The sequence below is a fragment of the Schistocerca americana genome, chromosome 7 (genome assembly GCF_021461395.2).
Source record: "Schistocerca americana isolate TAMUIC-IGC-003095 chromosome 7, iqSchAmer2.1, whole genome shotgun sequence".
NCBI lineage: Eukaryota > Metazoa > Arthropoda > Insecta > Orthoptera > Acrididae > Schistocerca > Schistocerca americana.
This window is the reverse complement of record NC_060125.1, coordinates 271,475,390-271,547,478: the sequence shown is the minus strand read 5'-3', so window position 1 is coordinate 271,547,478 and position 72,089 is coordinate 271,475,390. Positions and strand designations below refer to the sequence as shown.

General features: G+C 40.8%; 1 protein-coding gene across 1 annotated transcript; it reads right to left on the bottom strand.

The window, feature by feature from the left end:
• Positions 1 to 32,715: 32,715 nt before the first annotated feature.
• Positions 32,716 to 65,628, bottom strand: LOC124622867 (myrosinase 1-like). Its single transcript, XM_047148660.1, has 6 exons — positions 65,493 to 65,628; positions 65,155 to 65,285; positions 61,920 to 61,982; positions 54,961 to 55,141; positions 47,264 to 47,354; positions 32,716 to 32,833 (listed from the first exon to the last, which is right to left on the bottom strand). The coding sequence occupies exons 1-6, from the start codon at positions 65,626 to 65,628 to the stop codon at positions 32,716 to 32,718; spliced, it is 720 nt and encodes a 239-aa protein (XP_047004616.1).
• Between the last annotated feature and the right edge of the window lie 6,461 nt (positions 65,629 to 72,089).

Here is a 72,089-nt window from a genome sequence, read left to right as displayed (position 1 = left end):
CGATGTAGTATAAAACGTGATTCATCTGGAAACGCCACCTGTCACCAATCAATGGACGTCCAGTTGCGGTACAGGTGTGCAATTTCCACCCTTCGTCGGCGATCAACTGTAGTCAGAATGGGTGCATCAACCAGGCACCTGTTGTGGAGACACATACGTCGCAACATTCGCTGAACCATCGTTGAGGATACTGTTGGAATCCTCTTGGTTCATCTGGGTGGCCAGTTGCTCAGGAGTTGCTCATCCATTCGTCGTTACACATCTCCGCAGCCGTTGTTGATCCCTGTCGTCTCCGGCCTGTGGTGCACCACACTTGCCTTGGCGCATGTTTTTGATAGCACCATTTTGCCATGCACCGTTTGCGTAAACTACAGCGGCATGCGAACAGTTTATCGATGTAACTGTTTCGCAAATGCTTCCACTATTGATCCGAAAGCCAATGATCATGCTCTTCTGGAAGTCAGAGAATTCGCTCCATTTGCGCAATACTACAACGACTCCACTGTTTTCCGCCTCCCCCTGCAGGTTTTATATTCCCTCTACTGTTAGTGCTGCCACCTGTGTATTATTATTGCTCGTTAACGAACATAGCTACTGGCTATGCTGTTTCTCATTCCGGAAGCTAGAAGTGACCCATACTAGAAGCAGTATATGTACACTTATGTAATAATGCCAGGCCAACAATAACATGAATTCTGAAACATTTTAGTAATACGACGAGGCAAAATAGAAAAATGTATATTTAACTGCGTCGGAACTGAATCAGAGACAGTACGGTTTTGGTAATAGAAAATGGAACTTCACGTAAATGCTGAGGAATATGCGATGTTTGTAACCATAATAATTGCCTGTCAACAGTTTGCCACGGCCACTGATAAATCAATTTACTTAGATCTGTGCGAGGAAGCAATTTCAGAATATACGAATATGTATTCGTAACTTGTGAACATTATTTTTCATGTCCTCCAATTAATGCAGTGTAGTGAAATTATCAGCGCTTGCGAATTTGTCGTGTCCTGTGACTGAACTTTGAATCAACACAAAGATGAATGACTTCAACTAACAATGTTCGAGTGACGTTGCCGCCCTCCAGAAAATTTGTAAACGCATGCACGTCATTCGAAGTGCGGGAGGTTTACACACGCGTTACAAGTCCCAAGACTGATTTAACATCGTGAAAGCAGCGATAGGAAACTGCCAGCCATGCGCGTTTCAGAGTGGTTCAAAATGGCTCAGAGTACTATGGCACTTAACATCTGAGGTCATCAGTCCCCTAGAACTTAGAACTATTTAAACCTAACTAACCTAAGGACATCACCCACATCCTTTCCCGAGACAGGATTCGAACCTGCGACAGTAGCGGTCTCGCGGTTCCAGACTGAAGCGCCTAGAACCGCTCGGCCATTGCGGCCGGCGCGTTTGAGAGTGGTTATGGGGTGCGTCATGTTGGCCTGAAACGAAAAGAACTGGAACATTGGTTGTGTGACGTCAGGCAATAATTTTCTTTTCATTGATCTTTCTTAAGAGGTGGCGTTCCCGGTATAAAATAGACGTGAAGCCACCAAAGGATCGCTGCTGAAGCACAAAAGCGCTAAATAAAACGATGTTTTCAGCAGTAAGCTTCCCGAGTGTCCGACATACAAGGAGAGGGACAAACAACCGCTTGGATCAGTAATCCACGTTGAGTGACAAGCGTTTAAGCGATATCGGAAGATAAATTTGGTGGAGGGTGATAGTGGCCTTAAGAAACGTAAAAGGAGAGGTGCCATCCATCACAGTGAGGCAAGACAGGGGTCTCAAGTCCTGGATTGTGCTATCTTACTCGAACAAACTGCTTTCTCCCGTACGATCTTTCTTGTGTCTCTTGCTCTTACACGTAGAGGAGAGTTACTTAAATCGTATCACTTTATTTATTATACCCTAGCCACTAAGTCACAAAATTATTTAAATAATTCCATCCTCAAAAGTACGATGTCGTTCTTGATATATGATTTAAAGAATGAAAATTCTGAGTAAAGTAAATACAAAAAAATTTCTAAACATCAGCAAGTGGTACAAATCAAGAATCAGGTTTCTTAAGCAGTGCTTGCATAAATTGTACCACCCTCATAAATTATGACCCTGAGCTTGAACACGCGTCCTCGTCTAAGTTTAAAGAATTGGTCCGTATTTTATTACCTATAGCACTATTTGTCAGGCATTAAAATATACGTTTTTTACTCCTTTACGCCCTCCTCCACACTTTCCATGAATCCGTATTTTGCATTTCATGCATCTGATGATTTCTGTCATTCTGACTTGCTCGTGTAACTGGCCGTACCATTCTTCTGTTTTACAATGAATTTCTGTTGCAGCTTCTCCGCAGAATCTCCAAGACATTAGCTTCTCACAGGTGAAGCTTCTCCTTCGATTCGGTTAGCTTTTATTTGCACAGGCTACTTGTCAACTAACAGGCTCCTTGGCTAGGTCTTGAAGTCTGGCTTGAAACCTCCGTCATTACTGTCGGAATCGTTGATATTTCTTGAAAGGGCACCTTTAGCTCTCCGCTACTAAGGCTTCTTTTCCACTGAAGTTAACGAGCAATTCACGTTTTTCAAGAATGTCGAACACAAGTTTTCTTACATCCGACAGCATAAGCCGAGCACCATATCTTCAAATGAGACTTCGAAAAGCATAATGGCCTAAGACATATCGCCGCCGATCTTGAGATTGTACCATGTATGTATCCTCCTGACATCTGTTGACTTTACGGTGAACCAGCTTTATTAGAGTTGCACTCCTACAGAGTATATAAACTGAAGAGCCAAACAAATTGGTTCTCCTGCCGAATATCGCGAGAACACTGATGTACCGCAACACGACGTAGCATGGACTCGACTAATGGACGAAGTAGTGCTGGGACTGACACCATGTGCGGAGCTGTCCACAAATCGGTAAGAGCGCGAGGGGTCTGAGATCTCTTCCGAACAGCAAGTTGCAAGGCATCGCAGATATGCTCAATAATATTTATGTCTGGGGTGTTTGGTGGCCAGTGGAAGTGTTTAAACTCAGAACAATGTTACGGAGCCACTCTGTAGCAATTAAGACGTGTAGGGTGTCGCGTTGTCCTGCTGGAATTGCCCGTCGGAACGCACAATGGACATGAACGGATGCACGGGATCAGACAGGATACCTAGCCGCGCCTTGTCACGGTCCGTGCGGCTCCCCGCGTCGGAGTTTCGAGTCCTCCGTCGGACATGGGTGTATGTTGTCCATAGTGTAAGTTAGATTAAGTAGTATGTAGGGTTAGGGACCGATGACATCTGCAGTTTGGTCCCATAAGACCTTATCACAAATTTCGAAACAGGATGGCTACATACGTGTCACCTGTCGATGTCGTTTCTAGACGTATCAGTTGTCTCATATCACTCCAACTGCAAACGCAGCACACCATTTCAGAGCCTCCACCAGCTTGAACAGTCCCCTACTCACATGCAGGATCCCTGGATTCATGGGGCTGTCTCCATACCCGTACACGTCCGTCCGCTCGATACAATTTGAACCGAGTCTCATCTGTTCTGATTCTAGCTTCACATTAATTACGAACCATATAACAGTCAAAAAGACATTATTGCCACTAGCTCACATATGAAAAATTTAATAATAGGAATCGTAATTATTAATAACAGTTTCATGACGTAGAGTGGTACACTATTTTTCTAAAGGAAATACAGGAAGTTGAGATTTGGGTAAAAGCAAGTCGCACCTATGAGACTGTGGTTTGAATATAAATTTGATTTTCACAAACATCATTTGATTCAAAACTTTGTGTCTGTGCTTTGGGCCATTATCGTTCACAGCGCCTCAAATGTAAGAAATGCTCTTCTAATTCCTTTTCAACTTCATTGGAAAACGCTTCTTCTATGACCAAAAATTTGTATATCCCAGTGTGCATTTTAATTGATATTTCCAGTATGGCTCTTACTTACTGCCTTAGATAACTTCATATGCGTGCACGTTCATTTAATCCATTACCCACTAAAAGCAATTGATCTGTGCTCCACTGACATTAATGCCGTTCTAGTTCCACACCGTTATACAAAATAATTATTTACTTAATAACGTAGCATGCAGAAACCAATAGAAAATTCATCACAACCTCGCTAGACATTATGTTGCACTACTGATGTTAAACGAATTATTTGAAGTGCACTATATATATGCTGATTTCTTAAGTTGTACCGGTACAGTATTGGAAACTTATTGCGGTACATTATAGACCGTGATTTTCTCTATGTCAATTTTCTACATACGAATCACAACAAATACAGATTATGACAGTCTGAAAGAAAATTCACTCATTACTACCAATTTTAGCCTGCTCATCTGTCTTTTCAGATTATCCCGTAACCGTAAAAAAATCATATTTCTAAGTTCCTACGTTCTGAGTCGTAGAACACCATCCTTATCTTCTTACCGAATCGTCTTACCGAAAAAAACCTCCAGGGCAGCCGATACACAGATGTTAGAGTAGGCAGTTGGTTTACCTCCGCAATAACCCTGCAAAGGAAATGGTCACCCAGACATTATTTGTGGAAACTATTCTTCACAATTAGGATTATTAACAACTGTTGTTTCCTGTTTTCACTTTATTGTAAAAATTAAACCGTATTTTTACTCAGCCGTGGTCTCGCCATGGCAGTTTTCAACAAAACAGCAGCTCCTTCATTCACTAGTTTCCTCATAGTTTATTCATGCTGATTGTTCCGCCTGAACGTGCAGTTTCCATTCCCTCTGGCAAGACGTTTTTGTGAACATCATCGGCTCTTTCATCCTCATTTAACAAGGCAGTTGGCATAATCACGGTTTCTCGTTATATCGGAGACATTCCGCCGTCACAGCGGTAGCTGTAATCGAAACCAGGACTCAAAACTTCTTGATTTTTAGTACTAGACGCTACCCCCGGAGCAAAACCTCGTAATTGCCTCTAGAGAGTAAAAGATGACCTAGAACCCGAGCACGATTATCGGTTTATCCGGTTATTGGAAAGCATATTGTGACCGGTAAAACAGTATGTCAGACGGTGGAGTAGAATCACTGTAAGCGTGTACAAGATCTGCTTCGCGTAGTGAGGCATTTGTGTTAGCACGGCTGACGCTTCTTTCTACGAAATAATTCGTTTAAATACTGTGTATGTCTCTATATATATAAAATGGGTTCTCAGATATTTCTTGAGCCGTACTGTGACTCGCGTTGGTGCTGTTTGTAGGTTTTCGTCGTCTGTTGGAGCCCAGGCCGTATCGTTTACTTGGCATGGTTCCCGTTGTTTGTCTTCTTCTCGTGTTGACTGGTGCCACTCGGTTTCGCAAGCGTTTCCTGTCCGCGAGTGGCAGCTGCAGGGCGACGTCGTGGTTCTTTCGGGTCGTGTCAGTTTGCAGTTCGGTTGGGGACTAAGGAGGAGCCAGGTCCGCACTGTGCAGGAACACGCCGAGACCACTGCCGGCGCGCATGGACTGCGGGTTGGCTCTGAGCACTCTGGGACTTAACATCTGAGGTCATCAGTCCCCTAGAACTTAGAACTACTTACACCTAACTAACCTAAGGACATCACACACATCCATGCCCGAGGTAGGATTCGAACCTGTGACCGCAGCGGTCGCGCGGTTCCAGATTGAAGCGCCTAGAACCGCTCGGCCACACCGGCCGGCTCATGGACGGCGGGATCGAAGGCACGAGCGTGCACGACCTCGTCGTAAACCGGATCCCGCTAGTTTTAAGTTGAATGCATTTCAGTTCAAATAGGGAAACCTCCACCATTATGAGATCTTGCGATTCTCCAGTGACTTGGGTTCGTGTTGCTACTCATAGTGTTGCCGAGGTGAAGAGCAGCGAGTGGAGTGCTTGGGGAAGGCGGATCTGATTAGCTTTCCTGGACTTCCAATTACAATTTATTGCGTTCAGTTTGTTACTGTTTGTTAAGTTCAACCAGCGGTACTTTTCGTGCTTCGTGGCTGCTAATGCCCCAGTTACCTCCTCTGGGGGTTAGTGTATGTAACGGGTGTGTGCGTTTCCTCGCCTTGTCGCTGCTGTCCGGTGAGGCGTGTAGTTTTGGCAGTTTTCTTGATTGTAGTTTGGTTGGCGGTTCTTCTACTCTGGTGGTACTGATCCCTTTCTCGTACCTGGCGCTCTAAGCACTGTATTCTACGGACGGAGTCCAGACTGCCGATTCCGACTTTGGCGTATTTTTACATCTTTGCATTTGCACGTCAGGTAGCTTCAGCAAGATTATCATTAGTCATTCGTCAGACTGCCACTAGTCTGAGTTACCATCTTGTGAAGTGAATGCAACTCGTGGCTACCTATCTCATCGCTCGAGAAAGTGTTTTTTGCCGGACCTACTCACAAGGGGAAGGCCTCAGACACGGCCAACCGATTCGGCTCAAATTTGGCAGGTCGCTTGCGTACAACCTAAAACGAAGGACTCTAAGATATTTTGGGTCAACACCCCCGAAATTTTGAGAAAATCACCCCTAAAGGTTATGACGAGCAATCGACTCAAAATTGGAGGGATCGCTATATAATTGTAACTAGAGCATTTTTCATCATCAGTACGGGGTCCGCAAACGCAAACTTTTCCAGAAATCGAGGAAAGAAACTTTTTCTACTGCCGCTTCTGTACCTACATGGCAAATACTTTTCGCATATGCGCCGATAGCACAACGGCCAAGGTAACTGGCTGGGAATCGGAAAACTCGGGATCGAGTCTCGAAGAAACTCTTCTTTTCGTTTGTATTTTTCCATACCTCAATTGATAGGGACAGGAGGGTTAAAAAGCTAAGTAAATCAATAAGTAATGATAATAATAAGGTAGGCAAACTAATTTCCCAAACGCCATGAGTTAGTAAAGTATTCAACTTTTAAGCCTTGTCACACGAAACCGACTCGTTGAAAAATGTTTACATTACCTGCTCCAAATGCGGGAAACTAACGAATACGATTTACAGAACATTTCTTGAGAATTTTTAAAAACATACGTTTTTGATACCAAGTTTTGTCTAATATTGGATTCCTGGAGTGGAGAAATTAATACCTCAATATGTGACACAATGTTTATAGATGGCGAGGGTCAGCCGACGTGCACAGTAAAAGTAATATCGCCAATACCGCCAAACTGCAAACCTGTGTGCCAGCCGTGTGACGTTTATTTCTATCGTCAGGTTAAAAACTTTATTTCCAGGCTTCAGAATTGCAGTGTGCTTCTGGAAACCCAACGGGAATTGCACAACCGCACGGATGCAACAACTATTCACAGCATAATGCATAACCAACTTACAGCACCGGTTTTTCAGGCAATGATATCGTATGCGTGGTACGTATCAAAATTAATTCCCGAAAAAAACATATTTTTAAATGTAAACCAAGTTTGTTTTCCGCCGACACTTCGGAAGGAACAGTGTAGCTGTTGAAAGATTGTATTCATTAGATGTTCTTGGTACCGTGAGTATATTTGTTTTGAATGTTCATATGACAAGTACCTTCCATCTAGTTGTTCGAATAAAAGTGAGGACACGTAACAGTGACTGGAAGAGGCATTGTAAAGTGACGTGGAGTCACATTTTACTTGTTTACTATACCAAGAGGTTTGAGAAATTTATTTGCCTACGTTATTATTATGAATCCTTATTGATTTACTTAGCTTATTAACCCTCTTATCCCTATCAATTGAGATATGGAAAAATACAAACGTAAAGAAGAACATCCTCTATGTTTCTTCGAGATTCGAACCCAAGTTCTCCGATTCCCAGCCAGTTACATTGGCCGTTGCGCTATCGGTGCTGGCGGCGAAAGACGATTACCATGTGGATAAAGAATCTGCAGTTGTAAAAGTTTCTTTCCTCGATTTCTGGAAAAGTTTGCGTTTGCGGATCCCATACCTGATGATGAAAAATGCTCTATTTACAATTATCTATCGATCCCTCCAATTTTGTGTCGATTGCTCGTCATAACCTTTGGGGGTGATTTTCTTAAAAACGCGGGGGTGTTGATCCAAAATATCTTAGATTCCTTCGTTTTGATTGTACACAAGTGACCTGCCAAATTTGAGCCGAATCGGTTGGCCGTCTCTGACGCCTTCCCCTTGTCAGAGGCCGATATCTGGTGCACCGTCCGTGACTGGCCCTTGAGTTTTATTATTGTATTTGCTGTTTTATTGTATCTTCCTAAAATTTTTAATATAATTCCGTTCTTGGCGTTGCAGCAGTTACCAGGTTTACCATCATATTGTCTCACCCGTTTGGTGATCAGTTGCCTGTTTTTTTAAATTAACCTTTGCTACTGCATTGCTGTTTTACAGTGTGTTTGTTAATTTTTTTATAATTGCCGTTCTTGGCCTTAAAGGCCTTCAGCCGTGACTGTGGTTACTAACCTTAAATTCTGATTGGGAGCGCATTGGCTTGTTTTTAAAACATTGTTTGCTGTGTCTGTATTTTATGCTCATTTGGTAAATTGTAACGCAATGAAAGCACTATTAATTACACACTTTCTTTTTATTTTTTATTAATAACATGTGATATCTTTATTTACTGTTGAGTCTGGAATTACCGTTTTAGAATAAATGTGTGTGATTGCAAAAGGGAACCTATGGTAACTGTTTACAGCCCGATCCACAATCGTAACCGAATCCTGCCTTCCTTGACTACCAAGTTTCACGTCTGACAGCAAGACAATATACTATCACCTAGAATCAAAGCAGCAGTCTAATATGTGGGTATATCTACTTTGGGTGATATATGTACACTAGCAGAAAATAAAATGGCAACACTAGGAAGGAGTTGTGAGACGTAAACGAAAATTGGTAGGTGTGTATCTACATCTGAAAGGTGATGGCTGTTCCATTCTCGCGCCAGCCGCACAAGCGTGGTGCTAGTAGTGCCAGTACGAGGATACAGGTCAGATTTGCGTTAAACACACGCTGTAACGGTCGTGAGCTTTAGTTACCTTTGAGATCAGATGTGGTGAGTTCCTGTTAGGAATATACTTTACGTGACAAAGACGCCACTATAAACAATTCACTGCGTTTGAACGACGTCGTGTAATACGGCTACAAGAAGTTGGACGTCAGAAATGCTATCCAACAGGGTAGCGCTGTCCTATACCCCGCTGTTACATTTTACCTTGGCTTGTTAGATCATTAGATCTGTCACCAATCGAACACATATACTACATCATCCACAACCAGCATTAACAGTCCCTGTATTGAAGGACCAAGGGCGTCAGGCATGGAACCATGAAGGTAATATGTGAAACTTCACTTGTGTTCGTATTTATTGGAACTCGTGTGTGTAAGTGACTGGTTGGTACCCGAGAAATGTGCAAAAGTTATTTTGATATCGAAATATCTAAATTTCAGTGCAGAGCAGCAGAACTATGTGAAGATTTTAATTTTGAACGGAAAATAAATGGAGCTCACGCTACACGATGCGGAATCCAGCCCAGGTGGTAAGTCAAACAATTTGTCTGCGAGAAAGCAATCCTCTTCCAATGAAATCTACTTATACCGTATGGCTGCAAAACAAAACGATTCAGAGCAAATGAACATAAAAACTAACGCATTTGACTTTGTCATAAGACTGCCTGAAAATTCTCTCTTCACCTTGGTGCACATCATAATTCAGTACATACTATTCCTTCATTACTGCTCATCGTAAGTACCATGTCCTACTTCCTCTATCATTCTTTCCACGGTGTCGAGTATCTCACAATATACATATTCAGCTGGAATTTTCAGTTAATACCTCTGCATCAGCAGTAGTCAATAGCTGAGGATTGTTAGCTTCATATAACTACTTTCAGACATCTCAAAAGACATAAATACAATTGAATTCTGAAACATCATTCAGAAGATACCAAAAGTTCATAGCAAATTACATTTTATCACCAGTTAAGAAGATGATTTCTTGTAGTGGGAGGTCAAACAGTCTTAAACCCTACTCCACTAACACTAGCATAGTAGGAGAGAATTATTTAAGCTTAATACCTGAACAAAGCAGCTGAAGAAGTCGAGTGTACCAAGAATTAAGAGAAGATAATATCCAGCTCGAGGGAGCTGGTGTATCCATCAAAGAGAGATGGATCCTCTACCTACTCTGGATTCCATTCTTTCATCTTTCCCTATATAGCAATTTAACGGCGTAGGGTGGTACAAAAGACTTTGTATGTTCCTTGACTTTAAATTTATACAGAACACTTCGTATGGTACCAGGTATGTTGACAAAGACTTCAGAAAGTGACTGTAAGTTGTCGAATAACTGTTGCCTTTCTACTACAGAAACAACGTTTACAATGCCTACTTTATCATGTATAATTTCCGATATATTTGATTTATGAAGAATAACTTAAGTGGAAGTTTGTGATTTTGACGAAAATAAAAATCTCAAGCAGTCTTCCTACTTTGAAATTCAGTCCTGTAATTATGCACAGACTAACTTACCATTGACTTCAGCTTTCGCCTGAGTGTCAGCAATTTTGGAATAGCCTTGTATTCAGTCAAGAAATAAACAACTAATATCATTTGTGTAATAAGAAGGGGGTATAGCTAAGAAGTTGACGGAGAACTGGTAAAGCTCACCAGGTTGGCGTCTGACCTCTGCAGTTTTTCCAGCAATGACACCCTCAATTTTAGTTCATTTCAATGGAAATATTGGAGAAACAGTTATGTCCCGAGATTTACTGAAAGGTGTCTGACTGATAACCTAAATAGAACTACCTGAGTCTAGTAGCACTGATAAAGAAACTTTTACAACAGAAGCTGACACTACTGGATGCATTAAGATTTTCTGATTGTCTACCTTTTCTGCCAAAACGGTATCTCTAATCAAATTAGACTAAGTTTTTTGTCTATTCTCTGAATCAATGTGTGTGAAATCTTATGGGACTTTAACTGCTAAGATCATCAGTCCCAAAGCTTACACACTCATCATCATCATCATCAGTTATCTGCTATATTAGCAGGTCCTTTACCTCTCCATTTTCTGCGATCCATTGCTTCCTTCTTAAGGCTGCTGTATGTTGTACCGTCCATCATGTCATCCAGTATCTGGAATCTCTTCCTTCCTCGCTTCCTTTTCCCTTCTACATAACCTTCTAAAACTGTTTTTATCAGTCCGTCATTCTTTCTTAATATATGCCCAATCCAATTTCTTTTTCTTCTCTTTATTACATCTAGTAACTGCCTTTTCTATCCCACTCTTCATTTTTTACTCTGTCCATCCAACTTATTCTTTCCATCTTCCGCCATGTCCAGATCTCAAAAGCCTCCAGCCTTTCTCTGTCTTTTTTCCTCATAGTCCATGTTTCAGCACCATATAGCAGAACACTCCATACAAGACATTTTATGAGTCTCTTTCTGAGTTCTCCGTTCGTACCGCTGCAGAAGATTCTCCTTTTCTTATAAAACTCCTCTTTTGCCAATGCTATCCTTGTTTTAATTTCTGTGGTGCACTTCCAGTCGGTGTCTATCCTGCTTCCAAGATACTTAAAATTTTGCACCTGTTCTAGTGTTTCTCCATTCAGCACAATTTCTATTTCCTTATTTCCTCCTATTGCCAATACTTTTGTTTTATTTGTGTTAATTTTCATTCCATATTTTTTTCTGTTAGTTGCAATGGCGTCCATCAAATCCTGTAATTCTTTTTCCCCTGTGGCTAGAAGGACCATGTCATCAGCAAATCTCAAGTACCCTACTCTTCTTCCTCCAATTTCTACTACTTTGTCATCTAATGAGCATTGGTCAATCATATTTTCCAAGTAAAGGTTAAAAGAGTAGGTGATAAACAGCATCCTTGTCTTACTCCTGTCCATAGTCTGATCCAGTTTGTACTTTCTCCTCTCACTTTAACTGAAACTTTTTGATTAAGGTACAATGAGTTTATAAGTCTTCTGGTTTTCCAGTCCACTCTCTTTTCCCTCATAATAGTCGCCAGCTTGTCCCAAACCACATTGTCAAATGCCTTTTCTAAATCGATGAAGCACATATATAGGTCTCTTCCTTTTTCAATAAACCTTTCTCCCAAGATTCGTAGGAGCCCTATTGCATCTCTGGTGCCCGTATTCCGTCTAAATCCAAACTGCTCCTCGCCGAGATTCTCCTCTATTACTTTTTCAAGTCTTTTATTAATTATTCTTAACATCACTTTGGCTGCATGTGAAATGAGGCTGATTGTCCTGTGCTCGCTGCATTTCTTGGTTACATGTTTTTTCGGTAATGGAATCATTACTGTTGTCAAAAAGTCCTCAGGCCATTCACCACTGTCATATATTTTATTACATAACCGCAATATTTCTCTTATTCCATTGTGGTTCAAGCATTTTAGTATTTCTCCCGGTATTGTATCTGTACCTACTTCTTTGCCATTTTTCATTGCAGCAATGGCAGAATTTACTTCTTCCATTATGATGGTCGGTCCTTTCTCTTCACCACTTACACTGTTGTGTGATTCAAGTTCCAGAGTTTCTGGTTTGCTATTTGTGTCATATAGCTCTTTTATATATTCTTCCCATCTCTGGAGGACATCGTCACGATCTTTGTACACTACCTCTTCGTCTTTACTCAAAATTTCCATAGTAGCACTTCCTGCTCTGTTTTGTTCCCATGTCATAGTCTTTACTTTGTTGTATAGTAAGTCGTATCTTCCCTTCCTGTCCAGTTCTTCAATTTCATCACATTCCTCTTTTAGCCATTTTTTCCTAGCCTGCTCTGTTTCTTTTCGCAGTTCGTTATTTAACCTTCGGTATATCTTTCTTGCATCTTCAGTGTTCTTGTTTTTCAATTTTCTTCTCTCCTCCATCTTGGAAATAATTTCTTGTGTGACCCATGGTCTTTTTGACCTTTTCCCTTTTACATATCCTATATTTTGCTGTCCTGCTTTAATGGTTCCTTCTTTCAGCATATTCCAGTACTCGTTGGCATTATCAGGTGCTTCTTTGTCTCGTAATGTGTTTAGAAAGTCCCGAGACAGCATTTCTGTAATTTGTTCTTTGTTGGACCTTATCCTCTCTAGATCCCATTTCTTCACCATTGTCGCCTTTTTCAGTTTTTTCATTCTTATTGCTATTTCTGCCATAAGTAAGTTGTGGTCACTATTAATATCTGCACCTGGTAATGTGTGCACCTTCTTGATTCCATTCCTGTATCTTTCTTCTACCAGTATAAAATCGATTTGGTTTCTACATTTATCCCCTGGTGATTTCCAAGTGTAGAGCCTCCTCTTATGGTTCTTGAACCATGTGTTTGCCGCTATCAGCTGCCTTTCCCTGCAGAAGTCAATTAACCATTCACCTCTGTCATTTCTCTTTCCAAGACCATGACTGCCTACTGTGTTTCCCTCTTTCCCTTCTCCCACAATGGCGTTCCAGTCTCCCATTACTGTTTTGCAGCATTTTTCATTTTCGTCAATTATTCTCTCTATTACATTGTACGATTCCTCTACAATTTGGTCATCATGTTCTGAAGTTGGCATATACACCTGGACAATCAATAAATCTTTTTGTGGTCCTTTCAGACTTACACCAATAACCCGGTCATTTGCATAGTCTACATATTCCACACATTTAGCCAATTCCTTTGTCATAATCATTCCTACTCCATTAATTCCTTTTACTTCTCCTCCTGAGTAGTAGAATACATATTCATCTGACTGCAACTCTCCATGTCCATTCCATCTTACCTCAGCAACTCCTACGAGGTCCATATGATTCATTTTCATCTCTCTTTTAAGGTTTTCTAGTTTTCCTGCTTGTAGCAGAGTTCTGACATTCCAGGTACCAACTCTCGCTTTGGTTTTTTGCCTCCTTTCAAGTTGTCCCCGCGGGAGATCCGAATGGGGGACTATTTTACCTCCGGACACTGATTTAACATGAGAGGAAGTCATTTTTTGTGCATAAAATGGAGACTGCATTATGCAGGGAAGATAATCTGCGGTGGTATTCCGTTGCCTTCCGCAGTTCTGGAGGCCGCCCCTAACATAGGATACAGACGCCTTTTGCAGCCGCCCGCTCCGGGTCAGACGCTGCATGAGAAGTATAGGTTGGAAAATGAAAGACCCCTAGCCCTCGAAACCTAATAGCGTCAGGGTCGGAAAAGAACAAGAGCTGGCCGAGGGTGGCCAGATAGGAAAGATAAGAGTGAGGAGCCTGGCATAAGTAAGTGGAAGCAATGTCAGGACTCAGCTCGGGGCCCCGTGGTCGCCAGCCACGTATCACTAGGTGTGACTCCCTAAATTATCCTAAGGACAAACACACACACACCCATGCCTGAGGGAGGACTCGAACCTCCGCCGGGACTAGCAGCATATCTGAATCAATGTCACAAAATGTTTTTCCTAGGAAAGTATCACAAACTCCACCACCACATCGTTAGTTATGTCTCCTCCTGCTTGTGGATGTACATCTGTTTCACATTCACTGCCATGATCTAATCAATGTTTGTAATTAACTACCCAGTCGGAAACATTGATTTCCCTTAATATTAGTGCTTGGTGCTCAACAGTCTCCATATTACCAGGACTGAGGTCGATTTCACTTTAACATCTGTTCCCCATTTTCATTACTAGTAGACTCACACAGTTCATTCTCTTCATTAATGAGTTCACAATGTATGATTTCTATGATACGAATGGAGGAATTCTTTGCACCCATAAACGAGTCGTTTTATGCGTCATTTATTACAGGGTTGAATTATTTCTAGCCTAATATGTTTCATCTCATTTAAATCGGCCGAAAGTTCCTCACTAATTTTTTTTATAACTCTGTTCCAGAATGCTGTTCAGTTTTCTGTCACGTTCACGTAATTTTCTATCCCGTTCTCTTTCATACACTGCAAATTTTCTATCCTATTCTTTATTGTGCTCTGATAATACCTACAAAATAATTAGCAAACCCTCATTGTTGGCGTCATTGTCATTACTGCAGCAAAGGATAGAGACTGGATCAGCTCTGTCAACAGCTATGGACGCAACACCTGAACCTTCAACTACAGAACCTGACTGTTGTGACAAATTATGTCCCACGGACTCAGTTTCAAAAGCAGAATCCCCAACTGCGCTTTTTTATTCCATGATACCGAAAAATTACCCTGATCAATCGTGTCATGCATTATCTTATTTGTTTCAGTTAAGTCAATATGTTGAGAGATCGCTGTTCAGTTGTCCCTTCTCTGTCTATAGAATTACCAAAACTTACATCAGCTGCAGCTCTAGCAATTGACCTAGCTCTGGTAGCTGTTGAATATTCAACGCAGTTATAGTAAAGCAGCAAACAAAAAAGAAATCTCTCAAACATAGAAGATCAACACTACACAGATAACTAATAAAAACCGCATGCTATAAATCTTAATGAAAACAGCAAAAAAATATTTACATTTCCACTGACGGATTCTGGTAATAATATTATGCAATGAAATCCAACACTTCAGCAAAGGGCACAAAATAGGGCCTACAATAAAAAAACGCCTCAAGACTGAATAAACAAGAGGAAAAACACTTGCTCTGAGCACAATATATCACTACAAACGCATAAAATGAAAGAATCTCGTTTGCACTATACGCTGCAGTATTTCAAAAGTTCATAATTGTGGATAAAATATTTTTCACAAAATCGCTGTTCAAAGGTAAAGAAAAGAGACAATAGTTCTGGTTCTACACAGCTTTCATAGCATATAATGTTTAGTTACATCAATTGTTGCGGTAGAAATCCCGAAAGTGACTGTTAAGTCAAAGCCTACAATTGAAATTGTAATTTTTGGTTGCAGAACAAATCTGTTTCCAATGAAACATATGCCATATGACTGCAAAACAATGATTCAGATTAAATGCTGGCCCTGAATATAGCTATATTTATCTTAGTCCTGTAAACAGTCACTGCACCTGAACTATTATCGTATTTACAGAGCAAATGAACATAAAAATTAATGTATCTGACTTCCTGATGGAACTGCTTGAAAAGTCACAAGACAGCTCTTTACTGAGATCTTCTACTGGCGTTAAACCTGTGTAATGATATGATATTATTTTCACAAATACACTCTGACAATCATTGTGCCTCACAGAGGACATGTACTTTGACAGTAATTAAATGCGTTGACAGACCTGTGTGCATGGAACGCTCTTCTGCTCTGTAATCTGTCAGTCTTAGGATATTGCTGTCATTGCCAAAAATCGAATTTCCTTTACCGTATTTGCGATGTGCAATACAAGACGGTATCTTGTCAGTTTTCAGAAAAAATGCTGCTCTCAGTACACAACCCGCAATGTGCATGCACAGTCATGAAAGTAAAGACTGAAAGATGAAAAACTAAACTTAATGACACATGAATGAGAACAAACACTCTAGGTATAACTATGCTTTATCCGGCGATAACAAGAATACACATTTCATAAAGTTTACACACCTTGACAAATTACCAACATATTTCTTAATAACTGTCTTGTGTACAACTGCCTTCTTTAAGATTTATTTCAACCATCAAACAAGTCTATGTGCTTCACTATAAAATTTATACAGCAAACAGTAACCATGCACAGTATTCTAACGATACGGACAACTACATAACTACAAATATAGAAGACTACATTACCTCAAATATTGGCATTGTCATTCTTGCATTCATATCATTTCATATCCTCGAAACATATTATTACAAAAATCTTTTTTAAATAATGCTGCCTCCAGTACACGGCTAGCCAACTTCCATCCTTCTCAAAGCTAGTTTGTTGCTAACTGCCTAACATTCACTGACACTGCTACTCTCTGACTTCTCTAACATCTTTGCTCTCAAAACACACGCTTACAAAGAATGTGATTGTATCCATCTACAGAGGTTGAGTACATTTATCAGATGTGCAACTTCATTCACAATTATGGCCAGAGCTTCTTGAAAATCGACATGGCAAATGGAATACTCACCTTCAACTTCATCACACAAATTGACATCCAGCACCTATACAACACAATGCATGTAAGTTTACTTGCTTACATTCAACATTCTGTGGGTTATTAAGGTAACAGCACATCACATTTGCAATAGCTTATCTCACACTTACATTAATCAGTGATGTTGCAATGTTAATCACTTAAGTATGTCACCTAGAGAAATGTATTCTCGATATTCCATTACGCTACTACAATTATGTTTTGGTGTTGCTATTTTTTTCTATCAATGTATCTGTACACATTTTATCCCACAGGGGCATGTTCATCTAATATTTAGAGGAAAAGCACATGCCGGCTAGCTGTTGAATATCCATGAACAGCTTGTCTTCTGTAAACTACGCAGTCTTTAATTAAAATTCACGAATATATGATGCAGGTATCTATTCACCACCACCAGTGAGACGTTTGTGGGCGTGAATACCAAGGTACCCAAAAAAATTATTGGGCGCTTTGTAAGGAGCAGTAATGTTGGTAACATCACCAAAACATAGGAACTCATAGTCAAAATTGTGCTGTACTAAAACTTTACTGTTAAACAGTGCTGAAAGTATGGGTTTACACTAACGTCATTTTAGATATAGGTAAACATTATTTGTTGTAGGAAATTTGTTGTAGAATGTAAATACTTTAGAGAAAGGCTACATAAGATGTGTTCTCTCATATATGTACGAAACTGGGGAGCGCCCAAAAGACTTTAAAAAAATGTGTAAGGTGTCAGTACGAACGAAAGCATCTGCTAATAGAGGTGAACAATATAAGACAGTTTGGTGACACATACCAAGAAAATATTGATCTGTATCTTCCTAATGCTGATCGAAGGCAGGATAGAGGCAATTATCAAGGACGGCTCATTTGGCTTTAGAAGACGGGTAGACGCACGACAAGCAATACTTAGAAAGTTTTAGAGAAATGACTAAGGAAGGCTCATTACATATATATTGGCTTCGTCGAGTTAGAAAAACCATTTGACAGGGTAGGCTGGTGACATCTGTTTGAGGTATGGAGACTGCATCTGGAGTGTAGTATAAGGACACAAGAGTGGTGCAGAGAATGTATAGAGAAGAGGTGGTTGTGGTAAGATGTGCAAAACATCAAGAAGACGCCACCATTAAACAGGGTGTACGACAGGGCTGCTCACTGTCTTGTGTCTTGTACAGTGTACATAGTCAGAGACGAAAAGGTGATGTTAGGGAGAAACTAGGCGCTATTTGAGGAACTACATTCATGATAAGAAAAGAGACATATTGAGATTTTCTGATGATGTGGCAGTGTAATAGAAAATGAACGATTACAACGGACGCTGGGTCAGGTGGAGATCACTTTCAGCTTTTCCTATATCATGAAAATTATTGAAGGTAAAACAAAAATCTTAGTGGTAGATAAAACTCTGTTGCCAAATGCTCACTTAACAGTGAGGAGATGGTCGAACCTTTCGCGTTCCTAGGGTGTAAAATTACATCAGACGGAATATCGAGTAAGGATCTTGCAAGCCGAAACCACCAGGCAAAAATTGCTTTTAACAAGAGAAAAATCCTTTCCAGATCCAATTGCATAGACAAATATAAGAAACCTTTCCAGATCCAGTTGCACAGACGAACATCCTTATCAGAAAAGACCTGGAGTGTGTTGCTGTACTGAAGTGAAATATGGTCATTCGTAGAAGCAGGAAAAACGCAAAATAATGGCTTCAGAAATATGTGCAACAATAGAATAGTCAATGTTCCCTGTGTAGACAAGATGACAAGATATAAAATGAAGAGCTGCTCCAAGGAATGGAGGAAGAAAAACCATATCTCTTGATGCTTGTACAGGGTGTTACAAAAAGGTACGGCCAAACTTCCAGGAAATATTCCTCACACACAAAGAAAGAAAATATGTTATGTGGACATGTGTCCGGAAACGCTTACTTTCCATCTTAGACCTCATTTTATTACTTCTCCTCAAATCACATTAATCATGGAATGGAAACACACAGCAACAGAACGTACTAGCGTGACTTCAAACACTTTGTTACAGGAAATGTTCAAAATGTCCTCCGTTAGCGAGGATACATGCATCCACCCTCCGTCGCATGGAATCCCTGATGCGCTGACGCAGCCCTGGAGAATGGCGTATTGTATCACAGCCGTCCACAATACGAGCACGAAGAGTCTCTACATTTGGTATCGGGGTTGCGTAGACAAGAGCTTTCAAATGCCCACATAAATGAATGTCAAGAGGGTTGAGGTCAGGAGAGCGTGGAGGCCATGGAATTGGTCCGCCTCTACCAATCCATCGGTCACCGAATCTGTTGTTGAGAAGCGTACGAACACTTCGACTGAAATGTGCAGGAGCTCCATCGTGCATGAACCACATATTGTGTCGTACTTGCAAAGGCACATGTTCTAGCAGCACAGGTAGAGTATCCCGTATGAAATCATGATAACGTGCTCCATTGAGAGTAGGTGGAAGAACATGGCGCTCAATCAAGACATCACCAACAACGCCTGCACAAACGTTCACAGAAAATCTGTGTTGATGACGTGATTGCACAATTGCGTGCGGATTCTCGTCAGCCCACACTTGTTGATTGTGAAAATGTACAATTTGATCACGTTGGAATGAAGCCTCATCCGTAAAGAGAACATTTGCACTGAAATGAGGATTGACACATTGTTGGATGAACCATTCGCAGAAGTGTATCCGTGGAGGCCAATCAGCTGCTGATAGTGCCTGCACACGCTGTACATGGTACGGAAACAACTGGTTCTCCCGTAGCACTCTCCATACAGTGACGTGGTCAATGTTACCTTGTATAGCAGCAACTTCTCTGACGCTGACATTAGGGTTATCGTCAACTGCACGAAGAATTGCCTCGTCCATTGCAGGTGTCCTCGTCGTTCTAGGTCTTCCCCAGTCGCAAGTCATAGGCTGGAATGTTCCGTGCTCCCTAAGACGCCGATCAATTGCTTCGAACGTCTTCCTGTCTCGATACAAACGTACCGCGCCACGGCTATTGCCCCGTGCTAATCCATACATCAAATGGGCATCTGCCAACTCCGCATTTGTAAACATTGCACTGACTGCAAAACCACATTCGTGATGAACACTAACCTGTTGATGCCACGTACTGATGTGCTTGATGCTAGTACTGTAGAGCAATGAGTCGCATGTCAATACAATCACCGAAGTCAACATTACCTTCCTTCAATTGCGGGCCAACTGGCGATGAATCGAGGAAGTACTGACGAAACTAAAATGAGCTCTAACATGGAAATCGAGCGTTTCCGGACATGTGTCCACATAACATCTTTTGTTTATTTGTGTGTGAGGAAAGTTTCCTGAAAGTTTGGCCGTACCTTTTTGTAACACCCTGTAGAACACACAAGAGAAGCATGCGCAGGCCATCTACTGAAACATGATGGTATCGTTAAAAGTATCACTGAAAGGGACAGATGGAAGGAAGAACATAGGAGGCAGGTGGAGACTAGAATCCGTCTCAAGAGCAAACACGTTGACAGAAAGGTATGGCGAGCTGCTGCTAGCTAACCTGTTGGTGGAAGACGTAAGAAGATCAGCACCTCTGATAAACTGGTCGTGGTGTTCATTATACCATTCCACTATTCCAATCTGCTGTTTATTTGTCTAATACCTTCCCCTCAGTTACTGTGGGTACTGCCTGGAGGTTACGCACGTTTTGTTAACAGGGTTGACATGTCCCAACTTATAGTCTGGAATATCAATTTTGGTTGTCCGTATCATTTTGAAAATGCCACAAAGAAATTTCGGCCCAAGGATAGACAGATGCAGCAATGTTGGCTGACGTATGTTTATAGAGCAAGGGTCGGGCGTTTACCCAAGGAGGATGTTCAGTTCAGTACTTCGTCTCATAAGGGTTCGCTTAGAATATGACGTTGGTTTTCATGTATCTCATTTGAAAGCGGATTAAACGAGTATAACAATAAAAGGGGAAAAGTTAGCCATGCCCACCTTTTTCTCTCATCGAGCGCTATCTCTGTTTTGACCTGCAACCGATCGATGTTAACGTTATGTTCTTGGGAAATGTGCCTTCTGTATATCGTAAGCGCTTGATTTGACTTGGCGTCCGCTTATGTACGGACACTGTCTTCCAATATCAGTTGAATAGCAAATTTTTGACCTTGGTCATGACGGGAAAGTTGAGATTAGCTAGTTTCTTTAGTGCAGCGGAAAAAGTCGAATATTCCCTCTGGGATTACCGTTGTTCTCCTAAACTTCGCAGTTTATCTGTTACGACTTGTTTACATACTTATTCCATTGTTGTTCTTGTTCGTAAGTGGAGATATATAGTCTCATTCTATAATTCAGCTAATAATGACTAGCATATTATCTGATCTGACTCCTTCTGGCGGTGTCTCTAAATAAGACAAAATTGAGGGAATACAGATCTGCGGCGCTTGCTCACTAATTAAGCAAAGTAGATGACCCATCCTTAAGCAAAAGAAGGTTCTTTTCATCTATGATTTCATCTAATAGTTCAGCTCGGTTCAGTCACCTTCCATTTGCGTATCTCACGCCAAAGCCGCAATCTTGAGTTTTGGGGGCTATGCTTTTACTGCTTGACCTATCCATAAACGACCTATAAACCCGTCTTCCCAGCTTCAGATCCACCAGAGTGTCTCTTCTATCTTGGTGATTTTTTGATTTTTGTTGTGTTATTAAATACTTTTTCAGGATAAAATATTTATTAGCCGGTCTACTACTTCTTTTCAAGAAGCGGAACTTACACAGGTTTCCGGAAGTCAGGCGATAAAAATCTACAAAAATGGCAATAGCTCATCAAGTCCAGTCTCATATCTGAGACTTAGGCTAAGTTCTGGAAACACACCATGGGATCAATGAAACCTGTGAACTCTTTTACGGGCAACAGATTTATGTAGTGGTTGAAATGTGTGCAAAAGATGTGTGACTTCGCGTGGCCCAACGAAAATTAATATTAATTTTGAATGCTTCAAGCATCTCTAATACTGCTGTGTATGATATGGTAATGATTGTGCATACTGTGACAAAACAATTCTCCCATCCCCCTAATTAAATACGAGAGCGTGCTGTAAAATAATGCCTCTGAATTTTTTATTTGAAAACTCTCTTCGAACTGAGCAAATTAAGCGCTTTGGATAACCAACATAGGAATGGATTCTCCAGCTCTTTGATAAACGTATTGATGGATGTGAAATTCCAGATATATGGCGGAAAAGCCGAGTAATGGCGGCACTGAAACCTGGTAAAGGAGGAAACAGTCCAAAGAATTTTAGACCAATCGCACCAATGTGACACCTTTACAAATGCTAGAGAGAATGATTTTAAACCGTCTCTTACCAGTTATTGATCCCTCTTTTGTACCTCAGCAAGCTGGACTCCGCCCTGTTAAAAGCTGTACAGAACAGTTATTCAATCTTACACACTTCATAGAAGAAGGTTTTGAAACCAGTATGGTGACAGAAGTGGTATTCGTGGATTTGACAGCAGCGTACGACACTGTCAACCACCAGTTACTATTAAATAAAGTCTACAACCTAACTGGCATTTGAGCCTCACCAGGCTGAACACCAACCTTCTGCAGAACCCAAGATTTTTCGTTACCTCCAAGGACAGCGTAGCCGATGAAGGCTACAGAAAAATGGTCTTCCCCAGGGAAGTGTGTTGGCTCCAGTTCAGTTCAATATACATGTTAATGACCAACCCATAGTCCCAACTGCAGGAGTTCTTTGTATGCTAATGATCTCACTCTGGCAACCCACAGCACAAACATCGATTTGAGAGAAATCACCCTAAAGATTGCTCTTGAAGATCTTTCAAGACACTACGGAATAAACTAGCTTAAACCAAACCCATCAAAGAAACAAGTGTGCACTTTCCATCTGAGAAATAGGGAGACCATCCATAAGTTAATAACAGAATGGTCAGGAGTTAAATTGGAACTCTGTGACACTCCAAAACACCTGCGTATAACACTTGACATGTCGCTAACGTTCAAAAAACATAGCACGAATTTCAAATCGTAAATCTGCACCAAGGAAAACGTACTGAGAAAACTGGCCGGATCACAGTGGGGCAGTCAAACTGATTCAATCCGAACTTCTGCAGTGGCATTATGCTTCTCCACTGCAGAGTATGCCTGCCCTGAACGGTATAAGTCAACATACGCCAAACAGGTGGATATTGCCCTAACGACACGTGCAGGACCATAACAGGCTGCTTGAAGTCAACTCCAGTCCAATGGCTCTACCATCTTGTAGGAGATGCACCACCTCCTGTTCGAAAAAAATAGCAGCATGGGCAACAACCGTATCGACAAAGACTAAGGTCAAGGAAAAGCTTCCTCAGAACATCAGAGAAACTAACAACCACTGATGAAGAAGCCAGGCTGGAACTATGGAGGGCTGAGACATCCCAACATCCTAGTTGGAAAAGGTTTTTAGAATTTTTACCCTCTGGTCGTGATGAGAACTGGTCTGTCTGGAAATCCTTGAGTAGGCCGAGGTCAGGAGTGGGCAGATCACTACTTAACTTGGCAAAATGAGGATACATTGAAGAAAGCAAGACCCAATGTGACTGCGGAGAAGAATAGTTGTTCAACGTAAGCTTCAGTATTGACAGCACAGAAGATGACTTTCACCAGGCAACGTAAAATGCCCTGGAAGTGGCCAAATTTTGGTGAAAGATTATACAAATCCTGTTGATCTGTCAACAGCTGTACAAACTGTGTTTTATGTGTGTGTATTACACGAGAATAATAGTAATAATGAGAAAACTCTTAAAGCTAAAAATTTAAAAAAAAACCTGTATTATATAAGTCTTTATTCTTCATGTCTACGTATTTATTTAACAACATTGTGACACTGGCGATGACCACATTGCTCCAAATGAGGGACTTGTTTGTTGATACCGTCAGTGTAGATTGTATGATTTTGTTGATGGAGCCACAGCCTCAACTCTCCTTGTGTCGCTTCATCACAGTAAAGTCGTCGATGGTGTTCCTGGAGTTTTGCAAACGATGGAACTCTTATGAGGTCAAGTCGGGACTGTATAGCGGATGACCTATGATACTGAACCTGTCGTGTTGCCCGAAGGACGGTGTGTCCAAGCAAATTTCCCATATCACACTGAAACCACAGAAAAGTATAGTCGCTGCAAGCCCCACTGAAGAAGGAAAAATGCCGGTTTAGCCACACCTACGAGACCCTTGCTGTGCTGCCGCAACCGGTGGTCTACCTACAGATGAGCACAGGAATGCTCCGTCCAATTAAATCAAGACGACAACATCGTCTTGTACATGCCACCAGTACATTAAATGCCCCACGCAGAGCTTATTGTAAACATTGTGTCAGTCATTTGAAAAGAGGAAAGTCTTGTAAATTTGTCTGCATCAAGTGATATTTCAATATTCAGAGACAGTTGTAAAGAGTCAGAAAATTCGTGTGGTAATGGATCATATGAAGTTAAGGAAATCTTCATATTTTCCATGTTATTGTTCCACTGTCTCCTTCTGAAGCAAACCAAAGGATCCACAGTGAGTGTGCTTTCGTACGCCGCGACAAATGGTGACGACACTGGTTGTAAATTGGCCTCGCCTGCTCCATAGTTCCTCGTACTGCCACTGCCTGTGTTGCCAGCTGTCTGTTTCTGAATTCTGTGTATTGTATATAGTGTTTCACCATGTCCAAGACACCACAGCTTAAACTCCTGCTGCTCAGTGTTCAGCAACTGACGTCACTAACTGACGTGACTACTCTCTCGCCGAGCGGCACAGCCACATTTTGCTGCACCTACATTTCGCCCACAAAATAGTTATGGACAAGAATGGTCGTAATATCGGGCGAAATTGGAGTTGGAGGCCCGTTTCTCTGCTTAGAATGTGACAGGTATGAGGGGAAACGCTTTATTTATTTATTTATTTTTTTTGGTGGGAGTCAAAGTATACAACTTCTGTGTATAGCTACGTCCAGACACTAGTCTCGAATCAGTCAAGTATAACGACCTCGTTAAACAGCTCGAACATCGTTGTGGTAGTCAGATCCATGTCGCAGCAGCAATGTTCAAATTTTTTCATCCTAAGCACCAGCCAGCACGAACACTAAAACAGTGGAGTGATGAACTCAGAGTGCTTTCGAGGCGTTGTGAATTTAAGTTTCCTTGTGGTATTAGTTACAATGATATCATATCACATGATTCAATCAAACAGACTGTATCAGATGCACGTATCGATTCTGATGTTTTAAAACTACAGTATTAGCCATTAAAATTGCTACACCACGAAGATGACGTGCTACAGATGCGAAATTTAACCGACAGGAAGAAGATGCTGTGATATGCAAATGATGAGCTTTTCAGAGCATTCACACAAGGTTGGCGCCGGTGGCGACACCCAGAACGGGCTGACATGAGGAAAGTTTTTAACCGATTTCTGATACACAAACAGCAGTAGACGGCGTTGCCTGGTGAAACGTTGTTGTGATGCCTCGTGTAAGGAGGAGAAATGCATACTTTGGTAAAGGTCGGATTGCAGCCTATCGAGATTGCGGTTTATCGTATCGCGACATTGCTGCTCGCGTTGATCGAGATCCAATGACTGTTAGCAGAATATGGAATCGGTGGGTTCAGGAGGGTAATACGGAACGCCGTGCTGGATCCCAACGGCCTCGTATCACTAGCAGTCGAGATGACAGGCATCTTATCCGCATGGCTGTAACGGATCGTGCAGCCACGTCTCGATCCCTGAGTCAACAGATGGGGACGTTTGCAAGACAACAACCATCTTCACGAACAGTTCGACGACGTTTGCTCGGAGACCATGGATGCGGTTACCTTTGACGCTGCATCACAGACAGGAGCGCCTGCAATTGTGTACTCATCGACGAACGTGGGTGCACCAATGGCAAAACGTCATTTTTTCGGATGAATCCAGGTTCTGTTTACAGCATCATGATGGTCGCATCCCTGTTTGGTGATATCGCGATGAACGCACATTGGAAGCGTGTATTCATCATCGCCATACTGGCGTATCACCCGGAGTGATAGTATGGGGTGCCATTGGTTACACGTCTCGATCACCTCTTGTTCGCATTGACGGCACTTTGAACAGTGGACGTTACATTTCAGATGTGTTACGACCCGTGGCTCTGCCCTTTATTCGATCCCTGCGGAACGCTACAGTTCGGCAGGATAATGCACGACCGCATGTTGCAGGTCTTGTACGGGCCTTTATGGATAAAGAAAATGTTTGACTGCTGCCCTGGCCAGCACATTCTCCAGATCTCTCACCAATTGAAAACGCCCAGTCAATGGTGGCCGAGCAACTGGCTCGTCACAATACGCCAGTCACTTCTCTTGATGAACTTTGGTATCGTGTTGAAGCTGCATGGGCAGCTGTACCTGTACACGCCATTCAAGCTCTGACTCAATGCCCAGGCGTATCAAGGCCGTTATTAGGGCCAGAGGTGGTTGTTCTGGGTACTGATTTCTCAGGATCTATGCACCCAAATTGCGTGAAAATGTAATCACATGTGAGTTCTAGTATAATATATTTGTCCAATGAATACCCATTTATCATATGAATTTCTTCTTGGTGTAGCAATTTTAATGACCAGTAGTGTACCAGAGCCAGATTTAAAAACCTGCCTGTTGCGGAATCTAAAGCAATGGTAAACTCAACAGAGGTTCATTTTTAGGCTCCAAATATTTCTGTTGTTCAAAGTGAACAAGACAGTTTATCTAACGCACGTTAATGTGTTCAAGTGATTAAAAATAGGGCTGAGACAAACGGTAAGCATAACAGTAAAAACTTTGTCTTGCGGTAAATTGCGTGTGCTACAAAATTTTCAGCGGAAATATTATCCTCAGTGCTTTCCGAATCATGACCGGATATCTTGTCATTGTCGTGATTCGAAGTGCTACAGAGTGGGCAGCAAGGTCACATTCAAGTCGTGTATTTACATTCTACCCAGGCTCAGCAATCAACTGCCATAGTGCGTAAGCGCAGCTGCGACAAAACCGTCAAGAAATGCATTCCATTAAGCCATTCACAACAGAACATCCAAAACCTCGTACATCTGCTTCGCGGAAATCTTCTGCTGCAGGTAGGCGAACAAACTTTTTGTTCACTTAAAAGTAGAGCAAAAGACAATTAAGCTGCACCTGGACAATGGTGATTCTGTTTCCCTGATTAATAAAGACTAACAGAGTCGTTATCCCACCTCTAAAAAAGCTTGGTTCCATTTTTGCTGGCTAAAACGGGAAACAAATTCCAATCCTTGGAGTGTATAGTTCATCTGCAAGATTGCATGGAGTGACGAAGTATGTTTCGTTTCATGTACTCAAGTCTAGGAAGGTACAAACTTTTTGTGTTAGATTTATTTGACTCTTTCAACCCGTGCTTAGAAGACAATGTGTTACATGTCAGTGCTTCAGGGCCTCACACTAATATTTCTAAATTGTGTAGTAAGCACAAAGAGTTGTTCGAAGCAAATTTAGGAGGGGCTACAGACTTTGAAGCGCACATTACTGTGAAAGATAATGCGCATCCATCTTTCTTTCTTTCTTCCTTTTTTCCCCACACAGCCTGTCCTCTATGCAATACATGAACAAGCTACTTACACTCCAGTAAGACGGAAAGACAGTGGATTTATCCAACCCGTTTCCACAGAAGCCAATGCTTATTACCCTTCATCATTCGCAAGAAACATCAATGTGGTTTACATCTGTCTACTGATTTCAAAGCGACAGTAAAGTCACAGACTATCATGGACTCATTTCTTCTCTGTCATACAGATGAAATGATGTACAGACTGGGACAGGGCAGATAGTTTTCAAAAATTCATTTGCATGAGGCATATTTACAGCTACCACCAGACAACCAGTTCCAGCAATACTTCATGATAAACACTGACCTGGGTTTGTTTCACTTTGAAAGACTACCCCTTTGGAGTGCTTCAGCTCCTGAAATATTTCAACAGTTCCTGGAATTGTTAACCGCACATCTGCTGAACATTTAGGAAATGTACACTGTTTCTTTCACGTTCTTTCTGCAGCGGGTTCAAATGGTTCCAATGGCTCTGAGCACTATGGGGCTTAACATCTGTGGTCATCAGTCCCCTAGAACTTAGAACTACTTAAACCTAACTAACCTAAGGACATCACACACATCCATGCCCGAGGCAGGATTCGAACCTGCGACCGTAGCAGTCGCGCGGTTCCGGACTGCGCGCCTAGAACCGCTAGACCACCGCGGCCGGCTCTGCAGCAGGCTTACAGTGCAACAAAGACATGTGCTCGTTCTTCCAGGAAGAACTAAACTACTTAAGTCGCGTCATTGAGGTACAGAGTATTCATCCTAGTACTTCGCAGTTGGCTGCGAATAGAGACTTGTGCTCTGTAACATTAGGAAGCTCACATCAGTCATGGGAAAGCTCACCTAACATATAAAATTTATTGTTATATCGCTGCATCACCCAATCGGCTACGCCGGAAAAAATGTTCGTTTTGTGCGTTACAAGGAATGCCAGAACGCATTTCAACTATTAAAGGACGCATTGTTAAGTTGTCGATTTATGATTCATTCCAATCCAGGTAAGCCTGTCGTGTTAGCTGTGGGCGCATCTTCACATGAGACCAGAGCAGTCCTCTACCATGGAATTGGTGCTTCTGATAGAGCTGTTAATTTTGTCTCGAACTCTTCTTACAAAGGGCAGTATAACTAGTCAGCTTGAAAAAGGGGCACACGCCATTATCTATAGAGTTGAAGTTCAACCAATATTTGTACGATCAGAAGCTACATTTGCTGACAGATCATGGGCCTTTGATGGTGTTGCTCTATCCTGCGAAGATGCTCCCATCTTGGAAAGCGCAAAAATTGCAACACTGGGCTGTGATATTGTCTAACTGCCAGTATAATTAGTTGTAGAGGCTACCTGCCCAACACTCGAATGCTAACTTGTACTCACGGTTACCAGTCAGTACTGACCGAGCGTTTGAATCTTCTGAGTAATCAAGTTTTCAAATCGATTCATAGAATTTTGAATGTCTTGAAAATTTGCCTGTAGATTTCTGGCGTCTTATCTTAGCCACTGCTTCTGATGCAGCTCTACAGGTCGATTTGAAATACTTAGACCATGTGTAACCGTGCAGTTTGTAAGAAATTATCGCCCAGTGGCGCGCCGCCATTTCTCGCATCGTCACATGTTTCCTGCGCGACCAGGTGTTCTACTGTTGTATAGTTGCATACGTACAACGATGATGCACGAGTTGCGATTCCTCACAAAATTTATTTCCTTTCAAAGGTCGCATGGAGAAACTCGTTTCCTGCCACAGACGGGAGCAGGTTTTAAAGTTGTCTCTGCTTCCTACTGCTCCTTCCCACGTGAACGAATGTCGCCGTCAGAACTGTACACAACGCAACTTCTTGCATGTTCTGCGACCGCCGCAGAAACAATTCATTCGGCACGGTCAGACAAAGGTATAGGCGCAAGATGAAGTCTTCCATAAATTTTTCGGACAGAAACATAATTTGGAGGGCGCAGGCACTACCAAAGGCGTCGGACGTTCTTCTTACGTCACCCAAGGTACTGCATGGGCTATAGCCAGGCCACCGAAACCACCTGCGGCGCTCCCTTGAGTATGTTAGTGATTCTGCCACAGTATGTTTGTCCACTGACCTAGTGGACTTATGTATTATGCATTGAAATAGCTCACGGGTGAGATGCCAGCCGTCGGTGTCCAACGGGCACAATATTTCGGCAAACGACCACGTTGCCATCAGCGGGGGCGCTGATGAACTTACAGATTGGGGGGGGGGGTCCTATGGTGGTGCCTTTAAGCATGAATTCCAATTTCACTACACCTTGAAAATCCCGGAATACAGTGAGCATGACGTTTCCTGCTGGTGGCGTGTTCTTGAACTACTTTGACATCGGTGATCCATTGTGGCGGAACTCCGTTGACACTCTCTCGTTTTCACCACCTGTCATAATGTTGGTGTGGAAGCCCTCACGTTTACCCTCAAACTTAAAACGAATTGTTGACGGATGTGCGATGTCCTCTGCTTCATGTCAGGAATGAGCATTCGAGTCAGTTTTCTGTATCGCAGTTCTGCAGTGATGGTCAGTACATGCCACACATACCTGAGAGCTGTGTCTGCGATATCTGATGATTTTCTGTGATGAGTTCATCAATCTCATACCGATGAGTCTTGTCAGATACCGTCTGCAGTCCTCCCCTCTGGACCGTGTCACATACGTTGAGGTTAGCACCACCGTTTCCCTCGTTACGAGCAAGAACAACTGATGTCGATACAATCATCACCGTGCACAGCTTTCATTCTTCCATGGATTTCAAAAGGAAGCACGTTTTCTCTGATTACAGCACACTGTTTCTACGCACCGACGTAGTTACTTCATACATCGCCATGTTACACGCTACAAATCGGAGCCCCCTAGCGGCAGAGGGTTGCAACTCGTGTCAGCGAAGTGGAAAAATCGACCGAATAATATGCACGCCATGTAATACTGCAACCGATATTGACAACAGAATAAACAATTCGCAGGCGTTACAGATGTTGGTCAGATGGTTTCTGTGCTGGGCTAGAAGAATTCCGCGAGCAACCGACGGTACCAGATACAGATCGGGGAGCTAGCAGACTATCAGAAATGACCGGACTGAAGAGCAGAAGTTTGATCTCTTTCCGTAAAGACACCTCTCAGTAGGTGGCTAGCGAAAGCTGCACGCCAAATACTGTCTCAGCATTTAACTGGATAGAGCTACTTAAATTAATAAACCAATAATTAGAACCGACGTTTAGAAGAGAGAAATAGTAGAGTTCTGTAGAGACAAGTCTGACCGAGGCATGGAAACTTGGAAACTTGAATTTCATACAAGTAAATATTAAAAAGTAACAGCAGAGTTAGACAGAGTGGGGAGATTCATGCCTCTAATTGACTGACTCTTCTTAAGCAGTGCTGACCTAGCAGAACGCACCATTCCTCCAGGAGTCTCCCTGTTTTCCCTGAAAGACGCGGTAAGTACACAACCTAGCGGAGACTTGGTAGTTTGGGAATCTCATGTAGGCTTCCTGGAATGACGGAGGCGGAGTAGTATGCCGCTTGGTAAATGGTAGCAGTGCTGAAACTCGTTCCTGCCCGATAAGCTCTAGATGTATTTATGCTCATGTTCCTGATGTGATATTTCTTGTCGAATGTTCGAAAACAAGACACCCTATAAATCGCATAATAGGTCTTGTCAGAATTTTCATAGACTAACTTATATTGCAGAATGGAGAAATGGGGCATCAAATTCATCAGTGTCAGATACAGTTTAACAAAAAACATACGGAGCTGCTTAGAAATAATCAGGGTCATTAACAAAAACTTAATTAGTGATTAGAGGAAAAACTAAATACTTCACGAGCAGCTGCAGCTACGTAAATGAAGTGTCATAAAACTCACCTTTCCACGGCCTAACTCTTACGGGCATAAAAAGTAGAATCGGTGAGATATTTATTTGTCAAAATAGTTTTGCTCGAATCAACTATTAAGATGAGTACATTTGGAGAAAATAAGATCTTAGGTAAGGAAGCGGCCTGTGAAGAAGGTCATGTTGAACAACACTGGAAACCAAAGAAATATTTCAAAAAAAGGAAAGGTTGACTCCGTTGTGAAACGATTACTCTTAAGTAAGAAACAAAGAAAATTGGACAAAACATTGACTCTCTATAGACTGATACTCTAAATCATATATAGCCAACGAGGTGCCGACTGAGGAAATATAGCTCGTGTTTAACTCAGAATCGCATCCCGGGTTCCCGGGTTCGATTCCCGGCGGGACAGGGGTTTTCTCTGCCTCGTGATGACTGGGTGTTGTGTGCTGTCCTTAGGTTACTTAGGTTTAAGTAGTTCTAAGTTCTAGGGGACTGATGACCATAAATGTTAAGTCCCATAGTGCTCAGAGCCATTTGAACCATTTTTAAAACTCAGAATCTTAGTATTTTAAGGAATAACAAATGATGTCTACCTGATGCAATGCAGGCTCAAAAATTTTTAAGTAGTGAATCCTTCAAATTTTGGGAAAGAGGTGGTTCACAAAAAATTGCTAAGGGTTTTCATTGTGGATAGAACTACTTTCAGTCATACGTTAAAAACAGCAGCGTATTACACGTTCTGACATTATCAACACTCTACTGTCTTTCTGATAGTATTGGTAATACATATATACTAAACAAAGTATATAAGCACATGCTTTATTGGAGTGCGACCCGGTCATAATACAAATTTTTAATAGACTTGTCACATTTTCAGCCAGTTTCCTCTCGTTACTTGTCGGCTGTTGCTTACTGCTAAGGGCCTAGTAATAAGCAGTAGAACTAAAGTTTTTCTCAAACAAGCCGCGTTGGTTTACAGCACGTAGTTTCCGTTCATAAAATTATCAAACAATGCCTCTACTCTTCATTTTCATCAGTCTGTAAGGGAAAGAAGACCTCCAATTTGGCATGAAGAAAAACGATGTGGGTTACAGTGTGTGTGTAGATTTTCTTTATGTAATCAGTTCAACTACTGCTTTGTTGTTTTCCTTCCAGTTTCGTATTTCGTTCTTCACGTGAGGCTATGGGGGAAATAAACTGGTACTTTTGCTTGCTCTTGCTCCTCTATTTTGTACCTACTAAAGTGAAAAGAATCAAGTGCGATTATTAAAAATTGCGTTCACAAATTGGATTACACGCTTCGTGAGGTGAGACAGGAACTCCTACTGGTTGGGCAACTGCTTGCTGCTGAAGACTTCCGCCATGAATCCGGCTGAATCCTTGGGCGTCCTCGTCCGGTTTGGACTGTTGAAATCCACCTCGTACAGCCAGTACTTAGCTCTGCACAGAAAACATGAGAGTGATCATGTAATTAAATGTCATGAACCACAGATCCACACCTGAAATGATACTATCAATAATATGGGATGAGACAGAGCAGAGGAACTACTGGCTACATTGTACCCAACAAGACAGCAACTACGAATATTATTGTATTCAGTACCAGCCTCGGATTGTCATTTTCGTATTCTACATATTCAGGCACTAGTCGACAGTTACTAATACCCCCTCATCCATGCAATTGGTCATTTCCTCCTCCCCTCCCTCAATCCATCTTCTCCACTTGCTTCTCCCTGCTCACCTCCTTCTCCTCTCTGTCTATGTCCTCCTCTTTCCTTTCTCTGTTCATCTCCTCTTCGCGTCTCTCCCTGTATCTCTCCTTTTCCCCTCTCTCTGTCGATATCATCTTCATCACCTCTTCTCTCGCACGTTATCATCCCCACCCAAATAGAAGGGTGCTGGTTCTCACCCCCATAGTTTTTCTGTCCAGATCATAACTAATATGTGCACCCAATTTGAATGAAATCGCCTAGGGATTTAGAATAGGTTTCCTGCCAGTCGCTTTACTCGCTTACACAGATTTAAAATATATTTCACATATATTTAACGTATTTCACTCACATTTGCGCACATATTTCTCCCGTATCTCTAGCGTATTTTGCCCTGCGGTTTCATTTTGTCTCAGCTCAATGTTTATGACGCCATATCTCCTGATTATGTGTCGTGCAATGATATAAATCAGCACGTACACCCAGTGGCGTATGTGGCTACTGTCTCTGCAGTGAGTTATGAATAGAAATAGTAGCAAACAAACAATAAATTAAAATGTTATCCACGATGCAGGAGTTTTTCACGTGTCTCAGAGTTTGATGTCATACCTCCTGAACTATTTGCCATACAATAATGTTGTTAGTACATTCAACAGCATATGTGGGTACTGTTTGCGAACTATATTGCGAATAGATTTTCATTCATTGCCGTGTTTATAACGTCATATCTCCTAAATTCACTGCCATAAACGATGATATAATTTCCCTGGTACATTCAACAGTATATGTGAATACTGTCTGCAAAATATGAGTGAGAAAAAGTTTCGTTAAGGTTTTGAAGCTTAGTGTAATGTTTGTTAAAACTCTGTAAGTGCTGTCATTCTGAAATACCAGGTAAACAAACTGTAGGTACTCGCGTATCTTTGGCTATAGTGCTTTTTTAGGCCCAGCTTCACTACTTTTATAGGTACGTGGTTTTCAGCGCCACAGTATTTCTAAACGGATACGTGTACAATGTTTAGTTGAAATCGGTCCAGTGGTTTAGGAGGAGATGGGGAACATACAAAATACAGACGTAAGTACCTCTATTTTTTTAAATATTTGTGGATGTGTTTGTTTTCCTATATTATTTCATTTAACACATGAATGTATCACAACTACTCACGTGAATCCCGCGTTCCATTCCAGGGTGTCCATGAGACTCCATGCCAAATGTCCGATAACCGGAACACCGTCTGTGTGTATCGACTCTAGTACAGCTCCTAGGTATCCCTAGAAAAAACATTGCTGATAATGAAATGACTTTCGGAAGATGGAAATGTTTGCTATATGCGTGTGTAAAATCCTACTTACAGTATAGAATTCGATGCGGTCAGTGTCGTTTCGTCCTCCAGAATTGGACATACCGTTCTATGTTATAAAGACTGGGTAACCTGGGTATTCGTTGGCAACCCAGTTCAGTTGACTCCGCTATCCCCAAGGATAAGTCTGAAAGTTAAGGTACTTATCATACAACATACGATTTTACTGTTTGGGTATCCACAGCTTAGATACATGACAGAAATATTACAAATATTTGAAAAGTTACTGAAGTGTACTGAAAAACTTGCGGTAGCCGCATTAGCTGTTAACAGTTCTTATGTTACAGGACTATATACAACCGGTTTCGAGATGATATAATCGTATCCTCAGATGTATACGTACAACTAGTTTAACATACATTTTTTTTTTAAAAAAAAGATCAACAAACACCCCCATAAGCCACATGGTTTTACATCGCTGGTTCCTACCAGCAGCTTGCACTACTCATGTGCGCTGCCTGCGCCTGCTCCCTTTTGGAATTCTTGATGTTTCACTTTGTAACCATCCAGTTTAAGTGGTTCTGGCAATTCTAACGCTATCCAAACTTTGGGAGACCGTGTATTTAAAAAAAAAAAAAAACAGTGTTAAACTAGTTACACGCATACAACTGCGGATGCTATCAATTCATTGCGAAACCGGTTGTGTGTAATCCTGTAATAAAGAAAATACAATCAGCTAAAGCGGTTACCAAATTTAATAGTTAAAAAAGATTTAAAATATTTCTGTCACTAGTTACAGCACGGCGTAGCCCAGTTACTAACATCTAATTTTTCTAAACCTTATGTGAAAGGAAAATGCCTGAAATCTATCCTTGGTGTAAAATCTAATAATTTCTTTGGGTGTTCTTAAAAATGATAATATTGTGCACTAATTACAAAATCTTACTTTTCTTGATCCATCACATTTTCACACTATAAGGAGTATGCATACACAAGCGATGCGATTGTTAGAAGCAAAAGTCAAAATTGGTCCTTTACTAAGGAAATGAGATATGGGAGCCGATCAGAGAATCCTGTATAGCCGTCATCAGCAGGTTGCTAATGGAGGTGAGCTGTCTTCTTCCGACCTATTACGAAGTATCAAGCGTCATGTTCACAAATGTAGTGAGTCATTGTGCAGTATACCGTTGTGCTTGTTACGGATAAAAGGAGGGCAGAAGGTGAAACCCGATGCGACACATAGGCTAAAGCTCTACAAAACCACCAAGTGGCGGTCGGTCGTAGCTTTCCTTCCCGAGGGACGGGTCACCGTCGCCAGTGTCACTCTCTCATCCCACGAGACACTGGAGATGAGATGGAATTTAATTCAACACATTGGCGTAATGTCTGCTGATCATGAATATTAGGCTTCAGCCCTCTTCCTCTTGGAAGCCAAATACTGGATGTGAAAATTTCTGCTACTCCGGGTTTGAACAAACACTACCGATATCAGTGCCTCCGTGCAAGCATGCATCAGTAACCTTACGATCTGGAGCGGTTTCTCAGAACGTAAGGCTCTGTACATACAACAAATTCCAATAAACTTTTATTTTTTTGGTCTGCTTCTACACGGTTTTCCATTCTATTTGTTCTGTTTGATTAAACTTCGGACTGCAAGTAATAGGGCCAGTGATGTGTCCATCAACTTTCAAAACTATCGATTCGACAGTATTATCGATCGATCGGAACTCCTTTTTTACGTTTCAGTCTTTCCCATTCCCATTCCACCCCACCCGTAGTGGTCTACGTAAAAAGTTATTTTAGGTAGTAGATATGTACCAAGTTTGGACCTTATTATTGCAGGTTTTTCTGAGCAAAAACATATCTGTCCATGTCTTGACACATATCAGCAGGAGGATTGACGTCTTTTCTCTTGTTGACAGAAACAGTTATTTTCGGTTAGTTATAATTTACATGATAGTACGTCAGGCTTCGTATTATGGTTACTGTTCATGCGATAATGTTATTATATCTCTCTTATGTGCAAGTGTTGCTAAATGTCTAGGCCTTATCAGATTGTTACATTACACTAGCGTCATCTGCAGAATTTTTATGCACGTCATTGGCTACAGTTAATGGTATCTTCAAATTACTTTCATATACCAGCTCTATTATAAACGCTGGGTCTTTAATTTCTATGCGAGGCTGCGCTTAATGAATAGTGGAGCACGAAGTTTGATTTCATTGACTGCATAGAATATACTGTTGCTGAAAACTTCGCTTTGTGTAAACTGTGTTTTAGACTATGTTAAATTTCATGTTAAAATTATTACACTCAGATAATTCTTTTACGCACAGCACTGTGTGCAGAGAGTTTTATGGTGTAGTGACAAACTTAATTTATGAAATCCTTTGTTTGCAAGATAGGGATAGACTTAGTTATTTCGTATGCAAGAGAAATTAAAATACCACAAAAATAATTAACATTACACTGCAGATTTTCATACAAATAACGTGTATTGTGTTTCAGAGCCCTACCATTTCGATCGATTTAATCGTAATATGAAGTATATTTTTTTTATGTTTTTGAGGCATCAGTCTTCAGATTTACCATAAATTTTTTGCCCCCTACAGCTCCCTCTGGTACCATGCAAGTCATTCGCTGATGTCTTAACAGATGTTCAATCATCCCATCCCTTCTCCTGTTAGTGTTTTCCACATATTCCTTTCCTGTCCGATTCTTCGCAGAACCTACTCATTCCTTACCTTCACCTAATTTTCAACTTTCATCTGCAGCTCCACTCTCAACTGCTTCGATACTCTTCTTTTCCGGTTTTCCCACAGTCGTTGTTTCACTGACATACAACGTTATGATCCAAACGTACATTTTCAAAAATTTATTCCTCAATTTAAGGCCTATGGTTGATACTAGTAGACTTCTCTTGCCCAGGAATGTCCTTTTTACCAGTGCTAATATACTTTTGATGTCCTTCTTACTGCTTCCGCCATTGGTTATTTTGCTGTCTAGGTAGCAGAATTCCTTAACTTCTCTCTGTTCGAATGTCTGCTGCTTCTCATCACTTTTGTCTTTTTTCGATTTACTCTCAATCCATCTTTTCTACTCATTAGACTGTTCATTCCATTCAGCAGATCATGCAATTCTTCTTCACTTTCACTCAGGATAGTAATGTCATCAGTGAATCGTATCACTCATATCCTTTCACCATCAATTTTAATTCCACTCCTGAATCTTTCTTTTATTTCCATCATTGCCTCTTTGATGTACAGATTGAACAGTAGGGGCGAAAGACTACATTCCTGTCTTGCACCCCTTTTAATCCGAGCGCTTCTTTCTTGGTCGTCCACTCTTATTATTCTCTCTTGGCTTTTATGCATACTGCATATATCCGTCTCTCCCTATAGCTTACTCCTGTTGTTCTCAGAATTTCGGCAATCTTGCATCATTTTACGTTGTCGAACGCTTTCTCCAGGTCGACTAATCCGATGTCTTAGTTTTTCCATTATCAAGGCAACGTCTGAATTGCATCTCTGGTGCCATTACCTTTCCTAAAGCGAAACTCATTGTCATCTAACAAATCCTCAATTTTTCTGTTCTGTATATTATACTTGTCAGAAACTAGAATGCATGAGCTGTTAAACTCATTGTGCGATAATTCTCGCAACTGGCAGCTCTTGCAGTCTTCGGAATTGTGTGGACGATAATTTTCCGGAAGTCAGATATAATGGCGCACCAACGTGAATAGTCGAATTGTTGCCACTTCCCCCAATGATTTTAGAAATTCTGATGGAATGTTATCTATCCCTTCCGCCTTATTTGATCTTAAGACCTCCAAAGCTCTCTTAAGTTATAATAGTGGATTTCCTATCTCTTCTATATGATTCCTGTTTCTTCTTGTATCACATCAGACAAAACCTTCCCCCTCATAGAAGCTGTCAATTTTGTTCTTTCCGCCTATGTGATCTCTCCTCTGCATTTAACCGTGGAATTTCCGTTGCAGCCTTAATGCTACCACGCTAGCTTTTAATTTCACAGAAGGTTATTTTGACTTTCTTATATGCTGAGTTAGTCCTTCCGCCAATCTCTTCTTTTTCGATTTTTTCACATTTTTCATGCAGCCTTTTTGTCTTGGCTTCCCTGCACGTTCTATTTATTTCATTCTCCACCTACTTGTATTTCGGTATTCCTGAGTTTCCTAGTCCGCAGCTCGTTGTCGTGCGGTAGCGTTCTCGCTTCCCACGCCCGGGTTCCCGGGTTCGATTCCCGGCGGGGTCAGGGATTTTCTCTGCCTCGTGATGACTGCGTGTTGTGTGATGTCCTTAGGTTAGTTAGGTTGAAGTAGTTCTAAGTTCTAGGGGACTGATGTCCATAGATGTTAAGTCCCATAGTGATCAGAGCCATTTGAACCCCTTTTTGAACCTGTGTTTCCGTGAACATTTTTGTTCTCCCTTCTTTCATCGATCAACTGAAGTACGCTACTGGCCATTAAAATTGCTACACCAAGAAGAAATGCAGATGATAAACGGGTACTCATTAGACAAATATATTATAATAGAAGTGACATGTGATTACATTTTCACGCAATTTGGGTGCATAGATCCTGAGGAATCAGTATCCAGAACAACCACCTCTGGCCGTAATAACGGCCTTGATACGCCTCGGCATTGAGTCAAACAGAGCTTGGATGGCAGCTTCAACACGATACCAAAGTTCATCAAGAGTAGTGACTGGCGTATTGTGACGAGCCAGTTGCTCGGCCACCATTGACCAGACGTTTCCAATTGGTGAGAGATGTGGAGAATGTGCTGGCCAGGGCAGCAGTCGAACATTTTCTGTATCCAGAAAGGCCCGTACAGGACCTGCAACATGCGATAGTGCATTATCCTGCCGAAATGTAGGGCTTCGCAGGGATCGAGTGAAGGGTAGAGCCACGGGTCGTAACACATCTGAAATGTAACGTCCACTGTTCAAAGTGCCGTCAATGCGAACAAGACATGGTCTCCGAGCTGATAGTCAATGCTGCTGCAAACGTCGTCGAACTCTTCGTGCAGATGTAAACGTCCCCATCAGGGATCGAGACGTGGCTGCATGATCCGTTACAGCCATGCGGATAAGATGCCTGTAATCTCGACTGATAGTGATACGAGGCCGTTGGGATCCAGCACGGCGTTCCATATTAACCTCCTGAACCCACCAATTCCATATTCAGCTAACAGTCATTGGATATCGACCAACACGAGCAGTAATGTCGCGATACAATAAACCGCAATCGCGATAGTCTACAAACAGACCTTTATCAAAGTCGGAAACGTGATAGTACGCATTTCTCCTCTTTATACGAGGCATCACAACAACGTTTCACCAGGCAACGCCGGTCAACTGCTGTTTGTGTATGAGAAATCGATTGGAAACTTTCCTCATGTCAGCACGTTGTAGGTGTCGCCACCGGCGCCAACTTTGTGTCAATGCTCTGGAAAGCTAACCATTTACATAGCACAGCATCTTCTTCCTCTCGGTTAAATTTCGCGTCTGTAGCACGTCATCTTCGTGGTGTAGCAATTTTAATGGCCAGTAGTGTATTTCTTCCGTTACCCACGGTTTCTTCGCAGTTGCTTTCCAGCTTCTGTGATTGCGCTTTTTATAGATGTCCATTCGACTTCAACCGTACTGCCTACTGAGGTATTCCTTATTGATGTATCTATAGCTTCAGAGAGCTTCAACCATATCTCGTCATTCCTTAGTACTTCCGTACCCACTTCTTTGCGTACTGATTCTTCCTCCCTAGTCTCTTAAACTCCAACCTACTCTTCATCATCACCAAATTTTGATCTGAGTCTATTTACATTCCTGCTTACGCCTTACAATCGAATATTTGATTTTGGAATCTCTGCCTCAACATGATGTATTCTAACTGAAATCGTCCCATATTCATCCCATATCACCTGGCCTTTTCCAAGTGTACCTCCACCTCTTGTAATTCTTCGACAGAGTATTCTCTATTACTAGCTGAAATTTGTTACAGAACTCAGTTAGCCTTTCACCTCTCTCATTTCTTGTCCGAAGACCATATTCTCCTGTAATCTCTTCTTGTACTCCTTCCCCTACAACTGCATTCCATTCCCCTATGGCTATTAAATTATCGTTTCCCTTTACGTAATGCACTGTCATCTCAGTTTCCTCATATATTTTCTCTGTCTCTCCATCTTCAGTTTGTGATGTCGGTTTGTATACCTGAGCTATCTTTTTAGGTGTTGGTTTTCTGTCTATTCTGATAAGAACAAGCCTATCACAACTCTTCATAGTAACGCATTCTTTGCCATACCTCTCTATTCATAACGAATTCTGCTTCCTTTAAACCATTTTCTGCTGCGTTTGATATTACCCTATACTCATCTGACCAGAAGTCCTTGTCTTCTCTCTATTTCACTTCACTGACCCCTTCTGTGTCCAGATTGAGCATTTGCATTTCCCTTTTCAGATTTTTTAGCTTCCCTACCACGTTCAAGCTTCTGACATTCCGCGCCCCGACTCGTAGAACTTTTTCCTCTAGTCGGTTATTCAATCTTTTTCTCATGGTCACCACCTCTTTGGCAGTCCCCTCCCGGAGATCCGAATGTGGGACTATTCCGGAATCTTTTGCCAATGGTGAGATCATTATGAAACTTTTTCAATTACAGGCCACATGTCCTGTGTATACACGTCATGTGTCTTTAATGCAGTGGTTTCCACTGCTTTCTGCATCCTTATGCCATTGATTATTGCTGATTATCTCGTCTTTAGGGGCAGTTTCACATGCTAAGGCAAGAGAGTGCTTTGAACCCTGTCCTCCATTCTATTTGACAATACTGTTGGCAAAATGAGGATGAGTTCTTATGCCGGAAGTCTTCGGCCACCAATGCTGGTTATTGAAATTCAAGCGGTGGCTGGACCGAGGACGTGTTGATTACTAATCAAAGACGCTACGCCTTTTTGGTGATCTCATTTTGTTCGTTATTTCTCATTGCATTTTTTAGGGACAGATATCACATGACATCCATTCAAGTTCATCATTGATCTGTTTACTCAGTTTTTTATTACAGAGGGCAGCTTACCCTCTCACCGAACACGCTGAGTTACCATGCCGGAGATGAATACGCTCCTCTTTAATAGAATGTGTCAGAAATGTAACCGATCATCAGCTTCAATCCTCATTTCACCTTCTTCAACAAAAATGTTAGCTTGCGAACATATTCGCGATGTTTCAGCCCAGAACATTCTGAATCCCTTTGTAGTTAAGCCTTCACACGCAGGACCTCCATCTCACTGCCGTTATAACGAATAATGATTTGAAAGAAGTTTCGAAGTTCCTCGAGAATGTCAGCTTCAGACCATATTATACACATTTCGACGATCTCCAATGAACGGGATATGCGCCGTGAGCAATACCGAATGTGCTGTCACAGTTTTATTATGTTTGTGAACGTCAATCTCTGAAAGCTAGGCACCGTTTAAGATATTTCCGCTAACACATTGTGATCCATTATACTTTCGTACAAACAGTAATTTGAGCTTACCTCACGAGACGATGTAATTACAGCAGAATCCCGCGTTTTAGAAGGTGATTCGCCTGTGACACCTGACGTCACGAAATTCGTTCCGAAGTGGATCATTCCAAAGAAGTCGGCCGACCCTGTAACACGGTTCATTCCCTCCGTTTTAGCAAAATGATAAACGACTGCTCCAACCATAAAACGTATTTGCTTGATTATGTGTGTAATATAGCCTAGACAGATGCATAAGAAAGTAATCAGTGCTGAGCTAAAGCATATTTAACAAAAGGAAAATTTATGAAGTAGTTTTTTTTAGTTCTATATTTATTAGAGTATCCCCTATTTCTCTCCCAAATCAATTAATAATAAGAAAAAGGAATTTCAATACTTACAGATAATATTTACATTTCGATGTTTCTTAAAAGAGTATATTAGAAGAATCATTAAAAACACGAATAAAAACAAATAGCTTCCAAATCTAAAGGCATGAAATTGCAAGATGTCACAATGTATTATAGCTTCTAGGAGCCGTTTGATATGTTAAAAATAACGCTTAGTAATCGACATTCATAAAGTAGTGCTCAATATTGACATGAATTTTTTGGAATAATATCAGTTCAGTTCGTGTACATTAATTCAAAAGACGGAAGTCAAGTGTGTAGAAGTGTGTGCATCTACTGTGCTAAAGCTACACTGTTACACTGTTCAACCATCGAAAAGGCCTTCAGTAAGTTGTAAGATACTGATAGTACAGTGTTTTCCCGTTCTTAATGGTGAAAGGTGGAAAGACGTCCTGGTGTTTTGAAGGAACAAATGCGCAGAGCAACCTATGCAATAGTTCATTCTAAAGGAGACTTAGCAGAGGCTTCCAGAAATGAACTCTCCGTGATTCACTTGGTTTTCTCGGTATCGCGATGCCATTGGCCTTTCTTTACGTGCGGAGTATTGTCGTGCTATTATAAAACCTGTACGATTTCTGTTACCGCTTCTGGGAATCAAGCACTTTTTAAAATGTTTCCCAAACGATACTGTTGATTAAGTTTTTCGACTACGACTCGTGATCAGAGGAAATATAAGGCAAATCAGTCATATCCTGACCTTCACTGACTTCCATTGTCGCCACTCACACGTTTATGTGAGTGCCGCTTCTTCTACCGAAACCTATCCCACACAGAAAACAGTTTTGCACTGCTGTGTATACGGAGGTACGAAAATATTTTGCACAGCGTGTTCCCGTGGTGATGCTGCTCACTTTCAAGGATGATGCTTAACGGCATGTCGCAAGGAGCTGAAATGGGATGTCTTATAAGAGACGAGGGAGTATGTCCCGCAGAAGTACGGTGTACGATGGTGCTACTAATCGGAAAGGAGTCTGACACCACGCAACTATTAACCAGTCACTGCCTACATACGGCTAAGAGTTCGCCGAAAACCTGTGTTGGCCGATCTTCACAGTTGTAATGGGGCAGCACGTACCTGAATACTAAAACTATTGGAGATGTCGTCTCTGGAGAAATCTGTTTCACCCGAGAAAAGTTCTAATGCAGGAAACTGAGACACTGGAGAATCCTTTGGGTCTATAGGGCGAAAGGTCCGATGTTACGAGGAGAAAAATGTGGCATTTTCCGAGAATGGGAAGTCGCTGCTGTTCTTGCATTTCCTTTTTACACAGCGCTGTATGCAATTCCCAGTCAACGTTCAACCGATAGCATAGATTCCAGTGTCCCCATGCAAGTGAACAATTCTGTTTCTTTCGAATCTAGAAGCCTTGAATATCATTATCATGTGTGTGTGTGTGTGTGTGTGTGTGTGTGTGTGTGTGTGTGTGCGTGTGTGTGTGTGTGTGTGTGTGTGTGTGTGATGTGGTGTTTTCTCTTTCGGACATGTCCGAAAGAATAGACGCAATTTTGACCCAACAGCCACTATGAATGAAGACACAAAGGAACAACGGACATTGGCTGCGAGCGGGGAGTGATTTAACTCTCCACATTGATTTGGATCAATGTCCGCTCACAGCCCATGTCTACAATTCCTTTGTGTCTTATTTCATAGTGGATGCATACGTACAATTACAGAGGCTGAACAGGGGACTTAGTAGATCAAGTTTTACATAACAACATATGTACAGAAACGACATCAAACGACGCTACAGATCGTCGGAGTTATAGGCGCTGGCGCATTTCCGTGATGCTACCAACTTTCTAGGATGATGTGGAAGGCTAAATGTATCAACTAGAGGTAAGGATCCCTTGTGCCGGAAGCGAAGGAGTCCAAAGTCATAACCGAATATCTTTCTGATAGTGAAATGCATGTACCGGTACTGTTGTTGTTAAGATTGTAGGGGAGGCTACTTTTAGAGGCGGTAGTATGGACAAAAACAAGAAAAAATATCCAGTGAACATGGGCTCCAAAATGAATGTCTGAGGAGCTATGAACATTTGTTTATCTTCCCTACTGCTATACGCATCTCCCTGTTGGCCAAATGCTCAAAGCTTTTAAGGGATGCATTTGAGAACCCTTGTTTACTGGGCTTTTTCCTTTTTTTTACTCCATACTACTACCTCTGAAAGTTGCCTACACTACAATCTTAGCGAGATCAATACCAGTAAATGTATTCCACAGTCAAAAGTATCTGGACGGTTTTCTCTTATAGTTTTTGAATCGTTGTTTTCCGGTACAGGGACCCTTACCTCAGACTGATACATTAATCCTTCTCGATCATCCTGGAAAGTTTGTAACGCCATCACGGAATCACCCTGTATATACATACACCTATAGGCGCCAGTGCCTATAACTTCGTCGCTCTGTAGCGTCCTTGGACGACTTTACCGTACATGGTTTCTTATGCAGAGCTTCATCTACTAAGTCCCCTCTACAAGCTCTAGAAGCGTGTAACATAAATTGTGAAGCACCCTTTACATACTTCAGGCGAGGCGTCTAATGACCTTTCAAGTGCAAATGCACACCAGGGTCGAACTCTTATGGGAATCGGTGCAATGCCATTAATAATGATAATAGGCAAGGGGCACTACATTAGTACTGTGGTGGTAAGTTGAGAACTTGCAAGGATAGTCCGTACACTTGCTGCGATGACTATGTCGGGATGGTGCAGTGGTCATCGCATCTACTTCATAAGCAGCACACCCGCGTTTGAATCCCAGTTCGGCTCAAATTTTCAACTTTCACCATTGAATTAAATCAATGCACGCTCGCTGCCAGTGTCTGAATTATTAGTTTATGTTTTGGGCAGTCTAGACAGAAGTAACAGAGAACAGGTCAAATGGTGTGGCATAATGTTTTTATGACACACACGGGGTAGTCATAAAGCGTTAATTATCAAGTCGAAAGAAAATCAGTATTTGAAATTTATTTTGTGTCTATTTGTAGGTATACGTATGCCTGCACTACGATACACATTGAAATCAGCGTGACACCCTACAGTAGCAAGACGCTGCAGGAGACAAAACGATTTGCCACAGCACAGTGACAAAGTAGACAATCTTATGGTGGTACGTTTTCTATATTTAAAGAGCAACAACGCAGGAAAAGTTCATGTTGAATAAATTTGGCGGCCATAATCCACCATCAGATGACTCAGCACCAATGCGAAATGTAGATATGTGCTGTAGGGAGAGTACGCGGAAACTTTAAGTCGTGACTTGCATTTCTAGCAGGAAATAATAAGTGCTTCCTTTTACTACAAGTAACGTACTATCAGAGGCGTACTGAAAAATACGCTCGTTAGTAACTGGGCGTCTGTCAGAAACCAAAGTGAAAGGATTTGTGCATGATGATAGATAATTGTTTCGAAACCACTTTTGTTTGCAATCATAATCACAAAAAAATTTGATCAGCAATATTCAGTTCCAACAGTTACACCTTCTTCAGATAGCCCGTCTGTACGTTGCCCTCTTAAAGCTAATGATTGCTCTCGCGATATCATATTTTGTAGGGTACCGGCAATCTCAAAAGTAGAGGCTATTGAAGTTCAGTCTCTCCAAAGAAGCTGATCATACGTCGCAAAGTTGACTGTCTAGAACGGAACTGAGTGCAAATAATGTTATTTAGCACTGTGAAAGAATTTAGAAAAATATATATAGTTTGGATGTGCTTACTATCTCGAGAAGACTGATAATATTGAAAATATATGGCCATTGTTGTAGCCTCCAAGAACTGTGATTTCATCCTTGTGGAAGACAGATTGCAGCGTCATAACAGTCATATGGCTTCAAATGGCTCTGAGCACTGTGGGACTTAACTTCTGAGGTCATCAGTCCCGTAGAACTTAGAACTACTTAAAGCTAACTAAGCTAAGGACATCACACACATCCATGCCCGAGGCAGGATTCGAACCTGTGACCGTAGCGGTCGCGCGGTTCCACACTGTAGCGCCTGGAACCGCTCGCCACCCCGGGCAGCTAACAGTCATATGCGTTAAAGGCTTATCTCTTGAATCTTACTTGATACTTCATGTTTAATCAAGAATACTTAACTATAGAACAGCAGTCCAAACAAAATAATGTAATTGATGACCGTCTGCAAGTTTTTCTGTTGAATCTGTTTACATTTTTTTCGAGTGTGTGACTTCGCTAGATGGCTCGTTTTGCTGAGTACATCAGGAACAAAACCTGTCGTTCAAAGTCGAGACGTTCTAGTGGGACAGAATTCAACATCCATTGCCGTTGACTTTCAGCTGTTGACACGATTCATTCACAAAAAATCATAAGAAATAAGGTCCGAAATGGACGAACAAATGAGAAGGACTGTTTATGACACAGTCACGTCTGGACAGTACTGGATTCGATTATGTCCCCATCAGTTGAATCTTAATGGCCTGCCACTGGTATACATTTGGTTACTCACCCCTAATGTAGTCGATCTCTTCCTGTGTGAAGGTTGAAGAAATAAGGTCCGAAATGGACGAACAAATGAGAAGGACTGTTTATGACACAGTCACGTCTGGACAGTACTGGATTCGATTATGTCCCCATCAGTTGAATCTTAATGGCCTGCCACTGGTATACATTTGGTTACTCACCCCTAATGTAGTCGATCTCTTCTTGTGTGAAGGTTGGTAGCCTTGATCGGGGCCGTCCCTCAGCCTCACTATTGGCATCCACTTGTTGTCGCACCACAGCAGGGTAATCCCCATCCTGAGTGTAAATAGGATGAGCGAAGATCCCCACCTGCAGAACGGTTTTCCACACAGTCATTCGTGTCCTATATGTAGGTCTTATTTGTCACGTGGTTAGTGTCAGTTGCGCTCTCCAACGAGCAATGCACTGAAAAGTTACAGGAGCTACAACTGGGTACAGCAGAGCTACAATACCCACCTGAAACTGTCGTGCTCTTTCAGCAGCCTCTGCATCCTCTGTCTAGTTAGTGGTTCAAGTCCATCTATTTCAAAAGTAATTCCCACAATACCTGTAAAATGTATGAGAACAACCCTTACAGTTGGTTAGATAAGGCAGATCAGAAACAGACGTACATCATAAACTGTAGTGTAATGTTATATGAAAGGTAAGTTATTTAGAACATAATGTATAGTAATTGAAATGGTACACAAAATAATATCGAGTGTCTAGAGACTATAAAGTGCTCTGACATTAGAAAATATATTTGATGCCATTTGCAACATGGAAACAATGTAGTCTTTTGTATTTATTTCCAAATAGTTACCAAAACTTTTATGTCCTTGTATGAACTGTTAAGTGGTAAATAAAAAAAAGCTGAATAAGTAAGACAATACTTATATATATTCGATTTACGCTTCAGAAGAGCGCATCACAACTGTCACTGTATAATTCAAAAGAGTGTGATATAGACTTAAATTCGAAAACTAAAAGAACTCGAAATGTTCTGTTCCACTTAAATCACCTAGTACATAATGGCATTTCACTTTTTCTAGATTATCGTTACTGACACTGTCAGCATTGTGTGGTGTTGCATATAAAGAAAAATTTACTCAATCCAAACTGTTATAGCACCTGCTAAATTATTGACATTACCTCTTACCTTTCACATATTTGAGAATTAAATTTGTGTTATGCGCGGAAAGAAAACACGAATGTAGCTGTCTCTCATATTCAGTGATAGATCACTGGAATACATTAAGGAAAGGCAGAGGGCCTTGAAACGACTCTACGGCATCTACGAGTTTGCAGACTTCCGGAGGGAATTAGTACTTGTTACACATACGCCAAGGAAAGCCGTTTGCTTTTAGGTTGCTAGAAGCCTAATGAACCACATGCAAACTTTTGACTACTTCTGAAATATCCGGCATACACGAATTTTATTGCCATGATATCAACATGAGCTCATTATCATCTTCCTAAAGCTACTGAAGCACGATTCTGTCCTTAATTCACTGAAAGTTATCCTTCTGGAAGTCACCACCACCATTGGGCCAAATCAAGCGGCAAGAGATGCACGTGATGCTCAAAAATTTTAACGTCTTTTTAGCTATCATTGGGCCTTAGATTACTTCGACATCTCCACAGGAAGCCCAGGTGACTGTCCTTCAAAGCGGGATACTACGCCTAATGGCCTCTGTCCATGCTGCAGTGCACATCCGTGATTGGTGGTTGGCACTTGAAATCCCCAAACAAACTGAGGACAATAAAGGAGACCTTGAAGATGTGGCAGTCTTCCCTTCGCTCTTCTCGCGGTAAATCTACTGTCCGTTGTCAGCTGTGCATGGTACAAATTTGGCTGAGCCACGGCCACATTCTTCGACTTCAGGATCCACCTTACTGCAATGTGGTGCTCGCCTGACGGTAGCCCACATCCTACTAGACTGCCCAAATGTGGTTGCTTCGCGTCGGTCTCGTAACGTTCTTGACACATTGCCTCTAGTTTTATCAGACGACGTCAAAGCAGCTGACCTGGTCTTACGTTTCACCTGCGAAGGTGGTTCCTACTGGTTTTTGTGAGGTATGGCACTTTGGACACGATGACCGAGTGAGGAGTTGATGGGGCACCCCTCGCCTGCTCTGGCCCACGGGACTCACGGCGGCCCTTGCTCGGTGGTCTGGCTGAACCCCTAACGTTTCCACTTTTTTGTTATCCTTAGTCATTTATATTTCTCGTTTTCAATTTTTGTTACCTATTTTTGTCATCCAGCCTGTGCTGCTCGGTTTATTCGAGTAATGAACGGTGAGCTGGTGTTGGTGGGATGCAGAGGGTGCATCTCCCACAGCATACCATGCTCTGGGGACATCCAACTGCATTCTGGACAGAGTGGCTCAACCGCCTTACATCCCCTCCTTCTGTGTCATGATTTTATCTCTGTATTGTTGTGTCTTGCTTACAGTGAGGCTCCTCAGGATTTTTCTTTTGTATCCTTCATCTGAGGATTATTCCTGGTTCTGATACATACAGGGTGAAGGGACTAATGACCACGTAATTTGGTCACTTTAACTCCAACAATCAACAAACCAAACAACAGTACATGTTTCGAGCAGCTGTTTGCGATGGTGAGGGTCCATCTAGACACGACAATTGACCTTGTGTAACAAGAAAGGAGTGTCCAGGATTACCTCTTGCAATTATGTTGTTTAAAGTAAAGTAAAGATCTAAGTCTTCCTACATCTCAAGACGTTCACTCTTGACGATAGCTCGAGTTCACTGAAGATTTTCTTGATGCAGCAAACTGCAGGGTTTTCAGCTTCTACCCTTATCAGCACAATTTTGGTGATCTCAGTGAGCTTCAGATTTAACAGTTCATCAGTTGCCTCTTTAATGTTATGGAAATTATAGCATTCCAATTTAATACATGTAAAGGCTTACCCAAAGTTTTGCAGATCTGATGACATCACCTAAGTCATCTGGTATGTTCGCCCTTATGATGCTCTTGCTATTGCCTATAATACGAAAAAAACTTTATAGTCCGGGTAGCCACACCCAGAATCTATAATTTTGAAGGTAAAACAGCTTCAGATATACAAGTACGTTAAACCATGACTGGTTTCACAGCATTTTAGGTGCATCATCAAATGTAGTCTGTACGAGGTAACAGACAGAAAGTTATGTAAGGCAATAAAATGTAACTAAAATGAAAAGATATAGTGCATGAAGATATTCACAAAATTATGTTCTAATCGAGAAAAGAAAATAGGATGGCCAAGCGTTGATAGTAATTTTACCCTAAGTAGCAGACGTTAGTTATAAATTAGCCTAAAACAACATAGTACCCTCTCTTGGTACCTAGAAAGAGCAAAAACTAAAATGAGAACTAACTAATAACAAACTGTCCGGTAGGTAAAATACTACTAAATTTCACTCACTGCAAGTATCAGTATGTGGGGAGCTAACGGGTTCCCACATACCGAAAAAGTGATCAAAAACCGCTAGTATTAGATCATTTACGGGAGTATGTAAAATTAAGCATCGTCGATCCCTCATTTACCTAAAAAGGATTGAAAAACATTATGCTAAAATCAGTTATTGAATCTCAAATTGTGGATCATTCACCAAAAAATCCAACATAAAGCTGATATTAGCTAATCATGAAACTGTCACTAAGTTAAACAACAGCGCAATTGGCAGAAAGAAGCGATTACAGCCAGGAAGCGTGAAGCTGCACTCACCAGAACAAGCGCGCCCACTGGATGTGTTCTGACAGGCGGAGTCTCGAGACGGACCTGGGGAAGCGCCATGTAGCGACATGGAGAGAAAGTTCACGTCGAACGCTTATGTGCATCCGCGGATAGCTAGACATGTAGAGCGACAACTGGGCTGGCTGACCAATTATAATGTGCTAATAACTGACGTAAATTCTTAAAAACCATTGTTGGTGTAAATTTCGCCCAGAAAAGCAGCTCGTTAGTAATATTAAAACTTCTAAACTATATCACATAACGATAATTTACAAAAAAGTTAAGTTCTAGACTAGTGTCATGCCCTTTACAGGAATCGTGCTTGATTTAAAATCCAGTATGAGGCAGGAAAACTCATTACATACGGAAATTTAAAAGTGTATTTAAAAAATAACACTAAAAACGCAATAAAGCGGTTACTATACATAAACTCACCGATGTAAGACTGTAGAGCGATTCGATGAAAGTAAATAAATTCTACCGCATGAAGTATCGATCCACCAAAAAATATGATACCAAAACTAGGATTACAATTTAGGAGACTTTGTGCTGCGTAACCATATTCTCTCTCAACAAAATGTCTTGTACCCAACTTAGCACACACACCATCTACGCATGTTGGTGTGAATTCCTTAAAAGGCCCATGACACTTGGTCCGATTGATATGTAATGCGCGTTGATACTTTGCATCTATATATGTGAAAGACTACAACCTATTGGTTATGAACTGCAGATTAAAACTGAAGAAACTGCAAAAAGGTGGGAATTTAAGGAGATGGGCCCTGGATAAACTGACTAAACCAGAGGTTGTACAGTGTTTCAGGGAGAGCATAAGGGAACAATTGACAGCAGCGGGGGAAAGAAGTACAGTAGAAGAAGAATGGGTAGCTCTGAGGGATGAAGTAGTGAAGGCAGCAGAGGATCAAGTAGGTAAAAAGACGAGGGCTAGTAGAAATCCTTGGGTAACGGAAGATATTTTGAATTTCGTTGATGAAAGGAGAAAATACAAAAATGAAGCAGGCAAAAAGGAATACAAACGCCTCAAAAATGAGATCGACAGGAAGTGCAAAATGGCTAAGCAGGCATGGCTAGGGAACAAATGTAAGGATGTAGAGCCTTATCTCACTAGGGGTAAGATAGATACTGCCTACAGGAAAATTAAAGAGACGTTTGGAGAAAATAGAACCACTTGTATGAATATCAGTTCTTACCAAAGAAGGGAAAGCAGAAAGATGGAAGGAGTATATAGAGCGTCTATACAAGGGCGATGTACTTGAGAAAAATATTGTAGAAATTGAAGAGAATGTAGATGAAGATGAAATGGGATATACGATACTGCATGACAGAGCACTGAAAGACCTGAGCCAAAACAAGGCCCCGGGAGTAGACAACATTCCATGAGAACTACTGACGGCCTTGGGAGAGCCAGTCCTGACAAAACTCTACCATCTGGTGAGCAAGATGTATGAGACAGGCGAAGTACCCTCGGACTTCAAGAAGAGTATAATAATTCCAATCGCAAAGAAAGCAGGTGTTGACAGATGTGAAAATTACCGAACTATCAGTTTAATAAGTCACAGCTGCCAAATACTAACACGAATTCCTTACAGACGAATGAGAAAACTGGTAGAAGCCGACATCGGGGAAGATCAGTTTGCATTCCCTAGAAATATTGGAACACGTGAGGCAATACTGACCTTACGACTTATCTTACAAGGGAACCTCCCCATCGCACCCCCCTCAGATTTAGTTATAAGTTGGCACAGTGGATAGGGCTTGAAAAACTGAACACAGATCAATCGAGAAAACAGGAAGAAGTTGTGTGGAACTGTGAAAAAAATTACTAAAATATACAAACTGAGTATTCCATGCGCAAGATAGGCAACATCAAGGAAACTACGTGCACAGGAGCGCCGTGGTCCCGTGGTTAGCGTGAGTAGCTGCGGAACGAAAGGTTCTAGGTTCAAGTCTTCCCACGAGTGAGAAGTTTAATTTCTTTATTTTCGCAAAGTTATGATCTGTCCGTTCGTTCATTGACGTCTCTGTTCACTGTAATAAATTTAGTGTCTGTGTTTTGCGACCGCACCGCAAAACCGTGCGATTAGTAGACGAAAGGACGTGACTCTCCAATGGGAACCGAAAACATTTGATCGCAAGGTCATAGGTCAACCGATTCCTTCACAAGAAAACACGTCTGCTATATTCTGTACGACACTGGTGACGGCATGTGCGTCACATGACAGGAATATGTTGTCGACCCACCTAACTCGTACACTTAGCGAAAGGGTAAAAAGATTCTTCTACCTTGCCGATTTAGGTTTTCTTGTGGATGTGATAATCACTCCCAAAAAAGTGATGAAAACATAAGAGTTTGTCACATAAACTGAAAATAAAAAATTAAACTTTTCACTCGAGTGAAGACTTGAACCTAGGACCTCTTGCTCCGGAGCTGTCCTCGCTAATCACGGGACCACGGCGCTCCTGCACTCACGGTGTCCTTAATGTTGCCTATCTTTGGATGGACTACTCAGTTTGTATATTTTACTAATTTTTTTCATAGTTCCACACAACTTCTTCCTGTTTTCTCGATTGATCTGTGTTCAGTTTTTCAAGGCCTATCCACTGTGCCATCTTATAACTAAATCTGAGGTGGGTGAGATGGGGAGGTTCCCTTGTTAGAAGAAAGATTAAGGAAAGGCAAACCTACGTTTCTAGCATTTGTAGACTTAGAGAAAGCTTTTGACAATGTTGACTGGAATACTCTCTTCCAAATTCTAAATGTGGCAGGGGTAAGATACAGGGAGCGAAAGGCTATTTACAATTAGTACAGAAACTAGATGGCAGTTATGAAAGGGAAGCAGTGGTTGGGAAGTGAGTGAGACAGGGTTGTAGCCTCTCCCCGATGTTATTCAATCTGTATATTGAGCAAGCAGTAGAGGAAAAAAAAGAAAAATTCGGAATAGGTATTAAAATCCATGGAGAAGAAATAAAAACTTTGACGTTTGCCGATAACATTGTAATTCTGTCAGAGACAGCAAAGGACTTGGAAGAGCTGTTGAACGGAATGGACAGTGTCTTGAAAGGAGGATATAAGATGAACATCAACAAAAGCAAAACGAAGATAATGGAATGTAGTTGAATTAAGTCGGGTGATGCTGAGTGAATTAGATTAGGAAATGAGACACTTAAAGCAGTAAAGGAGTTTTGCTATTTGGGGAGCATAATAACTGATGATGGTCGAAGTAGAGAGGATATAAAATGTAGACTGGCAATGGCAAGGAAAGCGTTTCTGAAGAAGAGAAATTTGTTAATATCGAGTATAGATTTAAGTGTCAGGAAGTCGTTTCTGAAAGTATTTGTATGGAGTGTAGCCATGTATGGAAGTGAAACATGGACGATAAATAGTTTGGACAGGAAGAGAATAGAAGCTTTCGAAATGTGGTGCTACAGAAGAATGCTGAAATTAGATGGGTAGATCACATAACTAAAGAGGAGGTATTGAATAGAATTGGGGAGAAGAGGAGTTCGTTGCACAACTTGACGAGAAGAAGGGACCAGTTGGTAGGACATGTTCTGAGGCATCAAGGGATCACAAATTTAGCGTTGGAGGGCAGCATGGAGGGTAAAAATCGTAGAGGGAGACCAAGAGATGAATACACTAAGCAGATTCAGAAGGATGTAGGTTGCAGTAGGTACTGGGAGATGAAGAAACTTGAACAGGATAGGGTAGCATGGAGAGCTGCATCAAACCAGTCTCAGGACTGAAGACCACAACAACATGTGAAAATATATATTTCGACCAAAATTACACTTGGCCCCTTTGATACTTCAACGCTTCTAATGATGATTTCGTTGGGTCAAACGGAAACGTTAGTTTTGGAGCTCAGTTTTCAACAATTTACACTGATAATTATGCTCCGAATCCCTTACACATGAACAAGTATTGCACTCCGTCGTCATATCTGCCACAGATCGTGCCTGTTCTGTTTTAAAGAGAGGAGAACCCTCTGACGTCCATATTAGATGATGATGCACGAACGTCCACCAACTTGCTGTCTACTCGAGTGTTCACTAACGTTCAGCCACTTTCCATAGATGTTCATGAAAGCTACAAGTCCACAGCCGAGCAGATTCACGTTTACGAGCTGTTTGTTCCCAGGCGCCACGTCATAAAATTCTTTCCCTCGTACAAGTCACTTGAATATATCAGTGGCTTTCTCCGCTTGTGGCCCTCATCGGCGCTGGAATTATTCCCTAATCATCTCTGATCTACTTTCATGTATCCCTTTGTCGCATCATTTGCCGCAACGCCACCAATCGATATTCAGAATTGGGTGGGCAGTGGTCTCAATGTTTTGGTTCATATGTCTGTTTATCTGACTGAACTGTAATAAGCACGAGGAATGCCCTACATGTTGTCACGAGACACTGACCGTTCTGCGAGGCTCTGTACTGTTCGTTGTACAGGTGCCAGACCCGTGCGTGGGCTTTGATGACCGTGTGTATTGCCAGGTAGTCGCCGATGCCCGATGCTGGCTGAGCGGGGGCCACTTCGTTCACCGCGTAGCCGTTTACGAAACCAGCTGGAGCATTGATTGTGATCCACCATTTCACCTACGGAATAATAACCCGTAATTATGCTTACAGGTAACGTGAACGTGAGACAAGGCTGTAAGTACTTTCAAACATTAACTTACCCTGACTCAAAAGTTTTCGAACAGTATCCTGGCGTATTCAACGAAGTAGTCGACCAGCAACTCGTTGGACCAGCCTCCGATGTACTGCAGTGCTTGCGGTAGGTCCCAGTGGTACATTGTTACCTGCAGACGATGTACAACAGTGTCAAACTTTGTGATTCGGGATAGAGAAAATATTTTTGGTGAAGCAATTAGAGCCACGTGATTATGCCTTAAGATGTTCTGGGCGGCTGAAAAGTGAGGCAAACTGGTGTTTCTTTCAAGATTTCTGTTATTTTTGTTTGGTGACTGGTATTTAACGGATTTATGATGATTCTTACCTGATACTATAATCACAAAGAGAGTACTGACTTTGATAAGGAACAGATCAACTCTGTAATTGTCGCAGAGTTTGAACTTAAACGCAAAGTTGAGCAGACAGCAAGAACGATCAAAGTATCCTATCTGTACAATGAATGGCGGCCAAACATTACGTTGACGTGCGGGAAACGTGTTTGCTTCGTCATCAGGTTTGTCCAAGGTATTCATATCTGGCTGGAATGGTAATTCTGTGCTGCACTGCTTCATATATAGCTTGATATGTTAATTACAGTTGTTCCTACAGTAAAAACTCCAAGATGACGTTGGATCCTGTCTTCATTGTATATTTTTCAGCATCCATTAAGTATGTGGATCAACGGGAAAATACGATTCCAAGCACTAAACTGCTGAAAATCTATGTAGTGAAGCAGAAAAAGCAGCAACTGTGTGAAAGAGAAACGGTTGGTTACTTGGAGTCGGATATTATCTGTGGTCTTACCAATAGGTCATTAAAGTGTACAATGTGAGTAGGAATACAATGGCGACCCTAGAACAGATTTATGCTTCGACCTTTTGTTGCCTTTATGCACGGGCAGGGGTCAATGTCGTTTACCGCTGACCTAGACTCGTCCTTATCAATGACATCATCAATCAATAAAATCAATCGATCAAAAAGTAAGTAAAGTAAGTTTCAAAAATCCAACTAGCTCAATCTTCCTTTATACACATCCACAGCCCTTCTCCTCTCACCAACGCATCAGAGCATAGTTTTAAAACGATATGAAAAGTCCAGTCAGAAAGTAGGTTCCATAAATAAATTTAAAAAAATATCCAAGGGAGGAGCTAGTACAACTAGGCTTGATACTCCATGCCCCGTCCCTCTCCTATTGCCAACCAATCAGAGCACAGTACTAAAAGCATCGGTAAAGAGGCACAAATTTGAAATATTTTCGAGATATTTACATAAAACCGCATAAAGACACTTTGCATAATGTAACACCTTTCTTCCTCTATTCTCCAGTCTGAACTTAGTATTTTAACTGTCATTAAAATGAGTCAGTGACAGTGAGACATAATCATCGGTGTGCTCTAAACAATTACAAATATTTATCAAAAATATTACCTTTGAACGATTTTCATGTCTAAAATACCGTAATCATGCTAAAAATGTTCATTATTGACTTCAATAAATTGTCTCTCAAATGGCTCATCAGTCACATCAGTAAATTTCATCAAAAATGATATAACATTCGCTTTGGAATACTGAAACTAGTAGCTAACATATACTACATAGATAATTAAACATCAGCATTGGCTTATAAAATGTAACTAACGAACTGGTAACACATAGTTGCTGAAGACGTGTTTCACTTTAAACATAGCAGTACCAACGTATTTTCCTGTAACGTGTTACACCAAGACGATGGATGGCCGGGTACATTACTCCCATACAAAAAATTTAAAAGTAGAAATATCGTTCATTTGCTATTAATTTTATTTAGAACACGCTTTTCAAATAGGTACTAATGCACAATTATGGTCCACAGCATGAAAATATTTTAAGCAAAGTCTTAGCAAAACCAATGCATTTCGTCTAATGTGTACATCAGGGAGAGAGGTGCGTCATGGCCAGCGCTAAAATTTTTAACTATTCAAGACATACAAGCATAAGAAAGACCCTGAACATGAAAATGTGAATGTAAACTATCACATTCCTTACTAAAACATAAATTTTCGGGTTAAATTTTGCTGATGATTTCAAGCAGTTACAGAATCTGGTACAAAAAACCATTAAAAACAATAAATATTTTTTCAGAATTTCAAAATATAAGTCACATGACTAGATTACAATAATTTCAAAAGGTGGCCATGAATGTCAACTGGGTACTCGTGGGTACTCGTGGAATACAGTTATCTCTTAGTTTATGTGCCATTCCTTACTGACACCAACAGATGTCTGTACTGATAATCAAATTAAAATTTCGAGCTACGTACCACGAATTGTGTGTGGCACAGCACAAACTTAAATAAATTATTTTCCATACTCATGATACTTATCAAATGTCACAATATTTTTTTAAGTCTGTAAAAATGCATTAACAGAGAAAGAAAGTAAAATGTTTACATTAAACTACTGTCAAGAACATGACTATAAACTCTAACCTAAGTTCTCCAACGTTATTTATTCTGCAGTGGACATTTTGCAGATAGCATGCATTCATGGTCAAGGAAGTTTGTGTGCTAAAACTGGAGGAGAGTTAATCTAAGACTGCTAGTATAAAAAGGAGAATTCTACTAACAATAATGGTATATTTTTGTAGTTAAGAATGTAAAAACATATACGTTAAGTATCCATAATATTTGTCAAATCCGCTTTTTGAGACTGATTTTATTGCAACAAATGTGCTTTTAGTGTAGCTAAACTAGGCACCTGACACACAGTACATGAGGAAAGGGAATAAACGCATATAATGCAAACAGAAAAGTAACTGATTGGAAAGAAAAGCACTCCTATGTTTTCTTGGAAACAAATACTAAACACGGAAGCGTTGTCAAAAGCCCTTAAAGTCACTTGCTGTTTCGATGACCAAGCTGTTGCTGCTTTTGGGAAAACAATCAATATTAGCTGCGTCATTCGCAGAAATTAGCTTGTTTTGGTTCTGACATGTAGTTCTACAAAATCTTTACTCTTCCCAAGAGCCACAGACAAACACTTCAGAAACCCCAGAGTATATTTAAGGCAAGGATCGTCCATTTATTTCCAACATTTCAAGGCTCCAACGCAATGGAAACACGCAGTTTGATCTTCAGTACGAGTGCAAAAGAATTCAGCTTCACGTTTTTGGCCTGGACGCTGTCTGATAGCTGAGGACGAATCAATGAACGATGCTAATCTCACCTCATATATCTTTTATACAGGATGTGCTAACCTTATGTAGGTGTGAATGTTTCACACATTATGCGTTGAATAGGAACACTGCGTTGGTTCAGGAGGTGAATGTGTGTGTTTATTTCCATTCCAGGTGAGGATGCATCCCATATCATGTGTTGAACTGCACACTGGTGAAACGATAGCAGCAGTTTGTATTCAGTTATAGATAAGCTTTTCCCCATACTTGGCAAATTATGACATGCTTGGAGATTACATCAGTGTGCATGAGTATATATCAACAAGTCTAAAATAATGCTGACTTAGCAAGCTGAGAAATGTTCTGACACGCTATGACAAGCAAACTCAAGTTGTGGCTGGCCAAATCTTGTTCCCACATTGCTGTGGGTGTCAGCTATTGGAGGGATTGTATTCCACCTGTCACATATTGTTACCTGGGCAACTTATTGCTGTGTAAATGACACATTTATTGTGATGTAACAGATGTGGAAATATTATTTGTAGTAGTATTCCTCAGCTAAGTATGCAAGTGGTGGGGAGTGGACTTCCAAAAAATTTCTAACCTCACATAAAAAACCAGGAGCGGATTTTGTCCTGGAATTTCTTTTCTCCATCAGTTTCCCATTGTGCAGCCTCCTCTTTATCATTCTGATTTCCAGGAAACATGATCTCAAAGGCATACCTGAGCAGGTTCTTATAGGAGACGTGCTGCCTTAAATTTTGTGTTATGGGCAAATTAATTGCAGCAAACGAGATCAAAACATCAACATTTATTGGAATTATTGTACGAAGTCCTAGAGAATTCTAGAGTAACAATGACTGCATCAACATGTTGTGACATTAAGGAAGAAAGATATACTATCATTGTGTTTGGAAAATAATGCAGTCCACCATGTCACTCACGGTGGCGAGCGCTGTAATCCTCTGTATTTAAAAGGTGTAGTGTGAGCTGCCTTCCCTGTTATTTGGATTTCGAGTGAGTAAGTGTGTTGGTACAGTTCACAATAAGTTGTCTCATACTAATGATTATGCAACATCAAGGTAAGTGCTAAAAATAAAAACAGTCGCGATCTCGATTCCAAATTTTTAATTTGCTAACAATCGATTTCGGCCCTTTTCTCAGACAAGTTGCTAACAAATAAAAAATCTGAAAATCCGATAGAGATTGCTCCTATTTGATTTTTAGTATTTTATACCGACTGCTGTGCTCCAAATACGGAATGATTTCTAACACTTTAAAATCACGGTAAGTCCTAATTTGTATCACAGAGTTATTAATGATTTTAAACGAACAGGGTAATGACAGTCACTACATAAACAGATCCACCCATTATTATGCAGGGAAATCGTTGCCACCCGAGGGGGGATTGGAACCCTCCTAGAGGGAATGATAGAGAGGTAGGGGGAATGGTGGCCACTGAAGGTGGAATGATGGCTACCCAAAGTGAATGGTAGACACATAGCAGGAATGATTAACACCCAGTGAAATGACCATTATAATGCTAGCAGTATTTAGTTTTTTACTTTTCAAATGGGTAGAACTCATGTGATATCATCATTCTCCATCATGTCAGAAAGGTCCATCCTTCCGCTTAAGGGAATTGTGGGCACCACGTTAAACTACCGTCAATGTCCTATTAGTACCACTGATCTTAATGATTAAGATAGGGAAAATATATAGAAGAAAGACAGAGAAAGCTGAATAGACTGCAACAGATTTGAAAAAGGTGAAACCAGCTGTCGTTGAAAGTTTATCGATTTGGAAGGCTAATGTAAACTTTAATTTACTTTGTAGCATAGCGCAGACCAGATTCAGGGGTGGAAATGAAGTACCCAAGCTCACGAAGGAACTGTGTCCATAGGTAGAGATGTTAATGATATGTTAGTCTCAGTTTCAGATTCTAATCCAGCTGTGTCTTACCTTGGATACAAAAAATCTCACCAGGTTCTGTCAGAGGGGAAGATATGATTTAAAAAGCATGCGATTCAACTTCCGATTAGACTCATGTCCCATAGACCAGAATAATCATTCCAAAAGAAGCAAATGTAGATATTAATAATGTATATTTATGAAAACAGAAGTTGGAGAAGAATAACGTGAATACTGTGAGGAAGGTGGGTAATTACAATGATGGAAAAGAGGAAGGTGGTTATTATGACAGTTATGAAGAAGAAGAAGAAGAAGGGAATTATTATGATGACGTTCACAATTGGAAAACTACGTGCAAATATAGACCGGAATAAATTGGTGGAGCAGTTGGTTTTCTCGTTAGTTGTGAAACAGGAAGATTATAATTCGCATGATAATAAAATACTATCTACTGAAGAGGAGCTTCATGAAGCAGGGAACAAAGCATGAAGTTGCGGGAAAAGAAGTTGAATATGATAATTTTAAGGTTCAACTAAGATGGTGACGAGAATATGTAAATATTTTCATAAAATGTTGTCACTCACGACTTCGGTAAATCGTACCTGTAAGTGTTCTAGATGAATGTATTGTTGTGTATATTTTCATTATTTTTATAGACAATTTAGGTGGAAAAATAACTAATTTTCTTGCAAAATGTGTGGAACTTTCTGTTGTTTTTAGCTGTGAGGTCAATTTTGGTGCATTTTAAGCTGTAAGACAAATCTGCAGTAATATTCATATGTGACCAGTTCTTACCTGTTGAGATGAATTTAGTGCATGGCACTTAAATCGAACTACAATCTTCTCAAACCCATAATTTAAGTAGTGCCGAAAAGCAAGCTGCATTTATTTTAATAAATAATGAACATATTTTAGGGGCTGGCATACTTAATTTGAAGTTGCATTCCGCTTGCAAAATTCGTGATATACATACAGTACAACAAAAGATAAATAACTTAACCAAATATTTTTATTTCTGAGGTATTGAACATGCCATTATCTTTGGAGATGCACATCTCTGTCTCTGTCTTTTGTCACTTTGTAAGTGAGAACGTAAAAATCATCTCAGTCTGCTGATTAATTGATGTACCGTAATAAAATACCTTCCCTCCTAAAATCTTATTGCGTGGTGGTGTTTTATTAGATGCTGGTGTGGTTGATTACAGTTTTTTAGAGTGGCATACTTCTGATTGTAGCAGATTCTTCAATCATTTGTAATAATTCGCATGGATTGCATTGCACTGATTTTTTCTAGTGATACAATACCATCACTCTCCTTCGAAGAAGGTAGGTGATGATAATACACACCATCAGATTAAATACACTTTATGTTTTTGTACAGTGTACTAATGTAAGAATTCCACTTAATTGCACTCCTGACGCATTTTTGAGAACATTTCAGAATAATGTGGTGCTCTGTTGTATATTAAACCAAATATAGTATTGGAATAGAACTCTGAATGCTGCCGTTTGTTGGTCAAGACAGGCAACAGGAGCTTAAAACAGTGCTGGATTTTATTTTACGTTTTTTAAATGTTCCACAAAAACTTTTAGAAAGTTTGTGAATACGACTTACTTACATTCTTACTAACTTACCAGAGGCTGAATTCCGTTGGCGAGTAGCTCGTTGATGAGGTTGTTGTAGTAGTCGATACCAGCCTGGTTGATTACGTCGAGGTCACCGGTGGGCAACACACGTGCCCAGGAAATCGAAAATCGGTATACGTTCGCCTGTTCAATCACAAGGTATTGCTGGTCGCAACAGAAAGGTTGGGGGATTGATGGCTTATGTTTGGTTTTTAATTTATGTATTAATGATGATTTCAGTGAGTGGTACATATATTTAAAATTGAAAACACGTACTAGGGCAGTATATTGGACGACGGTCCGGTAGAAGATTGAACAATGTGTCAGGAATAATGGTTATGCGTTGATTAATAGATTTACGTTTTGACTTTAAAAAAAGAAAACTGAAAAAGTGTAACATAAATTCACCTTGAGAATATTCTGTGAACGATTCTGAAGTTAACTGTTTGAATTCTGGAAACCTGCAACTACTATGAAGATTTAGAAGTAGACAACGATAGGCATGACGTATGTGACAAGCCATAAAACCATCTCGCAAATCTTAAACAGATGATTATATACGACAGTGGACATTAAAAATTAAAAGTAGTTCTCTAACTGCCATGACTTTGCTTGTGTTAGTCGAAAGAGCGAGTGGTCTTCTGAACAAATTTCTTGTTCAGTCGGTACCGAGTGACGAGTCATTACGCACTTAATCCTACACAGGCTGTGTATGTATACATAAATTCCTTTGCATTACGTGCGTGACAACTCGTCACCCGGTAGCAGTTGAGTAAGAATGTTTTTTCATGGAACCACGCACTGTTTCGACTAACACAAGCACAGGCATGGCAGTTAGAGAACCAGAACTAAATTGGTGGGACATAGTAACAGGAAATAAACAAGTAAAGAGGGTAAATCACTGAACTTGTTACAGTACAATTTACGTTTCTGGGAAAAATACTCTTTGGTAACAAAATAAGGTATCCGATTACAAAAACGCAATATTTTGCAGAAATATGTAAAATTAAGTGGGAAGACAGGGTATTATGGAATTGGACAATGTGATTATTATTCATACTGTGCTGTGTGAAAGTGAGGGTTTGGTTCTATGAAAGACAAAGGAACGTGCGATGAACAAATGAAAGAAATACGTAAAGGACAGGATTATAGGTGGAAACACAAAGCTCTTTCTCATCACGGATGTAGCATGTTAATGTGATGAATAAAGCTTCTCAGAAATACCTGCAGCCAGACGATTTTGGTGATGGTTGAGTTTTTAAAATTTGCGCCATCACAAAAGGCGAATGGAGGCAGTTATCCCCGAAAGTCTTTAAAAGGTATTAGTTCACACACAGAAGTACAGAAGAAAATTAATAGTTTCCTTACGAGGAATGCATCTCCATCCTTGTATCCAAAGGAATTATATGTACTGTACGAGGGAAGAAGATCAATAGTAAGGACGGCCAAGATAAATGTGAATAAGAACGGAAAACCATGAGTAGCTACACAGCCAACTATGAAGAAAATGGGTATAAGAAAAGCAAGAGTAAACTTTCTTACTTGGTAGCTAATGGAATTAAGGAACAGGTCCACTTTACAGATCTACTAAATACAGATCGAAGTAACGCTACACAATAATAATCGTAATTTGATTGCCTCTTCCCACCTTGTTGCCGTACTCTTTAGCAGACTGCAAATGTAACGATAGCTTAAAATTATATATTACTTGTTGATCTCACAAGCAACTGAATCTTAAAAAAAGAAGTCTGCGGTTTTCATTTTCTCTGCTGTCACGCCATGCATTTGCGTAGGCCTGAAAATCTACAATCCTCAATTTTTCGAACTATTTCAGAGATACTATTGAATCTGTTGACTATAAAATAATCTCTTCACATTTATCATTGGATACACTCATAATAAATTTTTCTCTTCGCCAAAACAAGTTATCTTGCTATTTTAAGGATTATTTTCTCTCCTTCTTACACCTCCAAAGAAATTCTGTGTTCTAAAACCTTTCCGATATGAATGGCTGTCTGGAATTCGTGTCGTATGGAAGCATTTTCTAACTTTTTAAGTTCCTGCCACTAGAACCTTTGTGGCCCACGGCATTCACACGGAAACGTTACGATCGCAGGCTGTCTTGACTAAATGGAATAGCAGTAGCCTTCGATTTATTCGGCTGCCTTTTCTTGCTTTCCTATGTAATTCGTAGTAACACGACAACACAAAAATTTTCCAAATGGCTCTGAGCACTATGGGACTCAACTGATGAGGTCATTAGTCCCCTAGAACTTAGAACTGGTTAAACCTAACTAACCTAAGGGCATTACAAACATCCATGCCCGAGGCAGGATTCGAACCTGCGACCGTAGCGGTCTTGCGGTTCCAGACTGCAGCGCCTTTAACCGCACGGCCACAAAAATTTTCCACAAGCAATTGTCACTAACATGGAACAATCGGAAATGTGACCCACAGAAGAATAGAGTAGGACTGTATCTCCATGTTTCTGGGGATTACGTCAATTCGTATGAAAGTAGCTTTCAAGTATAGCAAAGAAGGACATGTGGATCACTGGTTAAAGCACTCACACGCATATGTGAGGAGTGGGGCTCAAATTTCGCCTCAGATCACAACTGCTTTTTCTGTATTTTGACCTAAATCGATTAACTCGACTTTCAGAAAGTTTTCTTTCCAAGTGACACCGAAGTTATCCCGTTTCATCCTTATCCGTTTTGGATCTTAGCTCCAAGTATAGTGAACTCTTTGTTGACGCAATAATCTCCCTTTCTTTCTTTTTGTATTACCGAATTTTTTTTTACTTTGTTCTTCATTGTCTGTTACAACTGAACTGGTGCTGGAATGATCCTTGTACTTTATTTGAACCCTCTGACTGCTGACTAAGACAAACGTGTTCTTTCTTCTATAGCTCGAAAGGACGCCACATCTGTCAGTAACTGCAGTCTCCCCCGATATTAGATCTTCCAAGTCCTAGTTTTAAATAATTTTCGTGTAATTGAGGTTCACCATTTGATATGCTCTTAGGTGTTTATCCAAACCAAATTATCCCTGAAAATAAACGGACGCCCTATTTTCGCGGAAATATACTATTTCTGTAGTGTTAGAACACTTTGGCAAGCAAATTGGGTAATTAAATATGAGCATTTTGTTATGTCGTATGAGTAGAAGAGAAAATGAAGCAGATGCTGAGTTGAAGTCTGCGTAAGCAGACGTTAGTCTTTTTCGCTTTGGAAACTGTACTTACGTTGAGTGCCCTCAGCATCTGCACGTCCTCCTGGTACTTGTGGTAAGAATCGCAGGCGACGTCCCCAGTGTCTCGTGTGGTGTATTTAGGATGGTTGTGGAAGACGTAGTCCTGAATGCTCTCTCGTTTACCTATGCAAACATGGTATATGACATAACCCGCTAACTATTGTCATGGAAGTTTATTATTGAGTTTATCGTAGAAAAACAACAGCATGGAAGATACTGAAAGCGTATGTTATGGTAGGCAGTAGGTATAATGGCACAAGTTTCAATACACAGTTTTCGTTTGTTCTTTGTTACTTTTCTGCGGAATACAGTTAATGCTTCTAAACTCACCGTCTTCATTCCAGGCTCCTTCGACTTGATACGCGGAGGTTACAGCCCCAAACATAAAGTCGTCAGGGAATCTGTTAGTGGCTGTCTGTGCCGAAGCTACGGCCAAAACAGCCGTAAGGGCGATCAGCAAACTCATGATTGGAAATTTTCAGTGTCTTTGTGTGAGCTGGTGCAAGGCCTATATATGTAATTTAGTTACGCTGTAATTTCGTAAGATGTTGCAAACCACTATCTAGATTATATCTGATTGTTTTATGTTCTCATCATTCAATTGGAGGATTTATTTAGGAATAGACACTGACGTAATGTACAGGTACTTCTCACCGATGTTATCAGAGATGTCTAGAGAAAAATTTCCTGTCTGTGTGGTACGCAATGATATCAGTACAGGCTTTCTTATTTGTTGCGTTTGAATACTCTGGTTTGTTCCACGGGTGTGTTAGCAACAATGGTTCTGGAGAAAAGGAAAGTCGTCATCCATTTCAAGGAAATGACTGATCGCTTAGCTAAACACCAAGTCCAAATTATAAAGACAGAAATTATTAGCATGTTTTGGGACAGTCCTATAAAGGAATAAAATCCTATGAAAAAAAGTCTTCTAACTGAATGAAGAACGATGAAATTCGACAGTTTTCGTTGATTTATTAGATTTTTAAAATGAGTTCCCTTGAAAGAAGTACTAAATTTAGAATGTTTGAAGAACAGCTTTCTGAGCGAAACGTGAAAACAGAACAAACTGAAAGATACTATCAAATGTTTTGTGAAATTATTTGTATAAAAGTAAGAAATGAAATAAATTAGAGGAACATTTGACACACTTTTGAATTATGCTCGAAAATACTCATAGCTAATGGTGGTCAGCTTGAGAATGTACGTCCACTTTGCAGATATTTGATTGATTCTCTACTGAAAAATTTTTGGCACATAAATTGCTGAAACTGTCCGATAGCTCTGAGTTTTTGTGACAGAAATATGTCCAGGCCACACAACAACAGACTGCACTACCAGTTTGCTCCCCCCTCCCTTCCATCTATCCCTCCTACTGTATCACACCCTGGTCGTTGTACATGGGGACCAGAACTGTTTTCTCCACACATGGATGTGAAGCTAAATATTTAGAAAGAAAGATGAAGCAAAACAGTTAATGTACAAAATAAAATACTATGAAAACTTTTTGAATCGGTGTGGGATGATAATAACATGGAATGGACGACATTGGATTAGATTAGACTCAAAAAATTAGATGATTTTCTTGGGTGTGGAACATGTCAGAAAGTATAACATAAAAACATGAAACATTTGAATATAATACTAACTACCCTGATCATTTGTCACGAGATTGTTGAAATAGGTGAATACAATGCGGTAATCTGGAACAGCTAATATTTACAAAAGTAACATGCTGTGAGAATGAGACATTGTTATGCACTATTAATAAATTTGTCATACACAAAATACCTAATCTTGACTGTTGTGACCAAATGCTATCAAAACTGTAATCTAACAGACATTTTTCTTAAACTGGCTTAACAGTCTCTGATAAGATATTCATCTATAGAGTAGAAGATGTTGGCTATCAAAGTCTTTCAAACTCTGTTTAAACTATGCTTTATCTGAAACCAAGTTTTTAATGGTTGCTGGCAATTTAATGACAGTGTGTGTTCCTGAGTACTAAACACTTTTTTGGACTAAGTTAAGTGATTTTAGGTCTTTATGTAGGTTGTTCTTATTCCTAGAATTGATACTATGGGCTGGAAATAGAGATGTATTACTTGCAACAAATTTCATCAAGAAATAAATACACTGTGTAACGTCTATTAGCAAAGGACATATTTTGTAGTAAAGAGAGAACATTGTGCATCATATTCTGTTATTGTATGGAATTATGTATTTTTTTGTTATTATTTATTTTAGATAATATCTGTGTTGGCGAGTACTGAAACCGCACAGACGATAAATATCATACAAAGATAAGAATATACCACTAGTATAAATAATACAGAACGAACATTAATTTCTCTGTCTTCTTCTTGGAGTTGTACGAGTAAGATAGCCTGTGACGCTGTAGTATATGCTAACGTAGTCTTCTTTTGTCAAGGTCGATAGATGTACACCATTACGTACTCATTGTAAAAGGTGTGTATTAGTTAACATATTTGAATGTTTTGAATAGAGTTATTTAATGAAGCCTTGCATTATTATTTGTAGTAGTTTACTTGGAATATTATCCCATCCTTTTGAGATATTTTCAGTTATTTAAATATTATCCGTGGTGCAGAGCTGCGCTACGAACGAACGAGCCGCTGCCGCGGCGCATTCAAACTGCATAAAAAGAAATCGATCATACCGCAAAGAAGCGGGAAGGTAATAGTGAAATAAAATCATCTCTTTCAGCTTCCGGACTTGCAGAGCAGAGCAGCAGATTTTATGATGTGTTTTGCAGGTTGACGCGGGCTGCTGATAATATATTACTAACAGTACAAAAAAGATAATTTACCTTCGTAACATAATAGGAATTTCGCTGTGCTTAGTTCTTGTCTGGCAAACCTTATAGTGGAAACGTATTTTTCTCCGACAATAGTCTCATGTTCTTGTGCTAGTCGCGGTAATTATTGGTGTTTTACTCATAACAAAAATCCATTGCAAAATTATTTTGATGATGAACAATCTTTGCGAACTGTAACATAGATATTTCATAACAAAATAATTTTTCATTTTCAATAACTATAAAGTAGGGAAGATATGTTGACTTTTATAGTGAGTTACAGTAACGAAAAATGTTCCTTTGATAGAAAGCCAGTTACAGAACAATAAGCACCCAATATATTCTGTTTTGTTGAAAATTAATGATTATAAAGAAATTCAAGGCACAGCATTATTAAAAGGTATTTCGCGGCTCTTTTCGTATATGCGTTATTACGCAAATAATAATAAAACAAAGCAAAATAAGAGAAAAGAGTTTTTACGAAAAGTGAAACTGACGCGAAACTGGCGCCCAAAAACGTGGGGCCCGAATTTGCAGTGGCCACGAAAATAAATGTTTATGTAATTTCTTTCAGAGTCTATTGTTATATATATATGTATGTATTTAGTGATAAATGTATGTATGTGTATCATGATTAATGCCATGTATTAATGAATGTACAAAAATTCTTTCATGAAAAACCACACCACTGCAAGTGAGTCAGAGGAAACGATCCTGATAGTACTGAGAAACTGTGACGACTACATAATCCGGGGGCAGCTGAACCCCGAGATCAGATGAACTAAAGGTAAGACTACAGTGTAGTTGTCCTGTTTGTAGAAGCTTAACTCCAGTGAAGTGATCTCATATCGCTAATGGTGTGTGTGTAGTTTGATGTTAGTGTTTATGACAGGACAAAGTTGATTGTAGATAGTAATTTTTAGTGTGCAGTGTATTGTTGATAAATTAAAATATTTTGTGTGCAAGTGAAAAAACTGTCAGGTCTTGTGTTCGAGTAGGTAATTTATGAATATGGTTAAATTGCGTAGTCAACGTCCAAATAATATGGATACTGAGGAACAGCCATTAGTTAGTGCAGGAAATGTAGAAACGGGTGCATGAAGTAGTACCAGTACTCTCTTTGAGGATATACCATGCGAAAATGTGGGGGCAGGGGCACAGGAAGTGATGCCACCGCCCACCAGGGCTCAAGGAGAGGTGGATAAAGAAATTACACCACCTCCAGAAAAGCAGGAACCAGAGAGTGGTAATCTGCCTGGTGGGTATTCACTTCAGGCGATATTAGAGCGCGTGCTGGATTACCAGGCAAAATTTGGGCAACAACAAGCTGAAAAGGACGAAAAAATTGAGATCTTTCTCGCACAGCAAGCCGAGCGAGATCGCCAGCAAGCTGAGCGAGATCGCCAGTTAGCAGAAAATTTACTTGCCCAGCAAGCTGAGCGAGATCGCAGGCTAGAGGAAAATTTACTTGCCCAGCAAGCTGAGAGGGACCAGCAACTTGTGCAATCGTTAGAAAGTATGAAAAAAGAGATTGCCTGTATGAAACAGAATTATGAGTCGATACCTAAGGCCGTGCAGGAGTTGACTGTACAGGTCAACAACCTGCAAGTAGCAAACACTAACAGGGTAGACGAAATAGGTGTCTTAGCCAACCGATTAGAAAAGCTAGAAATAGATTCCACACAGCTTGTAGAGCAGAAGTGGAACGAACAAGCAACTAAAATTGAACCCGAATTCAACTCATGGCTAGAAGTAAAGGAGAATGAGATCGACAAAAATATTAATTCTAAGGTACAAGCAGCCATAGCAGATAGAGATCCAGAATCGTTCAGTACCGCAGTAAATAGTCAGGTACAGAACGACGTGCAAACCATCAAACAAATACTCAGTGAGGAGATTCCGCAGTGGCAAGTGAATATTAACAAACGGATATCCGACTTGGAAAAGGGTTTAGCACAAAGTGACAAACATCTTAAACATGAAACTATGTCGCCAACAGCCAATGTTTTTGGCAACGCACAAACTTATATGCGACGCAACAATGGTGAATCTTTAGGCGATAATGCGAAGAGCTGTAGCTTCGGTTCGGAGCACACAGCCTATGTCCCAGGAACAAACCAGTACAGTCCAAAAATATTAGTTGAAGAAAGTTTGATAAAAAATAGGCAATTTCAAACGTTTACTACTGAACGGAAGTCAGTACACCCAGTAGTATTCATAAAAAGCTTTAAAAATATCTTGCCTAGTGTGTGGAAAGAAGCACAGAAGATTCAATACGTAATGTCATACATTCAGGGTGATGCAGCATTGTGGGCTACGGAAGTAGTAGACAGCTGCATGACATACGAACAGTTCGAGAGGGCATTTTTGTCGAAATACTGGTCGCCTTGTATTCAAGAGCGGCTAAGGAAAGAAGTATACAATCCCGAACCGTACTCACCCCGTCTTGGGAATCTGAGACGGTATTTCGAGAAGTACATAAACAAAACGCGTTACTGGGACGAGCCTATCTCACCAAGAGACATAATAAGACTCCTAAAATCACATTTACCCCTTCATATCAAAGAGAAATTAATACACGTACCAGAAAGCGACATGGAACATTTCCTGTCTGTTCTAGATTCAATAGACTTAATCCAGGAAGACGCAAAAGCAGCGTGTGATCACTCGCGGAATAATGGATCAGGGTGTAAACATGACAGAAATAATAGTGCACAAAACCACAACCATGGAAATGGTGGGAGTGGTAACAAGCGGCAAGAGCAACCGCAAAATTGTAATAATGGTAGAAATCAAAACGGGTATGGTCAGCCGTCTCATAATAAAAAGCGTCGGTTTGACGACCGGTACGATTCCGGACTGCCAGGGACCAACCGCTGGAAAAATGCGCGAGGTCAGTGGCATAGCAATTACAATGACGGTAATCGTAATTGGAATCAGAATCAGCGACCAAGCCCAGAGCGGCAGGGTAATGACCGGTACGACAACAACAGACCACCACTGCAAAACGCGCCTACTGCGCAGTCGTGGCGGCCCACAAACCAAAGCGTAAACATAGTAGAGGTCGCGGATAATAGCCGTCCAAGTACCTCGCAAGCAAGCCATCCAACAAACTAGAATCGGCCTCAATATGCTCTCCATCGCTGGCCGAGGGGTGGAGTGAGAGCAACACGAATGACAATAATATCCCTGGAATACATATGCTGCGATACAACGACGGTATCAGTATGGATAAAGATCTACTGACCGAACCGCATGAATGTAAGATAGATAGCAACGAAAATGTGCAAGCCATAGTAGAAGCGAAAATCAATGATGTTGCAGTGAATATAATCATTGACACAGGTGCCTCAGTGAGTGTAATGAGTACAGAATTGTTTAAAGTGCTAGGGTAGGGACGTAGCATACCGACTTTCCCGGTTAATAATTGCAAGGTGTCTGGAGCTATAAGTGCACAGAGCCAGTTAGTTAAGTACCAGGTGCAGGTGGAGATTTGTAAGGAGGGCGAAGCCATAGTCAGCTCGTTCCTCATTGTTAAAGGGTTAAAGGTGGCCTGCATTCTGGGAGTAGATTTTCTCCGTGAGAGGGACGCAGTGATCGACCTCTCCTCGGGAAAACTAAGCATAGTTAATAAAGGTAGGAGGATTGAGTTGTCTATGATGAAATCGAAGGAGGTACTTGCGCCATGTTGCAATCGAATTAACATCAAATGTAGGAGCCCCTGGGTACTACACCTCGAGGATTATTCACCTGTGACGGATCTCTATTATCCGAGTATAGGAGATAGAAATTTTGAACCAAATGTTGATGAATTTCAAACCAAAGTACAGGAATCTGAAAGTTTAAGCAACATACAAAAGCAACAGATGACGCAGCTGTTATCAGAATATAACATGGTATTTACCGACAGACCAGGAATAGTCAAAGGGTACCGCTATCACATAGAGGTGATGCCCCATAAAACATACTGCCGCGCATCTTACTCCATCCCTTGGTCGAGGAGGGAAGTAGTGGCTAAAGAGATTCGGAAGATGTTAGAATGGGATATCATTGAGCCCTCTCTCTCCCCATACAGTAGTCCTCTTGTAGCAGTGGCGAAAGCCAACGGAAAA

What these genes read in the sequence shown, in the direction of transcription:
- LOC124622867 (XM_047148660.1), bottom strand. Translation starts at nt 65,628, where the DNA reads ATGAGTTTGCTGATCGCCCTTACGGCTGTTTTGGCCGTAGCTTCGGCA. An exon ending in AGGAGCCTGGAATGAAGACG is followed by an intron (nt 65,286 to 65,492) that starts GTGAGTTTAGAA and finishes ATGTTTGCATAG; the next exon opens with GTAAACGAGAGAGCATTCAG. An exon ending in CCAACGGAATTCAGCCTCTG is followed by an intron (nt 55,142 to 61,919) that starts GTAAGTTAGTAA and finishes ATTATTCCGTAG; the next exon opens with GTGAAATGGTGGATCACAAT.